A 72,089-nucleotide genomic window follows, 5' to 3' on the forward strand; every position below is an offset into this window, starting at 1 on the left:
GCCTTCAGAACGGAACAAAGCATGGCCAGTAGACAAAAACACGAACCAACATCCCCTCACGAAACTTACAATTTTTCTTCGAACGCAGGCACATCCAATGTAGCGATAGCATCCGCACATATATACACATAAAAAGATCACTATTAATCAGGCCATCACACACCGAAAATATCCCCAGCTAAGACATATGCTACTCTCATTTTTTTGCTCGCTCTTTGCGTGAGGCTAATCCCTGCCTCCATATTTGCATGAGGCTAATCCCTGTCTCCCTACTTGCATGAGGCTAATCCCTGCCTCCATATTTGCATGAGGCTAATCACTGCCTCCATATTTGCATGAGGCTAATCCTTGCCTTCATATCTGCATGAGGCTAATTCTTCCCTCCCTACTCGCATGAGACTAATCCCTCCTCCATACATGCATGAGGCTAATCTTCGCCTTCCTACTTGCATGAGGCTAATCCCTTCCTCCATATTTGCATGAGGCTAATCTTTGACTTCATATTTGCATGAGGCTAATCTTTGACTCCATATCTGCATGAGGCTAATCCCTGCCTCCATATTTGCATGAGGCTAACCCCTGCCTCCATATTTGCATGAGGCTAATCTTTGCCTCCAAATATGCATGAGGCTAATCCTTGCCTCCTTACTCGCATAGGGCAAATTCCTGCCTCTATACTTGCATGAGGATAATCCTTACCTCCCTACTCGCATGAGGCTAATCCCTGCATGCATACTTGCATAAGGATAATCCTTGCCTCCCTACTTGCAGGAGGCTAATCCCTGCCTCCATATTTGCATGAGGTTAATCCCTACCTCCACACTTGCATGAGGCCAATCCCTGCCTTCACACTTGCATGAGGCTAATCCCTGCCTCCATACCTGCATGAGGCTAATCATTTCCTCCCTATTTGCATGAGGCTAATCCCTGCCTCCATACTTGCATGAGGCTAATCCTTGCCTCCCTATTTGCATGAGGCTAATCCTTGCCTCCATATTGCATGAGGCTAATCCCTGCCTCCATATTTGCATGAGGATAATCCCTGCCTCCACATTTGCATGTGGCTAATCCTTGCCTTCACATTTGCATGGGACTAAGCACTACCCCTCCTTACATAAATATTGCCTTATTCTGGTACTATCTGTTTATTTTTCGATCGGGCTAAGTCCTGCCCTACATTTCACAAGACTAAGCCTTGTCTTGGTAGCATCGTATTATTGCATCTCATGGTCTATCCAAAGGCGTAATAGTCTAAAAGACATCATCCTCATAGCCGGATGACACCATGTCATGGTTTGGGGATCCCTCAAATTTGCATATCATTATTCAAAGGCATCATGGTTCGGAGTCACTATTTGATGGCCCGAGAACACCATTTCATGGCCTGCGAATCCCTCACTAAACAATTCATGGACCAGGATATCATGGTCTGAGGACGTCATCATTAACCGTCCAAAGACAACTTTCATGGTCCAAAGGGAATCTGCATCATGTTTAAATTTCCGCACAAATATATGTTTGTAACATCTCTTTATTTGCAGGTGACCAGCAAGCAACCACTATCCTAGTAGGAGCGACGACCTCGCTCCAGTTCCTTCAAATTTCATCAAACCTAACTGTTATTGCATCTCGTGTCCGTTCTTGCAATGACTTTATCGGTATATTCCGCCAATGAATCCAGAACTACACATGGCCTGATTCTTGTAAAATCAGGGATATGTTGGCAACTCAAGACTGGAGACCGGCCTCTATCTTTCAAAAACACCCTATTCAGACAAAATTAGCCATCATTTCTTTACCCGAAAACTCTTTCATTCTTCCCGAGTAAAGAGGGGCAGCTGTTGATACCCAATTTTTTCTCACATATTTTAAACACGTATATATACTTTCAAAATAGTGCATATGCATTTATTAGCATGCATAAGCATTTTTTATAATTTTAAAAGTTCCAATCAATTTATTTCTTCTCTTTTTATTATATAAATGTCCAATAATTATCCTTCAAATTACTTTTGTGATGATTTAGCCATTTAAATTCATTATTTATGCCAACATAGTGCGTAAATATTTTTAGTGTATTTTTTGTAATTATATTTATATTTTTAAGCTAAATTGCACATCTTTGCGATAATAGCCCTTACTAATGTATAATTATATTATTTATGCATAAAATGGTCTTTTAATTTTTAAATATTAAATAACTATTTTAAATCATTTTAGTACACAAAGATATTTTTCGTACTCAATTATTATTTTTATAAAATATTTAGTTATTAAAAGTGGCTATTTAAAATCTGGCCTTATTTTATTTCAATTTTGGCCTTAATTTTGACCCAATACCCAGCCCAATCTCAACCTAAACCTACCCAGCCCAAAACTAAATGCCCTACCCATCCCCAATCTCATTTAATCTCGGTCGTTGATTATAGAGATCAACGACCACAATTGGTCCCTTCTTTTTTTAGTCCCAAACGACCCCCAAACCCTCTCATTTCTCACCAACCGCCACCCTGAAATCCCTTTCCTCTCAAAAGCTCTCAAACCCTAACCCTAATTTACCCACATCGTCGGTCATCTGTTGTCATTCATGGTATTTCCCCACCACCACCAGGCCTCTAATGGCCTCCCTCACACTGGTATTGCCATCTCTAAGGTCCTTGAGGGACCAAGGTCAGTCTGCTTGCATCTCTGGCCCTTTCTCGCCTGTTTCAGGCTGTTCCAGTTTGGTTTTGAGTAAGATCTTCCTATATCGTCATGAATCTAGGGGTTTCTAAGCTTGCTTCTTCGCCTATGTGATTGTTCTTCCTAAAACCCTAATTTCTTCATTCTGAACTTCTTAGATCTGTACAGATCTAAGATGGTTGGACCTATTTAATATGAGTTTTACAATAACCTTTTGATTCTTTATAAGAATTGTTTGATTTTCGAATGATTTTTCATCTTTCTCTAAACTAAGGTTTTCGAAAATTTCTTTTTCCAAAACATTTGATGATTTGGGTGTTTAATCTTCTGGATTCTATATGTTTTAACCGATTTCGTTAGGTTTGATCTAACTTCAACTCGTTTACACTAAAAGCCCTAATTGTTTTGGCTCTTTTATTTGGTTTCTGAGTTACTTGTGTATTGCCTTTGTTCTTGCCTTGGTTCTTGTGATTTCTCTTTAGACATTTAGATGTCTCATGATTTTCTTATCCTAATATGCCTCTACTACTTTCTTGGTTCAACTTTTCTACTAATTCTATATGTCTATGTTCATTCTGACTATTCCTTTCTTACTTTATTTAAGTTGTCTGCGATATTTGCTGACTATTTATGAGATTTTCTCCTTAGTTAAACCCTTGATTATTCTGAAGTCTTATTTTCGGTTTGAATTGGGTCCTTTTCCATAACAAAGTCCTTGATTCCTACTACTCTACTCGGTTTGATTGAACTGTTTTCCTTAATTAGTTTCTTCTTACCTTATTTGTTATTCACTTATTCCTGCTAACCATTTCTTTAATTGGACCCCTATTCATTCATCCCTAATTACCTTACTTGTTTTCCTTCCTTAAAATATCTATCCTGCTTTTACCGTTGAATTATTATCCCTTGATTAAAGGGAAAACTTACTGATTTTACATGTGATTGATTCCATGAATTTCCCTAATTGCTACTTAATTGATCCCTTACCTTATTTTGTTTAACTCTTGATTACTATATAAACTTTCTCTTATTTTAACTGCTGGGCACGAACAATAGTTCAGAAACTATCACCTTACACTCTAAAAGGCTCTCTCTCTGCTCTCTCTGCTCTTTTTGATACTTGTGACCCCTGTTATTCTAGCCGGTTGCAAGCCAAGGCTGGGAATTGCACAATACCTTACTCAAGTCTTGTGTTTTCTTTCTTTAACTAGGTATGCTTCTAATTAATTTTTAAGAATCAAAACCTATGTGTTTACTTACTAATTTAGTTCATGTGGCAGGATGTCCATTATTGCTTCTGTTTACTACTCACCCAGCTCAAATCTATGATCAACATGTTTCCACTATGCTTGCTTGCTTGATGTTTTGTTTGATAGATCTACATATGTAACTAGGCCTGTTTGACTAACTACTGTTTTTCCTAAACTCTGCTTCTATGTAGTTAGCATGCCTTCATTTGTTAATACTTGTCTAGCATGCCCATCTAAGTCTTTGCATGTTCTGCCTCACTCCTATTAAGTTAATTGCTCTCCCTAGAATGGCTTCAACATGCTTCTGTTGTAATCTTTTTTGCTGCATTCTACCTAGCCTACTAGTTCTATAGAACCGTTTAAACTCTATTTATCCTGTTGTTTGTGTGTTTCATTGAGGTGTATTCTCTATGTTTCCAACCTCTCTTCCCTTGTGTGAAAGTTGTTCCTAAAGCTTGTTTTGTTCTATGACTTGTTCTCTAATTGCAAACTATTTCTTTGCACTTTCCTTAAATTGTTTTATCACTAAAATCACCACTTTTTTCAGAAATTATTTCCAATCCTAAGACTTTTCTTTATACTGTCTAGTAAAATCTTTCAAACCATTATGCACTTCCACTTACTCTTAAAATACTAGGTCCTGCCCCTCTGATATGTGTACTGCCTTGAGACCCTTGAGATCTCTCTAAACTCTGGCATGTCAGGGCTGGCATTTCCACAATGCACCTAAATCAGTTATTATTTGAGAAAGCTCTAGGTGTGAGCATTGCCCAGGATCCTTGAGGTCCTTAGGGAATTCTCACACACCTAGGCATGAATTTAGTTATAGAACTTTGGGCATTTGAGACTAATGAAGGCTTGGAAATCATTTGGGCCTACTTCAGGCTCCTTATAGATTAGCTTCTATTTTATTTATGTAATTTTTATTCAATTCATCAGTCTGTAATAATTAATTGTAACCAAACAGTAGGGTGATTAGTGAAAAAAGGGGGTAGTTATATATATTGTTGGGTAAAATTGGGTAGATACCATGCCTATAGGGTCTTTATTGATTCAAATGTGTTTGCTATATAACATGCCTATAGGATTTTCTTCGGTTTAAAATAAGTTCTGTTTGCTTTACTTCCACACAATTAGAAGCCATGCCTATAGGATCTAAATTGGCTTTAATAATAGAGATCATGCCTATAAGATTAAAATCAGCTCTGATAGAAATCATGCCTATAGAGGTTTCACTTTGGTTAAATGAATGTTGTTTGTTTCACCTTATGTTTAACTAGAAACCATGCCTATAGGACTTAAAACCAGTTTAGTTAGAAAAACAGCTTAATTCATGTTTGTTTATTCTGAATCGGTTTAATTTACTAATTTGTCCGCTTCCTTAATAAGTTTTCAAACGCTGCCTTAATTAATATTGCTAGAAAGCATGCCTATAGGATCTCATGTTGTCCGTTTAAAAATTGTTTACTATTTTACTGCATTCCTGGTCAATAATAGATACCATGTTCATAAGACATCACTGTTATACGTCTAGGAAAGCCTATAGGGCGATTAAAATTCTACAAATGATAAAACTGCGTCTTGTTATTTAAGACTGCTCACATTTAACAGGTTTAAAAGAATCAGTAGGCATGTAGGATTCAGTTCTTTGACACTTTGGTCCCAATTCAATATTGTATGCTCTTTGCTCACCTAGATATCATGTTCTAAGGTTTTCTCTTAAATACCTGAAACTGTTGTTTGAGACGTGCACTTAGTTTTTATGTTTGTGGAGGTAAATGTGACCCTTTAATTGTTCCCTCTTTAAGTGCAGTCCTAATTGTTTTGATTGACCCTTAGACTTTTCTCCTTTAAATACCTTAGGATGGTCTAGAACCACCTAAATTAGATGTCCTAAATACCTCTAGGGCCACAAGGAAGGGACGAGTAGTGCACGCATAGGATATCTTTCAAGGTTGCTAGAACGCTTTAGGATATGACCAGGGGAGGGGATAGGGTAGTAAGGAATATGATGACCACGCGCTAATATCACGTGTAGCCCTTCGTTGAGGAGTGTTTACCAGGCATTGTGTAGGTATGATCCTATAGGCTAACCAACCTAGGACCCCTATTTTCCGACTCCCATTGTTTAAATAAATTTACTTTTCTTTATGTATGTGCAACTTGTTCGAACCTTTTCCCTTGTTCCCTTACTTGAATCATACATGTGCTTAGAATGTTACTTGCAAGTACGTGTTAAAACTATTTATTTGTTAAAATGACTAATTCACATAGTTTAAGTTCGGCCGGGACCTACCGTTGTGGACCGCGATGGGTGCCTAACAGCTTCCCCTCAAGGTTATTTCGAGCCCTTACCCTAGATCTCTGGTAATGCAAACTAGTTCATGAGTTAATTGCTCAAGGTGCCCTAACGCACCATAATCCGTTAGGTGGCGACTCTTCAAATACCCATTTCCCAAAAGAAAACGAGTTATTTCCCCCATGAATGTCGAAACCCGGACTTTCCCCGTCAAGAAGGGAAAAAAGGGGGAGCGACACTCACTAGTCTCGGAGGGTTCAAGAACTTCGTTGGCGGTTGCTTTCTTGATTATAGTTCTTTGGATTGCTAGTGGTATGTTACTTTTGCCTCGACCTCGGCCTCGGAAGGGTTTCACCCTCCCTTTTGATGTGTCTACTCTACCACGTGATCTAACCATTGTCTGCAATTAATAATAATAAGAATCAGTTAGAGTTCAGGTTCATAGAACTCAAATACATGCATGACAGTTGTAGGCCAGTTGTGGAAAATAGCCTCAGGAGAGGCAGTGTGGACCGCACAAAAGTGAGTGCAACCGGAGACTTCCATGTGCGAACCACAAAAAAGTGAGTGCGGTCGCACAACCAAAAGTGCAGACCGCACAACTTTGAGTGCGGCCGCACAGCCCCAGGTTCAGAATATTAAGTTCTCTGATCATTCATCAGTGTGGACCGCACAATTTCACTACGGACCGCATATTTTTGAGTGTGGTCCGCACAATTTAAGTACACAAATGCCCTAAGTTAACGGACTGTGGACCGCACAAAAATGTGTGCGGCCGCACAATTTGAATTTATGTGGCAGTAGCTTTACAATTCATACATGTTCTGCAAGAATTAGACATGTCCCTAACAATTAAACATGATTAGCTACTTACCCATGCCCCAATTAACATTTAAGATACTACTCACATCATTCTAAGCAAAAATGACTAACTATTGACATTCTTAAGCATGAAAATAACCCTAGACACAAGAACAAAACTAAGAAAAGATGAAAAATCTAAAGATGCAATTAACATACCAGTAATGAAGGATGCAGGTGAGAATCTACACAGATGAAATGCTTGAAGTTTGAGAAATAATGGTGTATGCATTGTGTTTGCTTAGGGCTTGAGAGTTCAGAGAGTGTAATGTGTGAATAATAGTAAAAAGCCCTATTTATAGGTTGACCCATCGGGCCCAGAACTTACCTGAGTGCGACAACACAATTTTGAGTGTGGTCCCTACTCTTTACCTTTACTTTTGAAAGAGTGATGCGGTCCGCACAAAAGTGAGTGTGGTCGCAAAGTTTGTGCGAACCACATAATTTTGTGTGTGGCCGCAAATTGTTAAGGAAATTTGACAGTCCAAACTTCAGAGAGCATGCATTTTTATCTTCGTTATGCGATTAGAGTGATTGTGCGGTCCGCATTTTGGTCCACACTTTTGTTACACTTTGCCAATATTTCTTGCACAGTCCCTGCAATGCACACCCATTCCTGCATACACTTCAAAACTAGTTAGCACAAAACAAAGCCTATCTAATCTAAAGAAGAAAACCAAGAAAAAAGAAAAAGACACATGGGTTGCCTCCCAAGAAGCGCCTGATTTAACGTCGGCACAACGCAGATTACCAATCATTTGAAAGGAAGAATCGCCACAACGTGGCCATCATCAACCTTTCCAAGATAGTGTTTAATCCGGTGCCCATTGACTCTAAATGCCTCATCATTCTTATTTTTCAAATATAGAGCACCAAAGGGGGGTTACGTTCACCACTTCAAATGGGCCACTCCATTTTAACTTCAACTTGCCCGGAAACATCCGTAACCGGGAATTGAACAATAGCACAAGATTACATTTTTTAAACTCCTTGTTGTGGATGTACTTGTCATGCAGGTACTTCATCTTCTCCTTTTAAAGGGACAAATTTGTGTAGGCATGATACCGGAGTTCATCAAGCTCACTTTAATGTTCCACTCTTAGGTTTGCAGCGACATCCCACTCAAGGTTCAACTTCTTCAAAGCCCACATGGCCTTATGCTCAAGTTCTACCATGAGATGACACGCTTCCCAAACACCAATCGATATAGAGAATCTCAATTGGCATCTTGTAGGCCGCCCTATAAGCCCAAAGAGCATCATCAAGTTTTCTTGACCAATCAGTCCGGTTGGGATTCACAGTCTTTGACAAAATACTCTTGATCTCGCAGTTGGAGACTTCAACTTGTTTGCTTGCTTGAGGATGGTAAGGGTCGAGACTTTGTGAGTTACACCATACTTTGAGAATAAGGTATCAAAAGTCGTGTCGCAAAAATGCGAACCCCCATCATTAATAATAGCACTTGGGGTTCCAAACCATATGAAGATGTTCTTTTTGAAGAATGCCACCACACTTCGAGCATCGTTGTTGGGTAAAGCACAACTTCAACCCATTTTAAAACATAGTCCACAGCTACCAAAATGTAAATTTTCCCACAAGAGCTCACGAACGGTCTCATAAAATCAATACCTAAAACATCAAAGATATCAATTTCCAAGATGGTGGTGAGGGGCATCTCATTCTTCTTAGAAATCCCACCGGACCTTTGACATTCATCACAACGCTTGACTAGATCACTACCATTCTTGTAGAGAGTATGCCAGTAGAATCCACAACTCAACATTTTTATAGCCGTTCTCACTCCACCATGGTGACCACCGTACGGTGAAGAGTGGCAAGCCTCAAGAATTCGTATTTGTTCTTCCTCCGACACACATCATCGGATCACACCATTGGTACATATCCAAAAAAGATACGGCTCATCCCAATAATAGTCAAGGCAATCCCGTTTGAGCTTCTTTCTTTGGTTTGAAGAGAACTCAATTGGTACAATGTCGCTTACAAGATAATTGGCTAAATAAGCAAACCACAGCATCATGGTCATTGAAACGGCTAGGAATTTCTCATTGAGAAATGAAACATTGATCTAAAGGCAGTCATGTGGCCTTCGCTCCTTCTCCAATCGGGACAAGTGGTCCGCCACTTGATTTTCACTACCCTTGCAGTCTTGAATCTCTCAAACTCTTGCGTAGAAGCACCCACCGCATCAAACTTTCCTTAGAATATTTCTTGCTCATCAAATATTGAAGCACCGCATGGTCGGTGTGAACAATCACCTTTATACCCATCAAATACGGCCAAAACTTCTCCATAGCAAAAATAATAGCAAGTAGCATCTTTTCGGTCACTATGTAGTTGACTTGGGCATCATTCATGGTCTTGCTATCATAGTAGACTGGATGGAAGATTGTGTTGATACATTGCCCCAAAACTGCTCCAACCGCCACATCACTAGCGTAACACATGAGCTCAAAAGGTAAGCTCCAATCCGGTGCGGTGATAATAGGAGGAGTAGTCAACTTGAACTTGAGCAATTTGAATGCCTTCATGCAATCTTCATTGAAATGGAACTTGGCATCCTTGACCAAAAGTTTACACAAAGGGTTTACAAATCTCGCCCAAACTCACACCACAATTATAGGTAGTGAGGCGGTCGAAGCAATAATAAAACCCAACACGAGTCGGGGTCGATTCCTCAGGGAGTTATAAAGGGATTAGGTATACACCTAGTGTAATTGTATAATGTGCCTCAATTTGCACTTCCACATTCTTGTTGGTTGTTTCTATTTCTACTTTAAACTATTGAGTGCAATTAATAAATTAGAAGACAATGTTTTTGATTTTGGTTGTTTTTCAAATAATAAAAGATCTAGGGTCGTGACTTCCACCTAGGTGGTTACCTAACGGGTTGTAAACTCTAGGGCTAGTTTGATTACTCGAAATCGTAATATAGCAATCACACGCAATTACCCACTCTATACATCTCGGTAGTTTGAGTGATTTTGCTCAATTTGGCTTTCTCAAGTCCAAATGGGTATTGCACAAATCAAGTGATATATGCTCAAGTCGGGTCTTACTAACTCTAGATTTGACCCTTTAATTGGGGCTATCTATCTCTTGAGACCATCCCAATTTCTTATTAGCCAAGATTTCCTAGACTTAATCTCTCTTTCTCAAGTAGAGTCTAAGTCAAATAGGCATGAATCAAGTTTGCAACCATTAATTCTAGAATTCAAGCATAAACAAGGCTAAATATCACTAACCCAATCACAAACAAGCCCTAAATTAAATACCCATTCAGTACCCACACTAGGTTTGGGCCACAACCCTAGCTAAAGATTTAGCTACTCATGAAAAATAAAGAAATACAAGAAGAAATTAAGATAGAATTCATAATAATTGATTAGACAAAGAAAATCTAATATTTAGAAGTTAATCTAGTACAAAATTGCTCAAAACTGTAAAGAAAACGGCTCAGGTGCACTTCTGAAAACTCAACTTAACCTAAAAATGACAAAAAGTTCTATTTATACTAAGCTGAAAATATCTGACAAAAATGCCCATGCGAAGGTTGTGTGAACGCATAATTCTGGTGCGGTCCGCACAATAAGCTTTTGCGGCAGAGCAATTATCGTGCGGTCCGCATTCTTTAGAACTTGGACTTGGAACTTCGGGGCCTTTGTGATCCGCATAAAAATGGGTGCAACCACACTTCTGATTATACGGTCGCATAAAAAGGATGCGGTCCGCACTTCCTGCTTTTGGACTTGAAGAGCTCTTTGATTCTTCAATCCTGCGGACCGCATAATAATGTATGCGGCCACACTTAACCTCCTATGGCCGCACAATTTCGGTGAGGTCCGCATGCCTTTAGCTGGCCCAAACACTACTCTTTGAATCTCCCCTCTGCAGCCGCACTAGAATTGTGCGGTCCGCATTGCTGGCCTTTTTGCCATGTTTTGGTTCTTGCTCACTTTTGACTCCTTTATGAGTTGATTTTGACTTCTTTGGCTCGTTTCCCAATATTCCTTCAAGTAAGCACATTTCGTTAGTTTCCGGGAATACTTTTAAGCATTTTTTTAGCTAAAATGCAAGTAAAAGAGAGCAAATAAGCTGTCAAAATCCCTACATATCTACTCCCCCAAACTTAAGCTTTTGCTTGTCCTCAAGAAAATAAGGCAATTCCCACCTCCACTAGAAAAAGTGATATTTCAGCTGGCCTAAGGTGAATCAATCAAGCATTAATTGGGACCAACAATTACCCATAACACATATGAATTATCAACAACACAATTACATGACTTTTTGAGTACCATAGTTGTAGTGTGACAGTAGAGCATCAAGAGTTGACTCTATTCATCAAGGAAGATCGCTCTTTCACGTAGGTCATTGTGGATCCCAAACTCCTCCTCCTCTACTCTCCATTAGCAAATCTCACTTTAGAATGTAACACTCGAAACAAGGATTGTGAAAAGTTCGCTCATCTCTCTCAAAAGAATGTCACAAGTCCGGCTTTAAGTACCATAAGCATGCCCCTTATGTAAATTACCACTAATGTAAGCTCACTCCACTTGAAATCATGTAGGGCTTTTACGGGATATGATGAAGGTTTTTGGACCAAGGTAGGACTTGTTAGAATAGAATGGTTTCATCTTTACTTAAGCACTCCATTTTCTCTTTTAGGCTCATATTTTCTTGATTCTTTGAGACATTTTCTTCTTCCTTGGGGGAACTAGAGAGACTTAACGTCACTCTTTCTTGATCATGACATTCATTTTTCTCCTTTTCTATTTACTTCAGCCTTTCCTCCTTATTTTCTTTTGAATTCCCTTCAACTCTTCACTTTATTCACTTTTTTTTTGTTCTTTCTTTCTTTTCTTTGCCTTCCCTTTTCTTCATGTTTTCTCTTTTTTGTACCTTTTATCACTTTCAAACTCCTCGTCTCTCCCCCAAACTTACGTTTTTGCCAATTGTTTCTCAAGAATGCTAAGGAAAGATCGGGTGCCAAGAGAGGATTATTACCAAAGGGATAAAGGCTTGTAACGTGGTTATTGAATGAAAAAGGGCTTCGGCTCAAGGGGGTTGACTAGGGATATCAAATTGGAAAGCTATGAAAGATTTAAAATTGGATTAAGGAGAGCCTACAATCATTTCTCAAGCCAAACTACACTTAGAATTTCGCCTAGAAACACATTTGGGGCAAGTTCTACACCATTAGCATAAGTACTTGGACTTGTAACTAGACATATCACCTCTCACACTCTGGATTGCTAAAGAGAACGGATTTGAGTGCCCACAACAACCCTAGCTAAGGTTGAGAATCACAAATGGCTCGATTTGAACCACTGGATGACTGCTTAAGTCAACACAAGAGTCAAAAGGGTCAGAACTAAAGCTATTTTCTGCGAGCAACTTATTTTTAACCATAAGATCATAGGTAAATGTGTTGGTACCAATTGAAGCAAGCTTGATACCCTTTTTATTAATTACTACTACATTTGCCAAAACATAAAAGAAACAGACTCAATCCATTAAGAAGGTTATCACGCCATCCATCGTTGGGAAGAACCACCCTGTTCACACATAATCCACCTTTGGAAAGAAACGTGGCATATAGAAAACCAAAGGCTTATTGCTCACTCAAAACATAAAAAGAAGCTATTTTACTAAATAAGAAGTTATACTACTAATGAAAGGCAAACTAAAGAAGCTATGAAATAAACTACGGAAAGCGAGAAAATTAATATACAAACCGAAGTCAAATGAATATATACATAAGGGAAATGAATATATACATAAGGAAAATGAATATCTACATCAAATAGGGAGAACATATACATACCAAAAGGAAAGTAAAGTTGAAAGAAAAATAGTATCAGAGTTATTACAACCCAAATGTCAAATGTCAAAGTCAAATAATTAAAATAGACCAACCCGCCAAATTAAAATAAGCATTGTCCTCAATGCTTAACAAAAATAAGAACAGGGAAAGGGTAGAGAGTTAAGAGAACTCCTTATGTGGTCTCAGTCTGCACAGGATCATCAGCACCCTAGGTCTTAAGCTATATCTCATCATCACCTGGCTGAGGGACAACAGGGTTGCTGAGCATCTGGATCATCTCCTCTGTGGTCTGGGCAGTCGCATCTAGCTCCTCAGACTGGCCGGCTACTACCTCTAGTACCTCAAGTACCGCTGGTGGTGCCTGTGCTGCTAGGGGTGTTGTCTCCATGAGCAGGTCCAACGGTAAATCACCGGCAGATGTAATCTTCTCAATCTCTTTTCTCAGCTTATCCACCGACTTCTTTGATGCTTGAGACTTCCGCATCTTCTTGACATGTTTGCCCAAATCCTCAACAACTTTCCCTTGTGCCACCACTTTAGCCATAATAGTCTTCTAGTCGGCCATAATCTTCTTCAATGTGTCCTCCACTGACGGAGGTACCTGTGACTCTACTGGGGCTGTTGGGGTTGAGGATTGTGCTGCAACAATACTTGATATATATCAGTTAGCTTTGTAGTAGCTGCCTGTATCTAGTTGTTGAGACTCACCAATATCTGAGAGACTCACAACGCAGACTGAGGATAAGTAGATAAAGCCGGCACTTGTAATGGCACTGATAGTCTAGCAAAAGTAGGTGGTCTGGAAGATGAAGGTGGCATGGCTACTGACCCGGTAGAAGTATCGGCTGCTGTAGAAGGCTCGGCAGCTGAATCAGTAACCACTACTACTAGCTCCTCAGACTGGCCAGGGGAATTAGTATCTTTACCCTTGAATTTTGGGTTGTTAGCTCCCTTAAGGTGGTACCATGAGAAAGGCTTGTTGGCCTTCACTTCTGTATCATAATGCTTCGACTACACCCCTTGATCCTTGAAGTATTCTGTGAGGAAGTTCGAGCACGGATATGGTCTTTCACCCTTCTAGACAGCTAAAGTGATGTTGGTGGACATTATGGCACCAACATCTATCGGATACCCAGCCATAATTAAAGCTACCAAGACTGCACGAGGAAGTGGGAGAATGTTTTAATTGAGGCATGGATCAATGCGGCTACACACAAATGCTTGCCACCCTTTTGCTTCAATATTTCAGGTGGCCCGTACAATTGGGATCCCTGCTGTGAGCCATGGAGGTGTTGACCCTTGGATTACGAGAATCTCAGCTAACAACGAACGAGCTGCATCACCCATAGCTAGCTTTTCCAAGTATTGACTGCTTCTACTTCTTCAAACCCCACATATTTGTTCAGTGCACAGGAGTCAAAGCATATTTTCAAATTCTGCACTTTTGTCACCTTAGTTCCCTTTTTGATGTGAGCAACATTTGTATAGAATTCCTTGACCAGGTACTCATTTGCATCTATGACGTTGTGGGTGAACCATTTCCATCCTTTCCTCTCCTAGAATTGCCTAAGGATATTGGGGTTGTGCTTGTTCAAATATTTCATCAAAAGTTGTCGCTTAAGAGTGAGCGACACTTCTGTCCACCATTCCCTAAACTTTGCAAATGCAGTAGCACTAACAAATATGTCCTCCCATATCTATGGTCTCCTTGACCTCTCTAAACCTCCCACTATAGTATCGCCCTTCTACCATCATCTGGAGCATTATCATCATCGTCTAAATTTATTGGAGCAGGTGGAGCATATGAGGAAGAGGGCTCAGAATCTGGACTACCCTTTTCCGAACCTTTAGACGAACTGGCAGCTAAAAAAGACTCATCTACTAAAAATCTCCCCGGGAGTTGCTGTGATTGGGCTTCCGGCTATGCTTTCACGGAGTTAACCTCAGAAGCCTCCCCTTATGGGACATACTCACTGGTCTCGGAAATATCAGGGGCTCTATTGGCTGTGGTTTTTTTACTTATTGCCCTTTGGATTGCTAGAGGGAGGTTTCTTCTGCCTTGACCCCGACCTCGGGAGGGTTCTGCCCTCCCTTTTGATATATCTCCTTTGCCACGTGATCAAACCATTGTCTTCAATACATAAGTAATAGACATCAATTAGAATTGAAGCTCATAATGTATATAGAATCATTGTTCAAAGTTGCAGGAAAATAGTCACAAAAGGGCAGTGCGGACCGCATAAAAGTGAGTGCGGTCGTAGATTGCCTAGTAAGGACTACACAAAAGTGAGTGCGGCTGCACAACCAAGAGTGCGGACCACATAATTTTGGCTGTGGCCGCACAGCCCCAGGTTCAGAATACTAGTGTCACTATTGTTTTTTTAAGCAATCCACTAGGCATAACCTAGGGTTGGTTTTTATTAATATATAAAAGGAAAAACAAAGTGTCATGAAAAATTAACAAGTGCACGAAATAAATTTTGTAACTACATAATACCTATTATCAAAGTTGAGTACAGTACTCAAAGTTGATATCACACTTTGTAAACTAAAAACCATGCATTAGTATACGCCTTTCTCCTTCGCATTTGCTTCTATCCAGTTGAAATCACTCAACATGTCGACCTAGTGGTGCCTCCTAGGAAACTGGACGCGTGCGTTTACTCTTCTGTTCCCACTCGTATACTTGTTGTTGCTGCGCCGAAGACACTGGTCCTTGTTTAATGGCTGGCCATTATTTAATTACTGGCTTTGTCGAAAACAGAGCTGGACATGCTCTACCATTTCTCGTTTTGAGCCAATTTAGTGCATGCTCAATTATCAAAAGCATTCATGTCTAGTAAAAGCATGGTTGCATCAAACTTTTGAGCCAGCGTGCATTGAGAGCATGCGTGGCTCCCTTTTGGTATTTTAATCCCAACAAATCACGTCCCAACTGCTTTTGGTTGTGGAAGCTGCCACCCTCCATGCGTGTATCAAGTTACATGCTCTACCATATCTCTTTTTGCGCCAATGTAGTTCATGTCCAGCATGCATTAGCTTCCAGCACACATTTCCAAGTGAAAGCATGCGTCCCTCCCTGTTGTTATTTTACTCCCAAAAAAACACGTCCCAGATGCTTTGGTTGTGGCAGCTGCCACCCTCCATGCATGTATCAATGTTTTCTGAGATAGGCAACTGCACGCGTGTGCTTTGTTGTTCCGTTCCTGCATTCCTTTTGACTCGATTGCGCTGCCCAAACCAGGAGACAAGCTGCACGCTTTCCATATTAAGCCATGTGCGCACATGAAAGGGATTCTCGAAATCACTACAGCCCTCAATGCTTAGTTTAAAACAATTAAAACCTGTATTTCGTGCACAATCCCTAGCGTGTTTGTGCAAACTCCCAATAGTTTGTTATTTGTTACTGTGCATACCTTCACGTTCCCATGTTGTTCACTGAAATGATTTAGTTCTTTAGCATCAGTTATTTCGTAAAGTTTCATCATTGAGTGCCATAAGCATTGAATGGCACCTGCGCGAGATAAATATCCTCCTCCCTTAGGATTTGAAAATATTGGTCGATTAAGTTGACATGCCTCTTGCTCTTCCTTTTCTCTTTGCTTCTTATCTCCTGTCCACCTTCACCCTTAGCCTTGGACATTGCATCCTATCTTCATTAACTAACCTCCTTCCCTGTACATCCAGATGCCAGAAATATTGGCATTCTATTTCTCCATGATCTAAAGCATAATTGGCCAAGTGATCACTTTAGTTGACTCTAGTTGCTTCCCTTCCAACATAATGGCCATCATCAACCTTTCCAAGATAGTGTTTAACCCGGTGCCCATTGACTCTAAATACCTCATCATTCTTATTTTTCAAATCTAGAGCACCAAAGGGGGGTTACGTTCACCACTTCAAATGGGCCACTCCATTTTGACGTTAACTTGCCCGGAAACATCTGTAACCGGGAATTGAACAATAGCACAAGATTACATTTTTTAAACTCCTTGTTGTGGATGTACTTGTCATGGAGGTACTTCATCTTCTCCTTGTAAAGGGACAAATTTGTGTAGGTATGATACCGGAGTTCATCAAGCTCATTTAAATGTTCCACTCTTAGGTTTGCAGCGACATCCCACTCAAGGTTCAACTTCTTCAAAGCCCACATGGCCTTATGCTCAAGTTCTACCAGGAGATGACACGCCTTCCCAAACACCAATCGATATAGAGAATCTCAATTGGCATCTTGTAGGCCACCCTATAAACCCAAAGAGCATCATCAAGTTTTCTTGACCAATCAGTCCGGTTGGCATTCACAGTCTTTGACAAAATACTCTTGATCTCGCAGTTGGAGACATCAACTTGTCTGCTTGCTTGAGGATGGTAAGGTTCGAGACTTTGTGAGTTACACCATACTTTGAGAGTAAGGTATCAAAAGTCGTGTCGCAAAAATGCGAACCCCCATCATTAATAATAGCCCTTGGGGTTCCAAACCACATGAAGATGTTCTTTTTCAAGAATGCCACCACACTTCGAGCTTCGTTGTTGGGTAAAGCACAGCTTCAACCCATTTTGAAACATAGTCCACAGCTACCAAAATGTAAATTTTCCCACAAGAGCTAACGAACGGTCTCATAAAATCAATACCCGAAACATCAAAGATATCAATTTCCAAGATGGTGGTGAGGGGCATCTCATTCTTCTTAGAAATCCCACCGGACCTTTGACATTCATCACAACGCTTGACTAGATCACTACAATTCTTGTAGAGAGTATGCCAATATACACAACTCAACATTTTTATAGCCGTTCTCACTCTACCATGGTGACCACCGTACGGTGAAGAGTAGCAAGCCTCAAGAATTCCCATTTGTTCTTCCTCCGACACAAATCATCGGATCACACCATTGGTACATATCCAAAAAAGATACGGATCATCCCAATAATAGTCAAGGCAATCCCGTTTGAGCTTCTTTCTTTGGTTTGAAGAGAACTCAATTGGTACAATGTCGCTTACTAGATAATTGGCTAAATAAGCAAACCACGGCATCATGGTCATTGAAACGGCTAGGAATTTCTCATTTAGAAATGAAACATTGATCTAAAGGCAGTCATGTGGCCTTCCCTCCTTCTCCAATTGGGACAAGTGGTCCGCCACTTGATTTTCACTACCCTTGTAGTCTTGAATCTCTCAAACTCTTGCGTAGAAGCACCCACCGCATCAAACTTGCCTTAGAATCTTTCTTGCTCATCAAATATTGAAGCACCGCATGGTCGGTGTGAACAATCACCTTTGTACCCATCAAATACGACCAAAACTTCTCCATAGCAAAAACAATAGCAAGTAGCATCTTTTCGGTCACTATGTAGTTGACTTGGGCATCATTCATGGTCTTGCTATCATAGTAGACCGGATGGAAGATTGTGTTGATACATTGCCACAAAACTGCTCCAACTGCCACATCAATAGCGTAACTACATGAGCTCAAAAGGTAAGCTCCAATCCGGTGCGGTGATAATGCGAGTAGTAGTCAACTTGAACTTGAGCAATTTGAATGCCTTCATACAATCTTCATTGAAATGGAACTTGGCATCCTTGACCAAAAGTTTACACAAAGGGTTTACAAATCTCGCCCAAATTCACACCACATTTATAGGTAGTAAGGCAGTCGAAGCAATAATAAAACCCAACGCGAGTCGAGGTCTATTCTTCAGGGAGTTAGAAATGGGATTAGGTATACACCTAGTGTAATTGTATAATGTGCCTCAATTTGCACTTCCACATTCTTGTTGGTTGTTTCTATTTCTACTTTAAACTATTGATTGTAATTAATAAACTAGAAGACAATGTTTTTTATTTTGGTATTTTTTCAAATAATAAAGGATCTTGGGTCGTGACTTCCACATAGGTGGTTACCTAATGGGTTGTAAACTCTAGGACAAGTTTTATTAGTCGGGGTCGTAATATAGCAATCACACGCAATTACCCACTCTATACCTCTCGGTAGTTTGAGTTATTTTATCCAATTTGGCTTTCTCAAGTCCAAATGGGTATTCAACAAATCAAGTGATATATGCTCAAGTCGGGTCTTATTATCTCTAGCTTTAACCCTTTAATTGAGGCTATCAGTCTCTTGAGTTCACCCCAATTCCTTATTAGCCAACTTTTTCTAGACTTAGTCTCTCTTTCTCAAGTAGAGACTAAGTCAAATAGGCATGAATCAGTGTTTGCAACCATCAATTCTAGAATTCAAGCATAAACAAGGCTAAATATAACTAACCCAATCATAAACAAGCCCTAAATTAAATACCCATTAATTGCTCACACTAGGTTTGGGCCATAACCCTAGATAAGGATTTAGCTGCTCATGGAAAATAAATAAATACAAGATGAAATTAAGATAGAATGCATAATAATTGATTAGACAAAGAAAATCTAATGTATAGAAGTTAATCTAGTACAAAATTGCTCAAAATAATAAAGAAAACAGCTCAGGTGCAGTTCTGAAAACTCAACTTAATCTAAAAATGACAAAAAGTTTTATCTATACTAAGCTGAAAATATCTGACAAAAATGCCCCTGCGAAGGTTGTGCGGTCGCATAATTCCGGTGTGTTCCGCACATTGAGCTTATGCGGCCGCACAATTATCGTGTGATCCGCATTATTTGGAACTTGGGCTTGGAACTTCAGGGCTTCTACTGTCCGCATAAAAATGGGTGCGGTCGCACTTCTGATTATATGGCCGCACAAAAACGATGTGGTCCGCACTCCCCGCTTTTGGACTTAAAACAGCTCTCTGATTCTTCAATCCCGCGGACCGCATAATAATGTATGCGGCCGCACTTGACCTCCTACGGCCACACAATTTTGGTGCGGTCTACATGCCTTTAGCTGGACCAAACACTACTCTCTGAATCTCCACTCTATGGCCGCACTAGAATTGTGTGGTCCGCACTGCTGGCCTTTTTGCCTTGATTTGGGTCTTGCTCACTTTTGACTTCTTTTGAGTTGATTTTGATTTCTTTGGATCATTTCCCAATATTCCTGTAAGTAAGCATATTTTGTTAGTTTCTGGGAATACCTTTAATCATTTTTAAGCTAAAATGCAAGTAAAAGAGAGAAAATAAGCGGTCAAAATCCTTACTTATCATTTACCACCTTGGAAAAGTCCTTGATGAATCTGCGATAGAAACCCGCATGACCTAAGAAGTTCCTCACTCCCTTCACGGATGTAGGGGGAGGGAGTTTGGAGATCACCTCAATTTTGGCCTTGTCGACCTCAATACCATGTTTTGAAATTTTGTGGTTGAGGACAACGCCTTCCTCGACCATAAAGTGACATTTTTCCCAATCCAACACCAAATTTGTATCCTCACATCCAGTCAAAGCCCTATCCAAATTGTTTAAGCAATCTTCAGAAGAATTCCCAACCATGGAAAAATCATACATTAAGACCTCAAGAATATCCTCCACCATGTTGGTGAAAATATCCATCATACACCGTTGAAAGGTCGTCGGTGCATTACACAAAACAAATGGCATCTGCGAGAATGTGAAAGTACCATAGGGACAAGTGAAAGTGGTCTTATCTTAGTCCTCAGGAGCAATAAGAATTTGGTTATAGCCGGAGTATCCATCAAGAAAGCAATAAAAAGCACGTTCGGCCAACCTATCGAGCATTTGGTCAAGGAATGGAAGCGGGAAATGATCTTTCCGAGTGACTTTGTTGAGCTTCCTATAGTCCATACACACTCTCCACTCGGTGACAATTCTTGTTGGGATAAATTCATTCTTGTCATTTGTTACCACAATCATGCCCCCTTCCTTTGGGACACATTGCACCGGAGAGGTCCACGAGCTATCGTAAATGGGGTAAACAACCCCGGTATCCAAACCACTTGATTATCTCCTTCTTGAACACCTCTTGCATTGCTTCATTTAGCCTCTTTTGATGTTCAACAGAGGGTTTGGCACCCTCTTCCAAAATAATTTTGTGCATGCATAAGGCGGGCTTATGCCATGGATATCTGTCAATGTCCAACCGATTGCTCTCTTACTTCTTTGTAGCACCTCCAATGTGGACTCTACCTGTATGTTATTATACAAGAAGAAAGAATAACCGGTAAAGTACAAGAAGGGCCAAGGAATTCATACCTGAGATGCGGGGGCAATGGCTTTAACTCCAAGGTAGGTGGCTCCTCGATTGAGGGTTTTATTGGAGGAGTCTTCCGATTTTCAAGATCCAAAGATAGCTTTCGGGGCTCATAAGTGTATGACCCCATTACTTGCAATGCATTAACACACTCTATATAGCCTTATTTCTCCATATCATCGTCAAGGTTGAGCAAAACAGCTTCCAAATTATCTTCAACATTCATTGTGGCACTAGCATCATCAATAATCATATCCGCACCAAATACACAAATGAACAAACTTCATTACTATTCGGTTTCCTCATAGATTTGCACACATGGAAGAGCACTTTTTCATCACCCACCCCAAAAGTGAGCTCACCGGCTTCTACATTAACAAGAGCCTTCCCCGTAGCAAGGAAAGGTCTACCCAAAATTATAGGCAGGTACCTCATAGTCCACTTCACAATCAAGAATCACAAAATTCGGTGGGAAGATGAACTTGTCAACTCGAACCAGCACATCATCAATAATGCCAAAAGGTCTCTTTATTGTACGATCTTCCATTTGTAACCTCATTGATGTGGGTCTTGGTTGCCAAATTCCCAAAGTTTTGAACATCGAGTAGGGCATCAAGTTGATACTCGCCCCAAGATCACATAAAGCTTTGGCAAAGTCGACACTCCCAATAGTGCAAGGGATTGTTAAAGCGCCGGGATCTTCCAACTTAGGAGCCATTGAGTGCACAATTGCACTCGCTTGATGTGTCATCTTAACTGTTTCACAATTCATCGATCTCTTCTTGGTTACCAAGTCCTTCATGAATTGTGTATATCTCGGCATTTGTTCCAAGGCCTCAACAAATAGTACATTGATGGAAAAATTCTTTATCATGTCAATAAGCTTTTAGAATTGGTTCTCACTATTTTTCTTTGTAGGCCTTTGAGGGTATAGAGGAGGAGGCCTTGGCATTGGTGCCTTAGCCTTTAGCACTATCGGTACTGGCATGTCAATCACGTGTTCCCTAGATGGTTCACTTGTTCTTGCATCTCCTCCACATTTTCATCAATATCCATTCTCACTTCTCCATTAGCTTGAACCACATTGCGTGGAATTTCATCTTCTTAAACCATAATGTCTTTATCCACAATTCTTCTTTGATTTGAGGTGATTGCATCTCCACATTTTCCACTTCTAGTAGTCACGGCCATCGCATGTCACGTATTATTCCCACCCTTCAGGTTTACCACCGTATCACTAGGTAGTTCCCCATTAGGACAAGTGTTCAAAACTTGCGAGATTTGGCCTAATTGAACCTCCAAATTGCAAATAGAATTGTTGTGAGAGGCTAGTTGAGCATCAGAGTTAGCATTCTTCTCCATCATCTGTTTAAACATACTTTCAATTCTACCCATATCATTGTTAGAAGAGCTAGGACCTTGAGGAGGATAGAGAGGTGGATTGCTCGGTTATTGAAACATCAGGGGCCTTTGAAAACCCGACCCTTGGTTGTTGTTGTTATTGTTCCACCCTCCTTGGTTATTGCCTCTCCAATTGCTTTGATTGTTGCCACCCCAATTTTCTTGATGATTACCTCCCCAATTGCCTTGGTTACCTTCATTATTCCAATTGCCTTTATTATTGTTACCGCCACTCCAATTGCCTTGGTGGCCTTGGTTGTTCCAATTTCCTTGTGACCGCCATTGTTGTTGATTTTGTCCTTGAGCATTGTTTCTTTGGCCTTAATAATTGTTTACATATTGAACTTCTTATTCTTGCTCATTGAACGAATCACCTTGATCATAACCACTATCATCTTGCATGAATTGTTCCAGACGGCTTTGTATTTTTTAACCTTGTTTCCATCTCTTGTTCATCATCATATTTACCCCTTCCATTGCATTCACTTGATTTGGCCCTTGAACTTGTTGAAGCTGAGCTTTGGCCAATTGGTTCATCGTAGTTGTCAACTAGGCAATAGCTTGCCCATGATCATGTCTTTCCTTGTGTAGGTGAATGACATTTAGGTTACCTTGAGGAACATTAGCTCTACTTTTCCATGTCGATGAGGTATCCGCCATCTCATCAAGAATTTCACAAGCTTCGGCATAAGGCGTGTTCGTGAAGTTCCCACCGGCGAGTTGATTTATCACACATTAATTTGTTATGTTGATCCCCATGTAGAAGGTTTGTTGGATCATGTCCTTGGTCATATCATTATTCGGGCACTCTTTAACCATGGTACGATATCTTTCCCAAATCTCGTGCAATGGCTCATTGGGTTCTTGCTTGAACGCGAGAATCTCATCCCAAAGTGTAGCCATATATCCTAGAAAGAAGAATTTGGCAATAAATTTTTCCGCCAACTCATCCCAAGTATGGATGAAATGATTGGGCAATCTCTCTAACCAGTCCAATGCCTTTCCCCATAGAGAAAAGGGAAATAGCCTCAACCGCAGTGCGTCCTCGAAGACATTTGTTTGCTTGCTCGCCCAACAAGTATCGACGAACCCTTTGAGATGCTTGTAGGCATTTTGGCTCGGAGCCTCGGTGAAGAATCCTCGTTGCTCAAGTAGTGTAAGTATCACATTGGTGATTTTTTAGTTGTTCGCCTTAATGCGGGGCAGGACTATAGCACTTGCATAACCCTCATTCGGTAAATGTCAGTGTGCTTCTGCTCTTGGTGGAGGTGGGGGAGGGATGAGATCAGGTGGGTGGCCTCATCTATTTGCTTGAGGTTCAAGAGGAACCTCATCAACTTGGTCATCATCCACATCCTCCCTCATTGGCAAATTCTCGATGGGCTCGTTATTGAGAGCCATTTTCGTACCTAAAATCAATTCAAAAGCAAAGTTAGTGACTCGGAAGGAAAAGAAGACAAATCACACAAGAACCTAGATATATAGCTAAATTTGTTTAACTCCCCAGCAATGACACCAAAAAATTGATGTCGCCCAAACTCGCACCACAAATATAGGTAGTGAGGCGGTCGAAGTAATAATAAAAACCCAACTCAAGTCGGGATCGAATCCACAAGGATAGAATTGGGATTAGGTATATATTTAGTATAATTGTATGATGTGCCTCAAATTACACTTCCACATTTTTGTTTGTTATTTCTACTTCTATTTTAAGATATTGATTGCAATTATAAAACTAGAAGACAATATTTTTGGTTTTGGTTGTTTTTCAAGTGATAAAATATCTAGGGTCTTGACTTCCACCTAGGTGGTTACCTAACGTGTTGTAAACTCTAGGGCAAGATTAATTGGTCGGGATTGTAATATAGTAATCACACACAATTACCTACTCTATATACCTCGGTAGTTTTAGTGATTCTGTCCAATTTGGAGTCCAAATGGGTATTGCACAAAACAAGTAATATATGCTCAAGTCAGGTCTTACTATCTCTATATTTGACCCTTTAATTGGGGCTATCAATTTCTTGCGTTCACCCCAATTTCTTGTTAGCCAAGTTTTCCTAGACTTAGTCTCTACTAGGCATGAATCAATGTTTGCAACCATTAATTCTGTAATTCAAACAAGAACTAGGCTAAATATCACTAACTCAATCACAAACAAGCCCTAAATCAAATACTCATTAAGTACCCACACTAGAGTTGGGTGACAACCCAAGATAGAAATTTAGCTACTCATGAAAAATGAAGAAATTAAAAAAGAAATTAAGATAGAATGCATAATAATTGATTAGGGAAAGAAAATCTAATGTTTAGAAGCTAATCTAGTACAATATTACTCAAAGCAGTAAATAAAAACGGCTCAGGTGCTCTACGCTGATACAAATTCACCTAAAATGACAAAAAGTTCTATATATATTAAGCTAAAAATATCTAACAAAAGTGCTCATGCAGAAGTTGTGCGGCCGCACAATTCTGTGTGCGGTCCACGCTCTGAGCTTGACTGGTCAACTGGGCCTTCTGTGGTTGCATAAAAGTGGGATGTGACCGCACTTCATTTGATTGTGCAGACCATACATTTCTAAGTGCGGCCGCACACTCGAACTTGGACTGGAACATGGCTTTCTGATTCTTCTCTTCTGTGGACCGCACAATTATGAGTGCGGTCATACAATAATGGTGCGGTCCGCGCTTCTTCATGGCCCAAAAATACAATTCTCTAAACTTCCTCTTTTGTGGCCGCACTATAATTGTGTGGTCCGCATTTTGCCTTGAATTTTTGTCAGAGGTCGCCCTTAGGTTCTGCGTCCGCACTCACTTTTGTGCGGTCCGCACTGTGCCCCTTTTAGCCTTGTTTTGGTCCTTGTCCAAATTTACTCCTTCTTGAGTTGATTTTCATTTCGTTGGCTCATATTGCAACACACCTGCAAGCAAGCACATTTCATTAGTTTTTGGGAATACCTTTGAGCAATTTTTGTCTAAAATGAAAGTAAAAGAGCGCAAATAAGTAGTCAAAATCCCTACTTATCAGTTGGCACCTCCCAGCTAGGCTTGAGATGAATCTTCTAAAGTATGCTAGCTTTCCTTGCAGACTTTTTAATTCATGAATATCCCGAGGCTCATGCATTTTCAAAATTGCATCTACTTTAGCTTGATCAATTTCGATCCCTCGATACCGGATAATGAAACCAAGGAACTTTACGGAAGTAACTCCAAAGGCGCATGGATTCATCCTAAGTTGGTACCTCCGGAGCAACTCAAATACCATTCTCAAATCTTTCAATTTGTAGCTCTTAATTCCTGATTTTACCACCAAGTCGTCAACATAGCATTCAAGGTTCTTGTGGAGAAGGTTATAAAAAATATTCTGCATAGCCCTTTGGTAGGTAGTACCAGCGTTCTTCAAGCCAAAAAGTATTACCTTATAGCAATAAATACCTTGGGGTACGAAATTCAGTAAACTCTTCATCTTTTGGTGCCATGTGTATTTGGTTATATCCTGACGAACCATCCATGAATGGCATTGCCTCATAACCAGTAGTAGCATCGATCATCAGCTCTGGGATAGGAGGCGGAAATTCATCTTTGGGACATGCATTGTTGAGATCCCTTAAGTCAACACACACTCAAATCCAGCCATTCTTCTTCCTTAGATGGACAATACTTGAGACCCATGTTGGATTTTTAACTTTACGAATAAAGCCAGCTTCGATAAATTTGTTAACTTCAGTTTCAATCAGAGGAACCAAGTCCGGCCTAAAACGCCTTTGAGCTCGCTTAACAAGACGAGCACCATTCCTGACTGCAAGGTGATGGGCTGCTACTTTGGGATCCAAGCCAGGCATCTCTTTATAACTCTAAGCAAAGACATCCCTATACTCCTTGAGTAACTCAATATAAGTGATTTCTTCATCGACTCCTAGTGAATCACTTAGATAAGTGGGCCTTGGTTCTTTGTCGGTGCCAAGGTTTACTTCTTTCAAAGCGTCAATTATTGCCTTTACCCATTCTTCAAATTCAGGCAGAGCATCCTTTGCATCTTTATCTTCTTGAGGATCCCCATCGTTCAAGGATCTGTGATAACATTGTAAAACATCCTTCATTAGAGATGAAACACAATGCTCGCTTTGTGCAGTAACATGATATGAAGAACCCACACTTTCTTCATTTTTATCACGTTCTTTAGTGTAGACCACAGTGTATGGATTTACCTTCAGCACCTCATTACAAGAGACTATGACTTCTATCTGTCGCCTCATTCTAGAAGGAACCAGACTTTGGAACTCCTTAGAGATCTTCTGGATTCTAGGCGATATGGGTGTTCTTGTATTTTAATAATTTCTTCGGAACTTGTTCCCCTTCTTTAATGGAACCAATCTCTCAAATATGGAAGTCCTCATAGTTGATTTTCCAGGTCGATCAAAGAAAAAAGGCCTATTAGAAGCTGCAGATATAATTATTGCTTGCTTTTCTTATAGAGATGCAAACTGGTAGAGTTTGCTTGTATCCTAAACCTTCACGTGGTTGCCTTGTAGAATCTTCTAATGGGGAGATTCCCTAATTTTGACATCTTATTGGGATTATACCCATCTTTTGCAAGTAGCCTGTAAGCATTAGGATCAAGGCATTCATTTATACGCTTTGTAGGGAGTGCTACATTCTGAGAATGATTTTGGGCCACAAGCCCTCCAAGTATTGTTGAGGATAGATTTACTGCCTCAATTTGTTTCATAGGAAGAGTTAATTCCCTTAAAATATTTGTTTGAAGATTAGATTATTCGCCCTCCTCTTTCTTCTTTTTAAAGATATAGCGGAGCGCATGAGTTACTTTCTTGTCGTGAGATACAATGTTCTCTTTATGAGATTTATTTGATTTAGGTTGTACCTCCTCACCAACAACTTTGGTTTTGTCGGAAACCACCTTAGCTCTCTTATTCGTGGACTCATCATTCTTTCCATTCATGACATCATCAGCTTTTATCTCCTTCATAATGCAATTCTTCAAGTAGAACTTTGCATCGGCGAAGTGTAACTCATCCTCGGTGAATGGCTCGTCATCAATAACTAACTTCTTCTCGACTTCACCCTCGTATTACATCAAACATTGATGGTAGGTAGATGGAACTACTTTACTCTCGTGTATCTAAAGCCTTTCAAGCAAGACATTATATGAAGTCTTCGAATCGATCACATGCAGTCGTGCACTTGATTGCATATCTTCAATGGTGATCCCCAACCTGATTGTGCCTATGGCTCTTTGCCCCCTTGGTTGAATCCTTGAATCATCACACGACTTTTCGAGAGTTCGTTCATGGGAATACTAAGTTCTTTCACAGTGCGTATTGGCAAGATGTTCCCTGAGGATTCTCCATCAACCAAAATTCAATTTACCTTTTCATCACGCATATAGTCAACCAGGTATAATGGGTGGTTATGAGGAGTGTCACCTAGTAAAAGATCGTCATTTGTGAACGTAACTTTTTCCTCACAAGCATTAACTTCTTGAGGAATGGACTTGATGAGCTTTTCTAAAGATTTTGCCAATGGTATGTCATCACTCTTTCCTTCCCATTTATCAGCATTACAATAAGAGGCCTCAATACCATCACGGGAAATCTTCATGCGGAACCAACATGGCAATAACTCCTCCAAGGTCACTGGATGTCGTGGCTTTTAAGGGTGGTGCACCTCCATTTTTGCTTTCTTCAAACACCTAACTGGATTCTGTTTCCTTGGTCCTTTTACCATTATTTTCCTTGTTGGTTGTTCTTTTGATTTTTTTGTGACGCCTTCGATGAGTCACCAACATCCAACCTTCATCATCATTAGGCTGATCAACTTCAACCTTGTTGTTTTTCAGTAATTCTTCATCTTTACTTTCTTTGAAACTACATAATTCATCTAGATTGAATGAGCCAAAGGTGATAAAGACTTGGTTTGCGATTGCGTTCTCATCTTCAAGTACAATATTCTTTTCACAAGCCTAGTTCATAACTTTGTCCTTGAACCCAAAGCACTTATCTAGAGGGTGGCTCACAAGTTGATGGTATTTTTACAGTAATTTGGGTCATTCATTTTCCCATCTTTATTTGGCCGCTTCAACTCCGGAAGCTCAATGAGATTTAACTCGAGGAGTTCTTCAAAAATTGCTAGCACATCGGAATCCAGAAATGGGTACTCCTTTTCTTGCATTTCTTTTAGCGCCAACTTTTCACTTGACTTTTCTTGAAAAGAAGTGAATTTCATTCTTTGCTTCTTGCTCACCTTCATCATGAACTTTACAGGTAATGTGTTGATATTCATAACTTCTTTGTTTTCAGACTTGGGTACGCACTTACTCCATTTCCTGACTTCTTGCTTGTCGTTGCCTTTGTGAGGTTCATAGAAGGGCAGTCTTTCATTTCCAGTGGAGGTCATGCTCAATTCCATGTCATGGGCACGAGTTGCAAGTTCTTCAAATGCGCTAGGCTTGATACCTTGCAAGATGTAGCGCAATCCCCAATGCATGCCTTGGATGCACATCTCTATGCTCGAGGCTTCACTAAGCCTGTCTTTGCAGTTGAGGCTTGCATTCCTCCAATGATTGATAAAGTCGATAATGGGTTCACCCTTTCATTGACGAGTATTTGTAAGTTCTATCACTCGAGATCTGTACTTTCTTTTAGCTAGTGGACAAACTGCTTGATGAGGTACTCTCCATAAGTCCCAACGTTGTTGCATGTCTCAACAAAGTGCGCCACATGTTGCTTTGGATTGCCTTTACCATCAAACTATTGGAACTTTGGAGGTTGATAGCCAGCAGGCATCTTTATCATGTCGATCCTTACAGTCTACGACTTTGCGTATGTAAGGGAGGACTTGGAAGTAACTTCATACTTATTTTTGCGAGTCCCATCAATGAACTCCTTTAATTGATCGATTTGAATCATCCCTTCAGATAAGACAGGGATAGCTTGGCGGATGCTACTTGTCTTGGGGAGAATTACTCTCTAGAACTTCTGGGACCTTGCCATGTGCATGGGTGGATTCTTCTTCCATCAAGATTCCTACCCTATCTGTTAGCTTGTCAATTCTAGCATCTTGATTTTTCTTGCACTTGGTCAAGCTAGCAATTAATTCTGTCAAGTTTGCTAGTTGCTCCTCCACGGATGAAGCATTCTTCACCATCGCTTGCATGATTGTTGTGGATGATGGAGAGTACCATGGATTGTCACATAGATTGATCTTCAATTGTCTCATGCTATGTGGTGTAAGTGGGGATGATCCATCACTTGAAGCATCATCATCTTCCTTCACAGCAGAGTTCTTGAATTCGGAGAGGTCAAGCAGAGCAAGAGTTTTCTTAATCTTTTCAGCAACATCGCTTCCTCCTTCGGGTGCATTTGTGGAAGATCTTGCTCCCTTTGAGCATGAAGATCTGAAAACAGGGGTTAATGTGGATGGCACTTAGAGTGCCTGTTGTCATAAAGAGCTTGCCTTTCTCCTTGTAGTTAGTCAAAAGCTTTCAAAGGTAATATCGAGGATACTTTACACATCAGCATAAAACCTGAAATTATCAGTCTTGGTGGAAGTTGATCTGGAGTTAACCTTCTTTGAAGCCATTTCAATGTTCTTAAACTTTGGTGATTGAAAAGTTGAGATGAGAGGTAGAGATAGTCTCACTGAGCGTGCCAGAATTTGTAGACAATAAATTGCGTTAAGAAAATAATTGAGAACGAAAAATATATTGCAACAATCGTAGTATTTGATTTCAAATAATATGAGTGTACAATCTCTATGAATCCTCTCATTCTTCTTTCCACTAGTAAATAAATTCAAGGGCCTTTGAGCTTGATCTTGAATATGTACTTGTTTCCACGAACGATGATCTTGAATTCAACTAGCACGAACTTTGATTTGAACTTGAACTCCTTGAATCTTGATTTGTTCTTCGTTCTTGAGCTCGAACTTGAACTTGATTGCTTGAAACTTGAAACTTGTCGAGAAATTTGCGGCGTTTGATCCACGAGTTCTCTCTTGCTTCTTGTTATAACTTCTGGTATCTTTTTCTGGGTTATGAAGACCCCTATTTATAGTTGTGGGAGGGAAGAGTTAAGAACAAACTCTTCCCGACCAATCAGATTGAAGTGTGACAAGACCGCATTTGATTGGCCAGAACATGTCACTTGCACACGTGGCGCAATTTTATTGGCCTTTTGAATGTGACTTGGCATGTCTTATCATTTTGATACATGACATGATCCTATTGTCTTTTCCGTTTGACTTAGCGTGTCACGTCATTTCACGTGTGGCACCAAACTGGCCTCTAGGAAGATGACATATCGGGCTTAATAAAGTGGCTCATCATTCGTAGCCCAATTAAATGGGTTAGCACAACGCATTTGGACCTATTCATTAAATCCATATTTATTGGATTTGAATAATTAATCCAATTATATTAGCCCATAATATTTGTTTAAACTAAAATATATTTAATTGAGATTAATTCCAAATTTCTTATGGATTTAAATTCAATAAAATTTTGATAACCTACACTGATATATCATATTATTTTAATAAATATTAGTTATTATTTTATTATTTAATATAGTGTACAAAAATATATTTAAATTTATACAAAATCAAAGGTTACACATCATATAGTAATTAAATAGATTATTTATTCCTTATTTATTCTTTATTAAATTAGGAATTTCTTAGTACTATATATTTACTAATGTGACTTTTTATTAACTTGGCAATTGGCTTAATATTTTGATACTAATTCTCTTTTAATAGAACATATGACTTTTTAATAAATTATATAACTACTCCCAAATTAATTGAAGTTTTTCATTTCTTTATTTTCATTTTAATCTTTAAATAATTTTAAATCTCCAACTTAAAACTACTCCCCAATTTGAATTGGAAATTATTTTTTTTTATAAAAATTTTATTTTTATTTTAAAATAATTTTAAAACTCCAACTTTGTGGGAGCTTTGTTCTAAAAATCTACACTAGTCGTCATATGGTAATTTGAATTGGTAATTTGTTATTTTTTATTTTAATATAATTTTATAACTCCAACTTGAAACTAATTCTCAATTTGAATGAGTAATTTATTTTTTTATATTTTTGTTTTTTATAGATAATTATAAGATATCTTTATTTGTTAATTCAAGTAGAGTAATCAAGTAATTCGAAATTTAAAATTTAAAAAGTTTTTCTTGACAATGTCACTTGGCTTTTTTGTAATTATGACACTTGTCTTAATATTGTACTTTTGCTTCTCCTATTCTATACAGATACAATAGATATATAGATAGACTTTCTGAAGCAATTACAGTTATTGATGTACTAACAAAGTAAAACTGCATTTGATCGTTATTAATCATGCGTTGCACAATATATACAATGGATGGGAGTAGGGAGAAGCAATTGTGTTACACATTAGAAGGGAAAAAGGGGGGAAATAAAAACTAAAGAAAACAAACAAATGGGTGGACTACTTTAGATCTTTGTTTCCATCTCCAAAAGGAACACTGAGTAAATTGGTTAGAACAATACGGAAACTCTATATGTTTCCTTCTCCTTTTTTTTTTTACCTGCTAATTCTTTAAAACTAATGACTTTTGAAGAAAATGACAATTCAAGCAGGATGCTTACCAAACAAGAACACAGGCACACAGTGTTACAAAGTTACAAAGAAGCCATGAATTCATAGTTAAGTAACATGTTAAAGCATCATATATAGATATCATCAAACATACAAAAGCTTCAAGTACTAATAATGTACTGTCACCACCAATACTACCATCAATTTCCATCACTTTCTATGTATCTTGTTCACAATTCTTACCACTAACATGCCTCAAAAACAAACCAAACCCCATTTCGGAATGTTTGTACATGGTGATATGCATTAATACACATCCAAAAGATTAGCACAAATATACTAAAAAGAAAAGTGAAATGCAACCATCTAATCCAAATCTGATGAAGAGGGTGATTCTGAGTAGATTGATTCTTCATCACATTCATCTTCTCTACTATCAATATCAGAAGATTCAGCATGCCCATCCTCATATTCATGGATCCAAGGGCTCCGAAAATCTACAAGCTTTTCACATCTTTCCTCAAGATTACCCTTCAGCTCCACGTTCCAACACCCTTGGATTTCAAGGTGCGTTAGTGCTTTACACTGTGTGAGAATAGCGTCAAGGCCATTGTCACTTAATCGGTTGAATGCGAGGTCAAGGCGCTGGAGACCACTCATGATTTCTGCTATAATCAACGCCTCGTGATCATTGACATCGGAAGCTTCAAATTTAGTGGGCAGCTCCCACGGAGGCATGTTTCTTCTGAGATGAGTCAAGGACTTGCATTGTAATCCAAAAGCTTTGAGACCCTTCACTGTGATATTTACACAGTAGCTAATGTCTAAGAAGGTTAGATTGACCAAGGACCCCGAATGCTTTTCCACCACTTGGTCAGTGACTTCACTCATAGGGATTTGCAGTATCTTGAGACATCTTCCACTGCAAAAACATATTGGTATATTCTCTATAAATTAAGATCAATAAAATGATACCTTTGCTTCAGTCTGACGATAAAAAAACAAAAGTCTCACATATATAAACTAGGGATATAGGGACTTGTAGGCCATCCAATTACATGACTGAGTGAAGTCAGAAGTGCAGATGTTAATGTAGGGTAGACCTTCTTTTTTTTTTGTAAAGGTGATAGTACATTATTAATATAAGCAAACTTGATCAGCATTAAGATGGTGCAGATCAGTACAAATAGTTCCCTGTGCAAAAGTACTCAATTAGCCAAAAACCTTATCAAGTCTAGCGTATCCTCTTCACAACTAACAGGGATTCTATATTTCATCATATGTACATTGGCAGCTTTCCCCTCAAAACATCTCTGATTCCTTTCTGTCCAAATGACCCAGCATATGCAAAAGCAGCGATTGTTTTCCTAGATTCCTCAGTTATTACAGAAAGAATAGCTTTAACAGTGCCAGGCATTACCCATCAGATCCCAGAGCATCCTTGTAATCGAGCAATGTAAGAATAAATGCATGGAGTCTTCAGCTTCCTGTTCGAAGAAAAAACAGCTGCTGCAAATTTGAAAACCTCTTCTTTGCAGATTCAAATGCATTAAACAAGCATTATGAGCTTTAACTCAGCAAAAACAGGACGCCTTTGCATGGAGCTTTTGAGCCCCATATAATCTTCCAAGGACACTGTTGAAAGCCGGAAACCCCTTCAGATACTTTATGAAAGCATGACCTGACAAGAGAAACACCTTTCCCAGCATACTACCAAGCAATAGAGTCCTCCCCATCAGGTGTGAGATTTTTAACCCTGTTCCATCAGAATAGTGGCTTCTTTATTTATAGCCATGTTGCTCGGACTCTCCAAAAATATCGCCGGGAACGTGTCGGATCCTCCAAAAGCAGTGTATTTTTGGAGGATCCGACAAAGGTGCGGCAATATTTTGGAGAGCCTGCACATAGATATATCTACTCTTTAGAGTGTGTCCAATATTCATGCCAAAATTTAATTTTTTCCCCATTTCCTACCATTTTAGAAAGGTCTGTCTGATGCCTTACGCACTTCCAGACTCCAACACCAAAAGTGGAACTTACTGACTTTGAGCACCAACTCTCCATACTTTGCTTGAACCAACTCTCTTGCAAGCCCAAATTGACAAAGCAACACTTACAATATGATTGGACGGCTTACAGTTACCCTAACCTATGAAAAATTTCACAAGAGAGTTTTATAGTAGTTCTGCCGGTGTTGAGCTATTTTGTGTCATTTCCATGTTTGTTTTCTCTATCCTTTAAAATGGAATTGGAAATAAAAGCACAATATTTCATCTAGAACACATATATAGTTTGAATAATATAACGGCACAGCTGGACTAAAAGCTTCGAGCTAAACCACAAAAAAGGGGAATCTTTATTTGGTCTGTGTTATATTTAGGGCTATTTCTAAAGCTCGTTAAATTTAAGGGAAAAATTGCTAATGGCAATTGTATGAATATCCCAAAGTATAACGGAGCTTAAAATTAAGATATTTTATATAATTAAGGGGTAAATTTGGACCTTTTCCCCGAACCCATGAACCCTACCTTAAAGAATCTCTAGGCAAAACAGCAAGAAGAACAATACCAGTTAGCAGCGTAGGAGAATCCAACATTGCCGAGACGGTAAGTGGAGAGTCGCCGGAAAGTGAATCTGCTCCGGCGAACAATTTTCCGTACGAGAGGGTCAATGAGATGGAATTTGTTAGCAATGCAGCATTTCCGGCACCAGTTTTCCAAGTTAATCTCCGCCCAGCAGTACGGCCCTGCCACCGCCTCCATCCATCTCCGGCAAACTAATGCCACCGTCCTAACCATCACCTCCGCCGGAACAATCCTTACGAATATTGAAGCTAATATCTCCGGGTTTAACTCATCCCACCTCCCTCCAACGCCATCGTTTCCGACTTTAACGCATGCCCTTTTGCTGCTCTCACCATCCATGCGATAAGTGAAGTGAAGAAACGAAGCTCTTTGAGTTTTCTGTTCTTGGGGGTTTTGTGTTTTGCTGGAAGACAGAGAGAGGGGTTTAGATGAGTGACACGTGTCACGACAACCTTCCATAGTAACTGATCTTACGGCTGATAGAAGTCTAGCATTACATGGGTAATTTTGTAGGAGTAATAAATTGCTTATAGCGCCAAACTTCTTCCTAATCCCACCCCGAAAGCACTTTTATTCTCAAAAAAATATTTTTTTTGTTAACTTAACTGTTTGGCCAAGCTTTTTTGAAAGAAAAAAAAATTTGGGAAGAACCAGAAACAAGCAGAAACAGTTTTGACTTTTCTTCTTACCAAAAGTACCTTAGCAAAATATGGTATATTACAAAATAACCTTACTTATTTTAAACCTAATACTTAGAAATAGAGATTATGTTATTGAATTCTCCTAATGTATAAATATTTCTTTTTATTTTTAGGATAACTTTCTAATATATGGTGACTTTTGAGATAAATGTTTTTATATTTGTTAAATAATTTTTTGATATATCTAAATCATCTTGAAAGAATTAAAGTACTTTTAAATTTTATTTTTATGTTTTACTTAAATAAAATGAAAAAACTTAATTATTATCTTTAATAACAAATATTGGAAATAATTTATTTATTCATATAATATTAATTCTTAAGTAAATCTCTTTATGTCCTTATTCGTAATTTGATACTTAAAAGCACTTTTTGAAAAGTTTGGCCAAACACACAAACTATTGCTCAATAATGCTTTTCAAATTGATTAGCCAAACACAATCTACTTCTCTCCAAAAGTATTTTTTCGAAAAGCACTTCTCGAATCCTAGAGTCCTTTCGGCATTTTCAGAAAGGAGAGGAAGTGCTTTTCAAAAAGTACTCAACTCATACAAATTCAAATGTATGTTTTTTTTTTTTTTTGTGAACTGAGAGGACCAAGAGAAATAGGAAAGAGAAATCCTTTATAAACCAAACAAGAGCGAGCAAACTTAATTTCCATTTTTTTTCTTTTTCTGTAAAAATGTTAAGGGCCTTTCTTTAGAACATCTAGGCATGAATGAATAGTTTCACCTTAATGTCCCCGAGTAGGCTTGTAAATATTAGCAGTCTTGAATATACAGACTTAAGAAACCCTAGTCTTAGAGGCAGAATTCCACTGGGCATCAACGAGATTCCGAGGTTAAGATACTTGAACCTTGCGCTAAGCAAGAACAGCCAATTACCATGAACTATTTAGAGGAAGCTGGAAACATATAGAAGCTCTCGATTTAGGTTTGGAAAAACTACATGGAAAAGTGCCTAAATCTATTGGGAATATGGCTCATTTCACTCACTTCAATCTTTTATTGAACAACGTTGAAGGTGGAATATCGAGTATTATTGGAGGACTATGCAAATTAATCAACTTTGATTTATCAGGAAATAATTTTATAGGAAGTCTACCTGAAATACTCTAAGGAACCGAGAAATATGATTCCAAGAGTCATTTGCCTAGTTTGATGTAGTTAACGCTGAGCAACAATGGACTTGTTGGTAAATACCAGAATGGTCGGGTCAGCTAAAAAATCTTCAACAACTTGGATTACTTCCAACTTTTTTGATGGTCCTATACCAGCTTCTTTAGGAACACTTCAAAATTTGACCAACTTGGGAATTTTCACAAGTACTATATTAGTAGTTCATTTTAAGAACCTGAGCAAAGTGAAGATTCTTGATCTTTCGTCCAACTCTATCACCTTGAATGTTAATTCCAATTGGATTCCACCATTTTAGATTCGAAATCTTGACATGAGGTCTCGCCACTTAGGTCCTTCTTTTCCTACTTGGATCAAGTCTCAAAAGGAGCTTAATTTCCTAGATATTTCAAATGCAAGTATTTTAGATTTCTATTCCAGGCTGTTTTGGAATATTTTTTCTAATCTATCCCTGCTGAATTGTTCTTTTTATCAGTTAATTGGTAAGCTACTAAATCCATTACCAATATTTCCCTTTGCAGATATTGACCTGAGCTCGAACCTATTTAAGGGAACCATTCCTTTACCTATTGTACCAATTGAATTGCTTGATCTCTCAAACAATAAGTTTTAAGGTCTCATCCCTCAGTATATTTCTGAAGTTATGTCAGACTTGATATCCTGACTCTTTCGGGTAATGAAATTTTAGGTGAAATACCAACTACTATAGGAAATATGACCTTTCTTCAATTCATTGATCTATCAAACAATAAGCTAACATGAAGCATTCCTTCAAGCGTAAGGGAGAGTGTCCTTACCTGAAAGCCTTAGACCTTGGGGACAATAACCTATCAGCTGGCTTATTACTATAGCTGACTCTATCACTTCTGATCTCAATAGATTTGTCAAGAAACATCTTATATGGAGCATTATCTGTGGAAATGACTAAGTTGCACGGCCTCGTGGTTTTGAACTTGTCTGAAAACCAAATCATTGGACAAATCCCATAAAACATTCAAGCTTATGTCAGTTGGCATCGCTTGATCTCTGGAGTAATAAGCTTTCTGGTATCATATCCCATCAAGCATGTGATCAATGTCATTCTTGTGCTACCTTAACTTCTCGATTCTCGAAAAATAATTTATCTGGTATGGTTCCTTATAAGGGGCAGATGACAACTTTTACAGAGTCTGCTTTTGAGGGGAATCTCCATCATTGTAGAGCTCCACTTCTAGTACTAGCCAAAATGGAAACTCAGACAGTACAACTGTACTGGAGAATAACAACGGTGATGAATTTCCTGATAAATACTTTTATGTGAGTGTTGGATTGGGATTTCTTGCAGGTATTCTTGTTCCTTACTGTATCTTACTCGTTCGAAAGCCATGGAAACGAGTTTATTTCAGTTTCCTAGGCAGAATCATCGAAAGATTTGTCTCAATTGGAAGCAACAGAATAACTGGTAACAGAGTAAACATCATCAGACGATCAGGTCTAAGCGTTAGATTTTCATTTTAATCGTTATATTAAGTTCCATTAGAGGTAAAGAAGGTGAATTCCGTTGTACATAAGATATCTTTCTACTGTTTTTAAAATTTAAATTTAGTAAAGTTTGCCCTTCTTGCAGATATTTGTTGAACCTTGGTAATTATGCAAAACGTTGTCTATATTTTGATCATAGAAAGTTTATCATCACGCCTTAACTGGTTTTGTTCCATCGACTACATTAAATCTCACTAGATTGCGATATCTAAATGTTTTGCTTCAGTTTTGGAGTGTCCGCAGATGTAAATGGAGAATTATAATAAATGAGATTGAAGTAACCCTGCTATCTCACAATGAATAGATTTTGACATCTTTTAACAAGAAAAAATAAAAATACTGAGGTTCTGAATCTATCTTTGGTCGAAGTACTTTGAAAATAGTACATCTTAGTACCTTTGATCTTTCTTTGAACAGTATCTTGAGTAAGGTTCCAAGTTACATTAGTAAACATTTATCAACTTTAAATAATAAATAGTGCAACTTTCTGTCTGTTCATGTTGCATGCCTACACCAGTGTAAGGGAAAACATCACCAAACTAAGAGTTCAGCTAAGGTGATAAAAATTATAATAAACCAAATTCTGACTATTCAACTAAGACTCAGATTAAAATATAAAGAAAAAGGTAAATTTAAGAAAGAATAAAGAGTAACAAAATTATCACGACCCGGAATTTTCATCGTCGGGACCGTAATGGCGCCTAACATATCACTTGCTAGGCAAGTCAACGTTAGAAGATTATTAAGTTAAATCTTATTCAATTCAACAAATAACAGTAAATAAGCTAAAGTGAAATACACTGAGTGCAAAATAATATAATAACTTCATCATTTACTACTACCCGGATCTGGTGTCACAAATTCACGAACATTTCTAGGATTTACTACAAGTAAAAGCCTAAAAAAAATACAATTGTTTGAATGAAAGAAACATTAAAACGGAAGAGATAGACAGGGACTTCAAGGTCTGTAAACACCGACAGAATCTTGAGTCTCCGGTGGTCCGGTCCGAGCTGCTATGCCTCTCGATCAATTGGGACTAATACCAAAATCTGCACAGGAAGTGTCGAGTGCAATATCAGTACAACCGACCTCATGTACTGGTAAGTGTGGAGTCTAACCTCGGCGAAGTAATGACGAGGCTAAGATAAGACACCCACAAATAAACCTGTGCAATTTAATAGTATATGTACAGACATAACGGCAAATAAAAGCTAGACAAGTAATATCGGGATGAGGACATGCTGAGGGGATCACAAGGTAAAGAATCACAACAGTAATAAGAACTTGATCAACCAATATGCTTTAAACATGTAGGAACAAGTAAACACAGTAAAGAAAATGCACGACATCACCCTTCATGATTTTACTCTCAACCTCACCATATGAAACAATTGAAATTATACGACATCACCCTTCGTGCATTAACTATCTCATAACATGGCATGACATCACCCTTCGTGCATTAACATTCACAATATGATACGACATCACCCTTCGTGCATTAACATTCACAATATGGCACGGCATCACCCTTCGTACATTAATACTCTCCCTCATCATAAAGCAATGAACAATGACAATAGAGAGATAGGAATGACAAGAACAAATGTTACTTCAACATTTGGTTCCACAATATCAACCTCAACTTTGAATCAATACTCAGTTATTACCAAAGTCTGTAAACACGATAAGAACGATCAATATAACAATTAACTAGTCTAAGCATGGATAATATGATTACAGAAAGAAAAAAATACATGATTAAGACCCACTCGCATGCTATGACCCGACAACAACGTATAGGTACTCGTCACCTCATCTATACATTGTATCCAATATTCACACACATAGCACATAGACAAATAAGACCTAATCCCTCGAGCCAAGGTTAACCACGACACTTACCTAGCTCCAACAGCCAAACTCAAGGATCAACCACAACTTTTTTCTCTCAAACGAACCTCCAAAACAGTAGAATCTAGCATATTACCAACCAAACGATTCAAATTAAGCCTTATGAACTACCCACGATTGCAAATGAATTCAATTTAAGCCGTTGTTAAAAAGTCAACAAAAGTCAACACATGGACCCGCTTGGTTCAAACCAGAAATTCGGACCATAACCCGATTACCCATTCACCCCAAGCCCAGTTATGTAATTTATTTTGGAATCCAACCTCAATTTGAGGTCTAAATCCCTAATTTATCAAATCTCTAGTTTCTACCCAAAACCCTCAATTCTACCATGAAAACCTTAGATTTTAGGTTGAAATCTTGTAAAATGCAGTGAAAGATTGAAAGAAACTAGTTTAGAATCACTTATCAATGATTTGGGGAAGAAAAGTTCTTTGGAAAATCACCTATAAGGTTTTAGGTTTTGAAAATTTGAAGAATGGGAAAAAAATCCCGTCTAGGTCATATTTACTCAGCTATAAATGTCGCAAATGTGACCCGGGCTTCGCAAATGCGAGAAAAGCTTCGTAAATATAAAACTCCCACATTCTGCTGCCTCCGCAAATGCGAAGAAAATGTTCGCAAATGCAGAACTGGGGATCGCAAATGCGATCGGCCATGTCTTTGCAAATGCGAAGAATCCCTCCCCAGTCTTACTTCGCAAATGCGAAGGATATTTCGCAAATGCGAAACCTATGTGGCCCAGTTTCTCTTCGCATTTGTAATGAGAAGCTCGTAAATGCGAACACCTCAGAGGTTGCAATTCCGATTCCTGATCTCGCAAATGCGAGATCAGAGACCTATAACAAGATCAGATACAACAACAATTTTTCCAAGTCAAATTTTACTCCGTAGCCTATCTGAAACTCACTCGAGCCCTCGGGGCTCTAAACCAAAAGCGCACACTAGTCTTAAAATATCATACGAACTTGCTCGCGCGATCAAAACACTAATATAACATCTAGAACTACGAATTGAGCACCAAATCATATGAAATTTTCAAGAAAACTTTGAAACTTCTTATTTCACAACCAGAAGTCTGAATCACATCAAACCAACTCCATTTCTCACCAAATTTTACATACAAGTCACAAATATGGTATCGGACCTATACCAGGTTTCAGAACCAAAATATGGACCCGATATGCAAAAAGTCAAACATTGGTGAAACATTTCCATTTCATTAAGCCTTTAACTTTTAAATTCTGACAAAGTCCGATATCTCGGGCTAGGGACTTCCGAATTCAATCACGGGTATTGCCCAAGTCCCAATCACGATACGGGACTCATCAGGACTGTCAAAATATGAATCCGGGTCTGTTTATCAAAAATGTTGACCGAAGTCAACTCAAATGAAGTTTTAGGCAAAATTTCTTATTTTTAACAGTTTTTAACATAAAAGTTTTCCGAAAAGACGCCCGGACTGCGCTCGCAAATTGGAGAAGGCCTAAACATGATTTTTAAGGTTTTGGATCATAGAGTTAGGCTTAAAAACATGAGATAACTTGTCGGGTCATCACTAAAATCCTAACTTTAACAAGTAAATGCATAAACTGAGCAGGTAATGAATCACAGATCCTAAGCATGAGATACAACAACATTTGTGAAATTGTAACTCTATCATTATTTCAATGTTTAAATTAGTTCACGTATATAAATTAAAGGGCATATACCCAAGAGTTGACTAACTAAAAAAAATAGTCAAGTGAATCACAATACAAAGATTCTCCTAGGGAAATTGAATCACAATATCTCAAAATCTTCTCCTTTCCCAGCAGCGCTTGGGAGCACATGGATCTATCGCAGGCTTAGGCATCTCGTGAAAGTCCACCATTATGGTCATTCTCTTTGCTTTGTTTTGCTCTGCCAACCTATCCTCTTATTTCCTTTTACTTGATTTAAAATCCAGTCTCGATCTCTTCTTCTTCATTAATATTTCTTCAGTGCAATGCTTAGTTTCTGTTAATGTCGTAGCAGTGTTTTTGCTTTGGGCGTCAGAGTCACTATCTGTATTCTTGAAATCTTTGCCGCTCTTTCTCACAACTACACTGCAGTCAACTTTTGTTTTTGATTTCAGATTAACAAAAGTAGTCTGCTGGTTCTTGCTTTGGGTGTCAGCGTCAATATCTATCTTCTTGAAACCTTTGCTGCTCTTCCTCATAACTGTATTGGGAAAAAACTGAATTTATATTAAAAATAATGTGGCATAACATGTGGATTAGTTGAATGGTCAAAGAACAGCAATTGACTAAGAGGCACGGTAAAAACATGGTGAAAACAGCCACGGGAAGAAGAATTTAAATAGGCACGAGACGATGTATAGATACGAGTCTCGTACCAATTTAAATTATTTACAGTCAACGGATTAGAAGACATTAAAAGCAAGGATCAGATGACAGAAAGGAGTCCAAATTCATTATTAAATGTCTGATACGTTATAAAGTTGGTATTTAATAGGAATGATTGTATAACGGCTTATTTAATGTCATTTATTGCTCATGATTATGTCATTAAAACTGATGCTTTATTCCTTTACCTAGAATGATCTATAAAAGGAAGAAGTATCATCATTTGTAAGGACACGATATACTATTGATAATACACTGAAATACTTATCTATTTACCCTCTACCATTGTTCTCAAAAGTATTTTATTTTTTGTCTCCTGATTATCAGTAACTCGAATTTTTCTTTTAGCTTTGACCAAGGACTCAGATTTTTGGTTAAACAAATTGGTTCCGTTACCGGGAATCTGATAATCTTTCCTTTTAAGCTATATCTTATCTATTATCGTCACCATGTCAAACAATAACGCCGACAACAACAGTAACAACACATTGGGAAGCCATGAAAATCAAATACATCAAAATCAAGATACCGTGGTTCCCTCTCCTTTAAATTCACCACGTCAATCTCGTGAAGGCACTCCTGTTACTGAATCCCGTGCTGATCAACAAGAGCAATTTGAACATTTTGAAGGAGGTACAACTGAAGCTTTGCAAAAGCTAATCGATGCACAAGTCGGCAAAGCTCTTCAGGCACTTGGTAGTCGATTGCCTGCTGCGCCACCTACGCCGACTCCTAATAATAATACATTGGAGAACCCCCGTTCTGGTCTTGATAATTCTGGAAACGGAGCAACCCCCAATGAACCACAAGAAGGGGGACCAGGTAATTTAAATAATTCATATTTGCAAAATTTAGTACTAACCTTGCAGAAACAGCTGAAGGAACAAAATGAGCGAATAGAGCAAATCCCTGGAGTTCCACCTATAATAAAAGGAGTAGACATGGACAAATACTCACAACAACCATGGAAGCCTAGTGCTGCTCCCCTTCCAATTCCGAAAAAATTCAAAATGTCTGACATCCCGAAATATGATGGTACTACAGACCCACGTGACCACGTGACTGCATTTACAACTGGCGTGAAAGGCAACGACTTGACCAAACAAGAAATTGAATCAGTATTGGTCAAGAAATTTGGAGAAACACTCACAAAGGGTGCATTAACCTGGTATTCTCTTTTATCTGAAAATTCTATTAATTCTTTTGCTGAGCTTGCAGATTCTTTTATTAAAGCACATTTGGGAGCACAAAAAGTTGAGAAAAGGATGGAAGATATTTTCAAAATCAAACAACGGGATTCAGAGTTGCTTAGAAACTTCGTTGATAGGTTCCAACGTGAAAGAATGACTCTACCTCGTGTGCCTGACAATTGGGCTGCTATAACTTTTGCAAGTAATTTAAATGACAAAAGTTCTGAAGCCACGAGACGACTCAAAGAAAGTCTTCGAGAATTTCCTGCAACCACATGGAATGATGTTTACAACAGGTATAGCACGAAGCTGCGAATCGAAGAAGATACCGTACCTAAGCTCCATCATGAAGAAAGGGGCGGTACCCGAAGGTCAGATTCCGAAAAAAGATCAGGTAAAAACAGGTACGATCTATATATGGGACCCGCAGGAAAGGACCCACAGTCAAGCAAGATAACCAACAATACGATCAAAAGTCAAGGAACCGGGATTCTAGCTCTTCTTCAAAGTTCAGGAATGATCGGAATAGACAAGAATCACGTGATGATGACAGGAGTTTAAAGGCACGATTTGGTGGATATAATTTCAACGTCTCTACCTCCGAGCTCGTAGCTGTTTTAAGAAGCATGGGAGATAAGGTACGGTGGCCGAAAGAAATGCGGTCAAACCCAAGTAGACGCAATCCGGACCATTGGTGCGAATTTCACAACGATCACGGGCACAAAACTTCAGAATGCAGATTCCTGCAAAGTGAAGTAGATCATCTATTAAAGCAAGGATATCTCACTGAGTTATTTAGTGAGAAAGGAAAACAAGCTTATATGAAGAACAGACAAGAACCACCACAACCTCCTTCACCCAAAAGGACAGTGAATGTCATAAGCGGGGGAGAAGATATTCATGGCATAACTTACACAGCTTCAAACAAGGTTTCTAAGGTAACAATTACACACGGGAAACGGGTGCGGCAGGTCCTTGACAATGAAAGCATTTCGTTCGATGACGCAGATAACGAAGGAGTGACAACTCCACATAATGATGCACTGGTAATATCTTTACTTGTATATGATACTAATGTAAAGCGAGTTTTGATTGATCCAGGAAGTTCTGTAAATATTATATTACTAAGGGTACTGCGGGAAATGCAAGCTGAAGACAAAATGTTACCCAAGGCGCACACCTTGTCAGGTTTCGACAACTCAAGTGTAGTAACAAAAGGTGAGGTAATACTAACAACTTTTGCTATGGGTGTTGTGAAGGAAACTAAATTTCAGGTAGTTGATATGGAAATGGCCTACAATATGATCATGGGAAGGCCATGGATACACGATATGGATGCTGTCCCATCAACCCTGCATCAAGTTATCAAATTCCCATCACCATGGGGAATTTGTCAAATTCGTGGGGATCAGCAGATGGCCAGAAATGTCAACGCTGTAACAAGTACGAGCGCCGTAAATAAAGCAAAATAGCAATTACAGGAAACAGTTGAAAGTAAAAGAGATCAAACTTCAACTGAACAAGAGAAAACAGATTTGGACTCAAGGCCTAACACAATTCAAGAACCTGAAGAGAACAAAAGCATCAAAACGACGATTGAAGAGCTTGATGCAGTGACGTTATTTGATCAACAGCCTGAACGGAAGGTTTATATCGGGGCTAATTTAGACACGAATATGCGAGGTATGATAATCGAATTTTTAAAAGCTAACTTAGATTGCTTTGCTTGGTCCCACGCTGATATGACAGGGATACCTCCAAATGTGATGACTCACAAACTCAACGAGGACCCTTCTTTCACACCAGTAAAGCAAAAGAAACGAAAACAAGGTGCTTTCAAGAACCAGGTGATTCAGGATGAAGTCCAAAAATTATTAAAAATCGGATCAATCCGTGAGGTAAAATATCCAACTTGGTTAGCTAATACGGTGGTTGTACCCAAGAAAAATGGTAAGTGGCGTGTTTGTGTAGATTATACTGATTTAAATAAAGCATGTCCAAAAGATTCCTTTCCCTTACCACATATAGATCAACTAATTGATGCGACCGCAGGTCATGAACTTTTAAGTTTTTTAGATGCATACTCAGGATATAATCAAATCAAAATGGATCCTAGTGATGAAGAAAAAACTTCTTTCATCACAGACAGGGGGACTTATTGTTATAAAGTAATGCCCTTTGGTCTCAAAAATGCTGGGGCAACCTATCAAAGGTTGGTCACCAAAATGTTCCAAGAACATTTAAGGAAAACAATGGAGGTATATATAGACGATATGCTCGTCAAAACCCAGCAATCTCATGATTATATTTCTCATTTATCTATTACTTTTGAAATTTTGCGAAAATTTAATATGAAACTCAACCCAGAAAAATGTGCATTTGGAGTTGCATCAGGTAAGTTTTTGGGTTTTCTTGTTTCTAACCGTGGTATTGAGGTGAATCCTTCTCAGATCAAAGCAATAGAAGAAATCCCGGATATCCTTACTAATAAAAAGGAAGTACAACGATTAACGGGAAGAATTGCAGCTTTGGGGAGATTCATTTCCAAATCCTCAGAAAGGTGTTTTAAGTTTTTCTCTGCACTTAAAAAGCAAGATCATTTTGAATGGAATGAAGATTGTCAGCAAGCCCTTAGAAATTTGAAAACTTATTTGTCAAAACCACCGTTGTTGGCAAAACCGAAGGTAGGGGAAAAACTTCTTATTTATCTGGCCGTATCTGAAGTCGCGGTAAGTGTTGTTTTAGTCCGCGAGGACCAAGGTAAACAATCTCCTATTTATTACGTAAGTAAGTCCTTATTGGAAGCTGAGACACGATACCCACAGCTAGAAAAATTAGCATTAGCTTTGGTCATGGCATCTAGAAAGTTAAGACCTTATTTTCAATGTCATCCCATTGTTGTAGTTACTGCTTTTCCGCTTCGAAATATTTTGCATAAACATGAACTTTCAGGAAGATTAGCAAAATGGGCTATAGAACTAAGTGAATATGAAGTTATTTATCAACCCAGGACCGCTATAAAGTCTCAAGTACTAGCTGATTTCGTGGCTGATTTTAGCCAGGGGATGCATTTTGAAGCAGAAAAAGAATTATTAGTTTTTAATGGTGCGAACCCGGGGACTTGGGTTTTATACACTGACGGTTCATCTAATGTAAAAGGGGCAGGCTTAGGAATAGTCCTCGTACCACCTGCGGGTGAGACCATTAGACAGGCTATAAAATGTCATTCTATAACTAACAATGAAGCAGAATATGAAGCTGTAATTGCAGGTTTAGAATTGGCACGAGAACTCGGCATAACACAGAGTATAATCAAGAGTGATTCTCAACTCGTGGTTAATCGGATGCTGGGGACTTACACAGCCAGAGAGTCACGAATGCAAGAATACCTCGCAAAGGTATGGGAGTTAGTAAAGCAATTTCAAACTTGGAAAGTAGTGCAAGTCCCAAGAGATGAGAATGCAGAGGCAGATGCTTTAGCAAACCTTGCATCCGCAGCAGACGTGGCAAACAATACAGATGCTTCAGTCATACATCTATTTCATTCCGTTCTCGAACCTGACAAAAACGAGGTAAATTTTAATCATCTAACATGAGATTGGAGAAATGAAATTGTTGCCTTTTTACAGCACGGAACCGTGCCTAATGACAAAGGAAAGGCTTTCGCGCTTCGCAAAAGAGCTGCACGATATTGTTTATATCAAGGTAATCTTTATCGAAATATGTTCGGCGGACCACTAGCAAGGTGTCTCGGCCCTTCTCAAACCGAATATGTCATGAGAGAAGTACATGAAGGACATTGTGGGAATCACGCAGGAGGACGGTCACTGGTAAGAACGTTAATTCGCATAGGATATTATTGGCCTAAGATGGAAGAAGAGGCAACCATTTTCGTGTCCAAATGTGATAAATGTCAAAGGTACGGCAATAATATGCACAGACCAGCTGAGTTACTACATACTGTTTTAGTCCCTTGGCCCTTTATGAAATGGGGAATGGATATCGTAGGTCCACTTCCACAAGCGAAAGGTCAGGTAAAATTTCTACTCGTACTTACAGATTATTTCACTAAATGGGTAGAAGCAGGGGCATTTAAACAGGTACGAGAAAAAGAAGTTAAAGACTTCATATGGCGCAATATAATATGCCGCTTTGGAGTACCAAAGGAGATCGTATGTGACAATGGACCACAATTCATTGGAGCACAAGTTACAGAATTTTTTCAAAGTTGGCAGATCAAAAGAATAACATCTACGCCATACCATCCAGTGGGGAATGGACAAGCGGAATCAACTAACAAAGTTATTATCAATAACTTGAAAAAGAGGTTACAAGATTCAAAAGGTAATTGGCCTGAGGTGTTACCCGGAGTACTATGGGCTTATCGTACAACGACCAAAACAGGCACTGGAGAAACACCATTTTCGATGGTTTATGGTACGGAAGCCTTAATACCAGTTGAAATAGGTGAGCCAAGCACACGGTACGATCAGGCAACGGAGGAATCTAATAATGAAGAGATGCGGGTTAGCCTAGATTTACTTGAAGGAAGAAGAGAAGCTGCTTTGATAAGGATGGCAGCACAAAAGCAAGTAATAGAACGATATTACAACAGGAAAGCACGCCTCAGATTTTTCAAAATTGGGGACTTCGTGCTTAAAAAGGTTTTCCAATCTACAAAAGCTGTTAACTCAGGAAAGCTAAGTCCAACATGGGAAGGACCATACAAAGTTCGTGGCATTGCGGGAAAAGGAGCATACCAGTTGGAAACAATGGATGGTAAAGTTTTACCCTCACATTGGAATGCTGTCCACTTAAAAAGATATTACTTTTAAGAAAGTACCTACGGTCAGGTATCATCATGTAAAAATTCTTCTCTTGATTTTTTAATATTTTACTAACGATTTTAGATGCTAGGCTAAATATCCTAACTCGTGCCAAATGATGAGTCACAACCTGCAAGGCAAAATGGAGTATGCATAAATTCCTAGCCCAGGGTTACAATTAATCTGATGGAAATACACACGAGTTAGGCAGTCTTCATCTATAATCACATAGTCGAGTCCCGTATATCTTTCTGTTTCAGGAAAAGGGCCAAAGTAAAAAGAAATAAACAAGTGTTCGAGGCTTCATACTTCACCGCTCAAACACTTGGGGGACTACATATTATACACAGATAGGTGTAAAGAAACAGATACGAGTATCGAATAAAAGTCGGCCAAACTGAAGCAAGTGTTGAGAAGAAGTTATGAAGTCTTCAGCATTCATGAGAACAACAGAGTCATCTCTCAAACTCATAAACAAAGTCACCTCTCAAACCCTTCTTAACATGTAAAGATAGGGTCATGACTATGTACTGAAACAGGTTATAAAAAAAACCTTGTTTAGTTTATGTTATTTACAAATCTGTTACAAGAAAAACAGTTACGAGAAAAGTTGTAGATGTATTGTAATACATGTAACAGTCAAACACTTGTTAAAAGTTTATGAATGAAAACTTGCCAAAGTTGTTTCATACAAAACGTGTGTTTTCCTATTACTTTCATCGTATTTTAACACCATTATGAAGTTGAGACGTCTTCTTCATTAAGTGTCGATAAAATAAACGGGCCCTCTTTTATAAGCCTCATGTCAATAAGTCATGGGAGAATCATAAAGCATTTTCAAAGGATAAAAATGCTAAACTATTCTATAAGTCCTAAATACGTAAAGAAAAGGCAAGAGTAGAACACATTGAAATATTAACAAACTTCTTGATCTAATTAAAAAAACTAAGTAGAAACTTAGTCAATAAAAGTTTATACAATTGCCCCATTATGATAACTGGGGACTTTCACCAAAAAATCCCTTAAAAACTAAGGGATAAAATCATCATCCAATTGAAGGGGTTAGTACATCAGAAGTTGCAATATTAATTTCACTTTCAGCCACAGGCACGGTGGCAACTTCTGAAGAAGCAGCAACAGGAACGGTTTCAACTGAGCTTGAGGGGATTGTCACGGAAGCTTCAATTTCCATAGACTGGGTTGTAGAAGTTTCACCCTCTGAAGCTGGAATAGCAACATTTTCAGGAACTTCAAGGGCAGGAGAAGGAGTATCAGTAGACTGTTGGCTTTTCTCGATGGTATCTATGACTTTAGCCAGTTCAGACTGCAAGTCAAAACCCTCTTGAGCAGCTTCCGTCAAAGCATCACGACGAGAATTCAGAAAAGCCCAACTCACTTCTATGTTAAAATTTTCCTCTAGAAGTCCATATTCCTTTTCCCACATAGCAAGATCGTTTTTTAAAATTTGATTTTCAGCTAAATGGGAATCAAGGGAAGCTTCAAGAGAAGCATGAGAACTCTTCAAGGCTTGAATCTCGACAGAAGAAGTCTGTAAGTCAGCCTGAGCTTGAGTTAAGTTTTGCACTAACTCTCCTGCATATTCTTCCTTTTTAGCCAAAAGTGCCTTCAGCTCTCTAACTTCTTCACTAGCTCTGGATAATTGTTCTGATAAAGAGCATTCCAAAAGCTCTTTATCTCTTTTCAATTGGCTTGAAGAAGCTTTGACTGTTGCCAGCTCAGAAGTTAAACCACGGTTTTGCTGCTCTAGGAGGTTTTTATTTTCTTGCAACTCTTCTATAGTCCCTTGAGCATTTTCGAACTGCTCCTTCCAGTTGGTTGCTTCAAGTTGGGCTCCCCTAGCAATTTCCTCAGCCTCGTGGACAGACTTCTCAGACTCACGAGCTTTTCTTTCCAGTGAGGAAATTCTTCTCATTAATTCCCTGCTAATAAGGTTAGCCTACAGAGGTAAGTCATGGAAATGAGAAATTGAAGATAATTTAAAAAAAAAGAGAAGAGGAAAAAAACTTGTTGGTTGAAATACCTTCAAAGTAGAATGAACTACGTCGTTCATCAAAGTTAAGCAGCTATGGCTCTCCATCTTCTTCTTCTCGATATCTCCAATAAGAGGTTCGAGCCAAACATCGGCTCTGCCGGTTTTCCTCAGGAGGCTATGATTGGCAGGAACCTCCAAAGTAACACTTCTCATTGTTATATTTCCGCTGCTAGAACCTGTCTCTGTATGATGAACAGAGGGAAGAGGAGCAGCGGAAGGAATGGAGGGGAAAGATGTAGAAACCAACACCGGAGCAGAAGCAGGTGCGGTTGAAGCAGCCAAGGGAACAAATATAGGAGCAGTAGAAATTGGCAAACAAACGGAAGTTGTTAAAGCTGGTAAAGAAACACTTACGGCTGGTAGAGGAATGGAGGGAATAGGAACAAATGAGGAAAGAGGAGCTTCATCAAAAACAGGTCCGAGCTCGCCACTCCCGAAGCCACTGTCAAAAAGGTGCTGAATTGATTCATTATTATATCTTGGTTCGGCGTCCTCATCAGATTGAATCAAAACAGGCTCGGTGGCGGAGGTACGAGCAGGAGTGTTTTCAATTTCATCATCAATGATTATTCGTCTCCTGGCCCTTGGCCTGGTAATTAGGGAGGTACCCTCCTCTTCTTCTTCAGAACCTTCCTTTGTAGCTTTTCTTTTAGGCAGCAAGGCTCGAGCCTTATCTAAATCCAGAGCAGCATTCGCAGACATGCGAATGGCCATAGCTACTTCAGCTATCATTCCTCTAATGCCAAATCCTGATTAAAGAATGGATATACATGATTAAAGTTGAGGAAAAAGTGCTTAACATGTAAAACAAAAATTTTAGAAGGGTGGATACCATGTGTTTTGACTTTCCAGCCATGTAAAGAAGAAATTGATTTCCAAGTTCTCTGCTCCCTAGGAGCAATCTTCAAAAGTGAGTCTACCCAACCACGAAAGTTGGGAATAGGTTCCACATCTCCCATGGTTGCTACAAAAAACCAAGAAGGGACGAGGTTAAAAACAACATTCTTTTGAAATTCTCAAAAGTAGGTACGGTAAATAAGAGAAAACTTACGTTCAAAATTCCACTTCTCAGGAAAGGGAATATTTGTTTCGCCAATCAAATCCACTGTACGGACAACAACGTAACGAATATACCATCCACGATCTCTGTCATCCTCGGGGTTTACCAAAACTTTTTGCTCCTTGCAGTTAAGGTGAAAACCCCATGGCGTATTAAGTTGGGATGGTATAGATGAATGAGATGAGAAAAGGTGAAATTGACATTGGCCTTGGATGATAAATATCTCAAACAAGCCACTGTTCTCCACACCAATGGACCAATTTGGGCCAAACAAATGGTAAAGAAACGACAAAAATCGAGAATAACTGGGTCAATTGGAGGATTAAAACCTAAAGTGAAGGGGTAAGTGTAAACAGAAGAATACCCATTTCTAAAAGAGGAAATTCTTTGATTTGGGGAAGGAATTGACATTCGAAGACTATCCTTCCAATTACAATCTTTTCTTATGGTGGGGATTGTAAGCTCAGTTACTAATGTTGGGTAAGTATCGGCTCTTTCTAAATTTTTAATTTGTTTTTGAAGAGACGTTTTGTCACTTTCAAAAGACAAATCGCCGGGAACTATATCATCAACTGAGGGTTCTTGAGAAGTATCAAGAATTTCCCTACTTTTAGAAGAAGGGGCTTTTGGGATAAAACTCCTTGAAGAAGAACCAGATGAACCTCCTAGTGTAGATTCTAATCCTGTTCGAGGCCTACTTCCTCCGCCTCTTCTGTGTCTAACAGGGGCGTTGGGGAACTGATCTAGAATTGGAACTTTTTTACGGTTAGGGTTTGAAGAAGACATTGTTAAGAAGAAAGTATGTGCTGAAAATTTGTGAAGAAGACAAAGGAAGACAAAGTATGCGTAAAATGGGAACCGTCAAATTTTAATGTATAATGATGAGAAGCCTATAATAAAGGCAGCTGTCACTTTGTAAATAGTGAGATTGAAGAAGTCTCGAAGAAGGGCATGAATAGCAGAATCAATTATAAAATGACACATGGACAGAACATTAAATGGAAAAGACTGCTGAGACGTTAGTACTGTCATGAGCATTAATTGTGGCAAAAGTTCTTTTTACATGAAGATCCACTTCCCAATTATTTAATTGATAAAAAAAATGGAAAGTGGGGGGGACTATCTGTATTGGGAAAAAATTGAATTTATATTAAAAATGACGTGGCATGACACGTGGATTAGTTGAATGGTCAAAGAACAGCAATTGACTAAGAGGCACGGTGAAAACACGGTGAAAACAGCCACGGGAAGAAGAATTTAAATAGGCACGAGACGATGTATAGATACGAGTCTCGTACCAATTTAAATTATTTACAGTCAACGGATTAGAAGACATTAAAAGCAAGGATCAGATGACAGAAAGGAGTCCAAATTCATTATTAAATGTCTGATACATTATAAAGTTGGTATTTAATAGGAATGATTGTATAACGGCTTATTTAATGTCATTTATTGCTCATGATTATATCATTAAAACTGATGCTTTATTCCTTTACCTAGAATGATCTATAAAAGGAAGAAGTATCATCATTTATAAGGACACGATATACTATTGAGAATACACTGAAATACTTATCTATTTACCCTCTACCATTGTTCTCAAAAGTATTTTATTTTTTGTCTCCTGATTATCAGTAACCCGAATTTTTCTTTTAGCTTTGACCAAGGACTCAGATTTTTGGTTAAACAATAACTCCGTTGCAGTCAACTTTGTTGCTGATTACAGATTAACAGTATTAGTCTGCATATTCCTGCTTTGGGCGTCGGCGTCAATATCCGTCTTCTTGATAAAACCTTTTCAACTCTTCCTCATAACTCCGCTGCAGTTAACTTTTATTGCCGATTTCAGATTAATAGTAGTAGTACTAGCAGTAGTCTGTAGATTGTTGCTTTGGGTCTGATCTGTTCCTTCTTGATCACCATGATCATCCAATTTTTTGTGTTTTTTGATGGGTAGCTTGATCTTTGTTGAACCACCACTGCAACTCTTGGACATCGCTCTTACTCTTGTATTCATGTGAGTGTTGGCGTCGCTAGTATCTTTCTCGTTAAAACTTTGTTCTTCTGTTGTTGCGATAGAGTTGGACTTTTCAGTTTCTTTCTGATGTTTTCCAAAAATAGGGCTCTTTTCACGAACAATTGCTTCCATCTGCTCTACTTCAATGGAAGAATCATCTTCATCAGATTCATTTTTTTGAGCTGATATTTCTGGATTCATCAACCACTTCATTATATTATTCTTGTGCTTTTTAAATTTCGTCGAATACTTCCATTCAACCACTGTTATAGCTGCTTGAATCAACTAATAAACATCATCCGGAATATCACCCTAACAAAAATTCCATAGAGAGAATAAGGTAATTGCTTTCGGATGTTAGGCGAGAAACCTGTGTTTTAGTCGTAGTAGGCGAGAAACCTGTGTTTTAGTCGTAGTATTACATTCTAATGATTGCATTTTTACGTGTGTTTGAGTTCAAATGATAGTGAATTACACTTAGTACGTGTTTTATGCCTTGCAGGAAGTGATCCTGAGCTCAAACGTTAATTTGGATCTTTAAAGTCTGAGTAAAAGCCCAGTACATTAAGCCGAGATCTTGTTCAGAGGTCGTGTACGAAATCTGGATGTTAAAAGAGGACGAAATAAGTTCACTATGAGAAAATTACACTTCCGCGCCGCATGGGGCACCGCAAGGCGCGGTGCAGCAGTGTAAAATGATACCTGACACGAAAAGAAGAGGCTGCAGACAAAATCCACTAACGCGCCGCATGGTGCGGCACAACTGTTCATTTTTTACAGAGCCAACTCCTATTTCGCGCAGGAAAGGGTGTTTCTTCTGGGCCTGACCCTACTTGGTATAAATGCATGTAAAAATGCTATTTTGAAGACTTTTGACATATCTTAGACCCAGGGAGGCTATTTCGGAAGGGAGAAAGCGTTTGGAGCAATTTCCGGAGGAGATTGGTATAGAATTCTTCATTCCTTCATCTTTGCTTTGTAATTTAATTATGCATATTATTTGGAAAATTATGAACACGATTATGAGTAGCTAAATATTTAGTCTAAGGTTTTAATGGAACCTATTGAAGGATGAACTTCGTGTTATGTTAATATAGTTTGCCCGGTTTAATCTCTATTTGTTCAACTACGTTCTTGTTGTAGTTAATTGATAGGATCCTCAATTAGTTGTGCCTATTTAGTATGTATTACTCGGGAGGGAGTGCATATTTAGGTAATTGTTGTACAACACCACTCCCAGAGTATAAGAGGGATCAATAACCGAGGGTTTAAAGGTGAGATTAGGGATAACGAAGCCTTGGGTGCGATCTAAAGTGAGCTGTATTAAAATCCATCTAGCGTAACTCGGGAGAGTACGTCTAGTAAATTTTCGTGATTACTCGGGAGATATTTACGGTAATAAGAGTGCTCATGATTGATAGAGATGATTAGGCAAATTTATATGAAACATAACCGGAAGGGATTCCATCAATAGGGAAAATCACAACCTTAGATCCTTTTCTTAATTGTTTACAACTTAATCATAGTTAGTCTTTATTTACTTAATTGCAGTCCGTCATAGTTAGTAAAAATATCCTCAATTGTTATTCAAAACATTTGGGAAGTTGATTACGTAGAATTTAGTGAGTCTGACAAGAGTAATTGATAGGTTAATTCCTTGTGGGTTCGACTCTGGGCGAAATGCTCAGATTATATTTGCATCGTTGTCCTTTTTATAAGGCATAGTTGGGCGTGATCAAATTTTGGACCTCATGGATTTCGGCACATTGAATGTTATCTCCTCATCGTTGAACCTCATCTTGAGCTCCCCAGTCTCAAAATCAATGAGAGCTCTCCTAGTGGCCAAGAACGGCCTTCCCAAAATTATGAGAATTTCTTCATCCACCTTGCAATCTAGAATCACAAAATCTGCAGGGAACACAAATTTCCCTACCTGAATCAACACATCATCCAAGATACCAGAGGGTCTTTACATGATCCTGTTAGCCAGCTGCAACAACATAGAAGTGGGTCTAGCTCTTCCAATCCCCAGCCTCTTATAAATCGCCAGGGGCATAAGATTTATGCTGGCCCCTAGATCACAAAGTGCCTATGGCAAAAGCAAAGTTACCAATGGTGCAGGGAATTGTGAAACTCCCCGGGTCAGACAGCTTCTCAACAACTGGTCTAGTCACCACAGCACTGCAGGTCTGAGTAAGAGTCACTATGGCCAAGTCTTGGAAATCGAATTTTCGGGACATCAACTCCTTCATCATTTTTGCATAACCAGGCATCTCCTTCAACGTATCAATCAATGGAATATTTACCTTGATTTGTTTCAGCATCTCCAAGAATTTCTTGTATTGTTCCTCTTTCTGGTACTTGGCCAGCCTTTGTGGGAATGGTGCTGGAGGTCTCTTCTTCCCAATGATTTGGGTATTTTCTTTGTCAGACACCATCTCAACTACCGGTTCTTGGGCTATCTCAGTTTCTTTCTCAGCCTAAATATGTGCATTATGTTCTTCCTGGTCTGGCTGCACTGTCACCTCTGTTAGTTTCGTTGAATCATCTAGCTCAATGGGCACTAGTACAAGTGTCTTAGCCTGTCTGCTTTCTCGGGCCCTCCCTTGCTCCAAGTCTAAGTCCTTGCCATTACGTAGACTCACTGCCATCAGCTGCTTCGGGCCTTGATATTTTGGATTTACCTGCGTGTTTGCAGGCAATGTCCCAAGAGGACGATTATTCAAATACATCGAAATCTGGCCCAAGTGTTGAAATGATGTATTGAGACTAACCTAGTGCTTAATTGGGAGAAGTGCCATTTCATGGTACAAGAGGGCATAGTCTTGGGACACCGGGTATCAAGTAAAGGAATCGAGGTGGATCGTGCTAAAGTTGACGTGATAGCAAAGCTGCCACTCCCCACTTTAATCAAGGCAATCAGGAGCTTCCTCGGGCATGCCGGTTTTTACCGAAGATTCATAAGAGACTTCTCAAAAATCGCCAACCCTCTCTATAAGTTGTTAGAAAAAGATCACCCTTCTTGTTTTCTGATGATTGCAGGGTAGCATTTAAGGAGTTGAAAAAGAGGCTAGTCATAGCACCCATCATTGTCGCCCCCGACTGGGAGCAACCATTCGAACTCATGTGTGACGCTAATGAATACGCAGTAGGGGTAGTGCTGAGACAGCGGAAAGACAAGCTAATGCACCTAATCTACGATGCCAGTAAATCGCTGAGTAGAGCCCAGCTAAACTATACTATGACTGAAAAGGAGATGCTGGTTGTGGTGTTTGCATTCGACAAGTTCAGATCATACCTGATTGGCTCTAAGGTAATTGTATATACCGATCATGCAGCTCTCAGGTACTTGATTGAGAAGAAGGAGTCCAAATCGCGCCTGATTCGTTGGGTGCTATTACTGCAAGAGTTCGACCTTGAAATTCGTGATCGTAAGGGCATAGAAAACCAAGTCGCCGATCATTTATCACGACTTGAAGGAGCTGAAAACTCAGTTGAGGTTGAAGATATTATGGAAACCTTTCCAGACGAGCAGCTACTCGCTACAAGTCTTGAGGAAGTGCCATGGTATGCAGACTTTGCAAATTACCTGGCAAGTGGTATAGTTCCCTATAACCTTTCCTCTGTGCAAAAGAAAAAGTTTTATCGTGACTGCCACATGTATTATTGGGATGAACCTTATCTGTTTCGAATATGTGTTCACAACATGATCCGGAGGTGTGTCCCTGAGATAGAACAATCTTCTATTTTGTAGGCATGTTACGCATCGGCGTATGGAGGTCATTTAGGAGGAGTTAGGACTACAGCGCAAGTGTTAGAAGCCAGGTTCTACTGACCAACAGTGTTTAAGGATGCGCATCAATGGGTGAAAGGCTGTAATGACTGTCAGCGAACCAAGAGCATTTCCCATCTCCATGAGATGCCCATGAACCCAATTCAAGAGGTTGAAGTGTTTGATGTCTGGGGGATAGACTTCATGGGCCCCTTCGTCAGCTCCTTTGGCAATAAGTACATACTTGTTGCTGTAGATTACATGTCCAAATGGGTGGAAGCTGCAGCACTTCCCACCAATGATGCAAGAGTGGTGGTGGGGTTTTTGAAGAAGAATATATTCACCCGTTTCGGGACCTCGAGAGCTATTATCAGTGACGGAGGCACTCACTTCTGCAATCGAGCCTTCAAGAAATTGTTAGCAAAATACGATGTACACCACAAGGTGGCAACCCCGTATCATCCTCAGACCAATGGATAGGTCGAAATATCTAATAGAGAGATAAAGAGCGTACTGACCAAGACTGTGAATGCCATAAGAATTGATTGGGTGAAAAAGCTAGATGATGCACTCTGGGCCTACAGAGTTGCGTTCAAAATATCAATTAGTATGTCACCATACAAGTTGGTATTCGGGAAGGCCTGTCACTTGCCAATGGAACTAGAACATAGATCTTAGTGGGCAATGAAACAGTTGAATCTGGATATTGAGGCTGCGAGCACAAGTAGAGTCACAAAACTGCATGAGCTCGACGAGTTCCGATATCTTGCTTTTGAGAGCACGAGACTGTACAAGGAGAGAATGAAGAGGTTGCACGACAAGAACATTGTTGAGCAAAATTTCAATCCCGGAGACATGGTATTGCTTTATAACTCAAGATTAAGGCTATTTCCGGGAAAACTCAAGTCACGATGGTCTGGACTTTTTCGAGTGGTCGAAGTATTCCCCTCAGGTGCCATAGAGATTGCTGCAGAGAAAGACTCTCATACATTTAGAGTCAATTGACAGAGATTAAAACTATATGTCGGCATGAATGAACCAAAGGAAGTGTCTGAGATCCACCTGACTGAACCTCAGAGGTTGAGTGAGCCTTAAATGCACTTATCTGAGTCATGACGCGATGTTAAATAAGGCGCTTATCGGGAGGCAACCCAATTGTTAACTGCACTAACCCATAATTGTAGTTTAGGATTATTAGAATTTAGGAGTTATGAGGCTTGATTGGGCAGGTACAAGCATGGATTGGACATAAAATAAGTACATAATAGAGCCGGGGAGCAACCCAGAAGCTAAATGTCGAAAATAAAGTTAACTCTGTGAAAAATGGCCTACCGCGCTACATGGGGAGCCGCTCCAGGCCAAACGGGTCAGAGAGACAAAAGTTGAGGGCCTCTGATAATTAACACTACCGCACCGCATGGGGCGCCACACCCTGCGACGCGGCAGTACAACTTTTTTTAAAAAAAAACAATAAAATAAATAAAATATTTTTTAGCTTCTTTTCAAAGTTCTGTTCAGCGTCCCCCCCCTTAATCCTTTTTTTCTCTTTTCTCTTTCAACCAAAATGCCCCAACCCTTCCCCCAAATCCCCCATTCTCTTTTCTTCTCAAATTCCTCTCCCACATACACCTTCCATCCCTTCCATTCATCCTCAAGGTAAGTTCTCTATACTCTTCTCTTTTCTTTAAGTAATTTAGTATAATCAGTAGTATCGTTTAATTTGAACTAAACCCTAGGTAGTGTAGTGGTGCTAATTTGTTTTTCAATTTAATTGCTTATTTTGGCCATGATTGGTGCTTAACTTGTTGGGTTTCCCTTATGCTTATACTTGTGGAAGATTTTTAGTATGTCTTGATGATTATAAATTTTTTTAATGGTGAAGTTGTGTGGAGGTGCCTTAAAGACCGAAAATTAGTGGTATATTTGTGCAAATTTGGAGCACTTTGTGCCCTTGTTACATTGTGGTGGTGGTAGGATGGTTGATTGACATAGTTGTGTAATAATCTTGGAAGAATTAAAGTTGAAATTTTGAGGTAACTTTGGTGAATGCCATGTGTTTGATTAAATGTTTCAATGACATAGAAAGTGACATTGTAGCTTAGTGGAGAATAATTGTTATGAGAAAATGTGGTGCTAGGTGCTAATTTGAATATTCGATTCATGCTTTGTGCTTGTGTAGTGTTGTGTTGTATTTTGTGAAGTTTGTTAGTAGTGCATTATTATAACTTCTTTTATTTCTCTTCGTAGTTACTATATTAGCTTCTTAATTTTGTATGTTAAACTAGCATAATCCGTGGTTTTGAAGTTGTACTATTATGTTGGTGGTTGGGGGGATTTTTAATTGCTTGTGGCACACTTCCATCAGGGTAGTCTGAGTCCCTGATATATATTTTACTTGTGAACATACCAATAACATAAGTGTGGGGTGGTTACCCCGTTTGGTCTTGTTTTGGGTTTTCGTGTTGTGGCTAATACTGTTCGTTTTGTGCAGGTATAATGTCTCGCCGCCCAAGCAAATTCTCTAACACTGGTTCTTCTGAGGTTACTTCTAGTAGCCGTCGTGGTGGGAGACGAGCACCTCCCCCTGCTCCAGTAGAGGAGGAAGAGGAGCGCATTGACCCTGATGCGGATGTGGTGCCAGCATGCAAATATGGTATACGAGTTGTCCCTCCCCATGCTCGACACTGGTTTCAGACATTTATCCCGTCAGTGAACCCGGATCTTGAGGTTGCTATTGACGATGGGAAGTTGGCCTGTAAATATGGTGAAATTTACAACAACATTCGGGCTTTGGGTTTTGACAGTTTGTTCTGTCCAAGTGATGCGGTGAATGTGGACCTAGTCAAAGAATTTTGTTCTAACTGGCAACCTGAAGCCAACCTAGATGCGGTTTACGAAGTGCAGGTAAAGTGATTCCATTCTCCTCCCGGGTGATCAATCGGATTATGGGATTCACAGAGCATCCCCACAAGCTCTTTCAGAGGTTTCTCCATCGGCCAGACTATCCGGCTATTCGTCGCCTGTTATATGGTGCTGACTCTTCTGCAGCATGGACGCGAGATGCAAATGAATTCCACAAGGACATGAAGAAGGCAAATTCCAGCAGCCAGCCAAGGTTGTTTTGCGGTTGATTAATGCCAAGATCATGCCGACTCAAAGTGACATTGATGTCCCCCATCTGAAGGTGTGTTTGATCTATTCCCTGTTGACTCGGATACAGTTTGACCTGGGTAAAATCATGCTTGAGCATATGGCTAAAGTGCGACCACTTGGGGCTCGCCTACATTACCCAAGTATGATCACTTGATTGTTACGAGCACACCTTGTGGAGAAGGAGTACCACTATGACAAGACTATTCCAGTGTCTTATCTTATTAGGCCCTATAATGTGACGTCGGTGATAGACCCCCATACTGCGGCTGTTAATTCAGACCAGAGGATAGTCCGCGTTGAGGAGACACTACAACTACTGTTTGCTGACTTGCACCTTCGGGCTGCTTGGAGGGAGGCCAACTTGGAAGAGTTGCAGCAGGATCACCCTTTTTTTACTAACACTCAGCAGTGGTTAGGGTTTGCGAGAGGAGGAAGCTGCCACCCGATGAAGATATGAACTCCATTCCCTCAGATGATGAGGAGTATTTGCGTACCTTCGAGGGTGCTGATGATTAGGCCTTGGGCCTCGGGGAGTCACCTTTTCACTCTTGATTTTACTGTTTTGCATTGGGGACAATGCAATCTCTTAAGTGTGGGGTGGGGTGCTCCTATTTGATTGTATTTGTACCTTTTTTTTCATTTCCAGTTGGTTTTGTTTGATTTATTTCTTGCTTTCTTAGACAATGGTCTATAAACTATAATTCTAAATTCTATCGGGCCTGTAATAGTTAGTAATTAAGTATGTAGTTTGACTCTTCCCGACGATGGATTTCGTCGACTGGTTTCTTGAGGGAGATGAGTTGAAAGAAAAAAAAATTCATATATGTGAAAATCTAAAAATATGTCTTTTATTTTAGTTTTTTCTTTTAGGTAGTGTAACATTTCCCCCTTGGTTTTTCTTTATGCCGCGGTTCTTTTTCAAGGGTTTTGCTTGAACCGGGTGTAGTTAAATCTTTTTATTTTTTAGGAATTAAGAATCTTTAGTTAGGAAGCTAAGTTAAAGGATCAATTTCCCTTGATTGCATATGCCTTGACAGTGGTAAGGGTCTTAGTATGACACCTAGGCTCAATTCTTGACTCTTAAATATGTGCCCTAAATCGTATGATTAAAACTGTGCTTAACTGCTTTGACTATAGTGTCTTGATTAGTCCAATCCTGAGTGAGTTATGTGCCATGTGTGTGTAAGGTTTTATGTTATTCTGTGCATTGCATTTGATGTCTAAAACTTGCCCCGGGTTTTTGCAATGTGAAATAGTAGTTTTGTTCAGTCTTGGAAGTGATATAGGCATTTCTTTGTTGAGCCATATATACATATTTTACCCGCCTAATTGTGATGTATCATAGTTAACCCCTTTGAGCCTATAATCATATTTCTTTGGCAACCACATTACAAGCCTTATCCAATTGTTTGAATTAAGCATATATTTGAAACTTTTCACCACTCATGAGCTGTTGAATTGTTATGAACTTTGTAAATAAAGTGTGGGTGGTTGGTTTGGCTTTTGAGTGGAACTAATGGTATAAGGAGAAAGGTGCATTGTGTTGAAAAAAAAGTAAGAGCCACTTGAATTGAAAAAGAAAGAAAATAAAAAGAAGAATATACATATATATTCTTTGATAGTGGTGGCTCTTGACGTAACTGTGCTTAACGATGTATGGAGTTAATATAGATTGATGTGAAGGTGGAGTTTTGGTTTGACATAAGTGGGGTTTGAATGTTAAAGTATATGTATTAAAGTGCTTAGGGAGGTGTAGTCACTCTTATATCTATATGTATCATACTCGTCCCGCAGCCTACATTACAACCAAATAAAGTCCTACTTGATCCTAGACTGAATGAGCTCGATTAGTAGAGTAGTACACTATGGGCAAGCCTATGGTGCATATTTTATGGCATATGAATGTTATTTCTGAGAGTGAGTGAATTCTTTCTATCTCGAGTTCCTAAATATTCTTAAATTTTATTGTGTGAGACTACTCTCTTTTGTTGTGTGAGGGCACTTGATTCATGAAGGAAAGGTAATGTCATTGACCTCTATGTTAGAGTAAGTGGGCGAGTGACTAATGCATGGTACATTTGAGTCAAATCTTAAGGGTGGGATGTTATGATAAGGTGCTCAGTCTACTTTAATTATTCTTGGCATGATGTATCAGGGAGGTTGTTTGATGAAAAATTATCCCTAGGTGCAGTGTAGTTCAAATGCTCGAGGACGAGCAATTGTCTAAGTGTGGGGTGTTGATATTAGGCGAGAAACCCGTGTTTTAACCATAGTATTACATTCCAATGACTGCATTTTTACGTGCGTTTGAGTTCAAATGACAGTGAATTACACTTAGTAAGTTTTTTATGCCTTGCAGGAAGTGATCCTAAGCTCAAAAGTTAATTTGGAGCTTTGAAGTCTCAGTAAAAGCCCAATACATTAAGCCGGGATCGTGTTTGGAGGTCGTGTACGAAATCTGGATGTTAAAAGAGGACAAAATAAGTTCACTCTGAGAAACTTACACTGCTGCGCCGCATGGGGCGCCGCAAGGCGCGGCGTAGCAGTGTAAAATGATGCCTGACATGAAAAGAAGAGGCTGCAGACAAAATCCACTAACGCACCGCATGGTGCGGTGCAGCTGTTCATTGTTTACAGAGCCAAGTCCTATTTCGCGCAAGAAAGGGTGTTTCATCTGGGCCCGACCCTACTTGGTATATATATATATATATATATGTAAAATGCTATTTTGAAGACTTTTGACATATCTTAGACCTAGGGAGGCTATTTCGGAAGGGAGAAAGCGTTTGGAGCAATTTCCGGAGGAGATTGGCATCGAATTCTTCATTCCTTCATCTTTCTTTGTAATTTAATTATGCACATTATTTGGGAAATTATGAACACGATTATGAGTAGCTAAATATTTAGTCTAAGGTTTTGATGGAACCTATTGAAGGATGAACTTCTTGTTATGTTAATATAGTTTGCCCGGTTTAATCTCTATTTGTTCAACTACGTTCTTGTTGTAGTTAATTGATAGGATCCTCAATTAGCTGTGCCTATTTAGTATGTATTACTCGGGAGAGAGTGCATATTTAGGTAATTGTTGAACAACACCACTCCCAGAGTATAGGAGGGATCAATAACCGAGGATTTAAAGGCGAGCTTAGGGATAACGAAGCCTTGGGTGCGATCTAAAGTGAGCTGTATTAAACGCCAGCTAGCGTAACTCGGGAGAGTGCGTCTAGTAAATTGTCGTAATTACTCGGGAGAGATTCATGGTAATAAGAGTGCTCATCATCGATAGAGACGATTAGGCAAATCTATATAAAACATAACCGGAAGGAATTCCATCAATTGGGGAAATCACATCCTTAGATCCTTCTCTTAATTGTTTACAACTTAATCATAGTTAGTCTTTATTTACTTAATTGCATTCCGTCATAGTTAGCAAAAATATCCTCAATTGTTATTCAAAACGTTTGAAAAGTTGATTACGTAGAATTTAGTGAGTCTGACAAGAGTAATTGATAGGTTAATTCCTTGTGGGTTCGACTCTGGGCAAAATACTCAAATTATATTTACAAAGTCCGCTTGTCCTTTTTATAAGGTATAGTTGGGCGTGATCACTTTCCTAAGTTGTGCCTCTCTAATTGGTTTAAGTATTTATAATACTATTTATTTACTATGGAGTATCCTAATCCCTTTCTAACTGCATTACCACAAATTTTCACTTCCAAACAGAATACCTTTTTCTATCCCAAATAGGATTGCCAAAAAGTATTGAAAACTTCCGCCAAAAGCAACACATATGGAAAGTTTTGACTTTGGAAATAATTTTTTTTTATTTTGGAAACTGTTATAAAACAGTAAAAGAAGAAAAAGAGCATTACAGAGAAAATAAAGAGAAAGAATTTTTATTAATTTTGGGATGAATTACAATGGAATAGAACCCCTCTATTTATAGGAAAAAAATGACTTAGCCACCAAGTAACAAACCCTAATATCTCTCTAAAATATAAACATTCACCATAAATAAAATATTATTTATAATACCCCCCCTGAATGTCTATTCAATAGGTAATGTGTCTCGTTAAAACCTTAACTAAAACAAACCTAGTGGAAACAAAAATTTTCGATAAGGAAAAAGAGTACACATATCTACAATATGCCTTTTGGTTGCCTCGTTAAAAACCTTGCAAGAAAAATTCAGTGGGACAAAACCTTGTAAGGAAAAAAGAGTACAATGCGTATTCACTCTCCTTGATGAGGGCATCAATTCACATCTTTGAGCCTTCGCATTCCAATCTTGTGCACTAGCTTCTTGAAGGTTGATGTCGGCAGAGATTTGGTGAATAAATCATCCATACTAACTTCAATGAATATGTTGCACCTTGAAATAATCATTCTTGATAGATATATAATGTCTTCATATAATATCGTGGAATGATCTTTTCAATATCTCTATAGAGGTAAAAATTCTCGCTATCATATTATCATGCTTATAGTTATAGCAAGATACAAATGTGCACGAATTGCACTTATGATGTAGTACTTCATTACCAAAAATTCTATATGCTTTAAGCAATTTAAATCCTCTAGGGATTGTCATATAAGTTAGGTCATATAAGCCATATGAATGTACTTTAGATGCATATCAAGTTTTTATGTCATGCTAGACATATAAGATAGATAAAAGTGATTGCATATACCATTGACTTTATACTTTCACGTGTTTGAACTACATTGTCCAAAACTACATGTCTTTCATATGAAACCAATTCTATTCGAATTTGGTCTCTTCCATTTGGCCAATATTTTTGTGTCTGTATTCGAGACTTAAGATCCTCATCTATACTTAGCTCTATCATAGATATCGTCAACAAATATTTTATATTGGTTCCAACAATTTTTTTCATAAATACATAACATAGAGATCTATTCATTCATATTTTCAAGTACCTGAACCTCTCCTGAGATTTTATGAAGTGTTATGTCATGTGATCTTCTAGATCACTTGCCTCCTTATTATGATCATTTTCTCATCTTCTTTATCAATAATTTTATTTGAAACCGATTTGTCTATACGCTTTAAGCGTATTATAGACTTTGTCATTCTAGGACTTATTTTATAGGAGCATTTTCAGTGAGAATACAGTTAATTTCTTTGGGTCAACGAATGCATTTGGCATGCTTTGCAATATATTTGATATGAATTATCTTTCTATGGAGAGCTTCAAGTTCATATTATCTTATTCGAGGATCTAGATGTACAAATGATAATTCATTCCATGTAACTTTTTCTCAACTGTTTATCATGTCTCCTCCTCATGTTAGAAAAACTAACTTGTTTTCCTCAACTTTGAGAATCAATTTTTGTGCGTTATAGTATTAGTGTCAGGCAAGCCAACACTAAGTAGTTAATTAAATTTTTATTTTAATATTTTTGAAATCATAAATTTCCTTCAATTTAACTAGTAAAACGATAAACTTTACAGAATAATTATTAATATTTTCAAATTTTAATATTAAATATCCCATAATCATCCCAGAACTCGGTGTCACAAGTGTATGAGTATTTATTAGGAATTTAAAATAGAATATAATAACCATCCGGAATACAAATTTGGATAGAAAAGAATATACAAGTACTCTAAAGGAGACTCTGCTGGCTGCGGATTGTCTCATAAGATGCAGCTCACCTAAGTCCCCGTATCAACCGTGCCGCTAAGCCCATACGACCACTGAACACACATGTGCCTGTAAAACAAAATGTACAACAAGCGTAGTATGAGTACGAAAATAATGCGTGCGCAGTAAGTATTCAGTCTAACCTCGAAGAAGTAGTGACCAGAGGTCAACTCCGACACTTACTAGTGGTCCAATAATATGATAATATGAAATTCTAATTAAGCATGATATACAACAATAAGACTCAGAACAAGAAATAACTAAACAGGTCTTCCCCATATTTAAGATTTAAATCACTTCCTCCCTTTAACACACATGATCACACAAACACTGAATTTATACCAATTATAAAAGGAACTTCCAGTTCTATTATCACACCCGAATTCCACCGAGGACATTCGGCCCAATCCAACATAAATGTAAATTATACACCGCCGAGAGTCGAACAGCGCGAACCATAGATGTATCTATTACCCGCTCGCGAATCATACATGCGATGCGGTCAAATATAAATTTAAGGAATTACCCCGCTCGCGGATCATATTTGCGACACGGTCACACATAGATTTCTTAAGTTATTATAGTATTCTTCCATTATTTTCAAAATACGAAGCTCAAATGAAAACTTTTAAGATCCCAACTTTTCCTCAATTTCAAATCCTTTCAAACATTTAATAAACAAACTCAATCCCGCTCCCTCTCAAGGCAAACAATAAATATAAATCAATAACCATATCAACAAGACATGATGTAAGCCTAAAACTACCTGAACATAGGCATAACTTGTAGCTACGTACGACCTATCGTCACCTTGTGTGTACGTAGTACCCACAAATAGAAGCATATATTAATTTAGTTCACCTATGGGGTTAATTCCCTCTTACAAGGTTAGAAAGGAGACTTACCTCGCTTCGCAACCAAATTCAAGATTCCAATAAACCTTTGCTTCATCAATTCGTGTCCAAAAGTCTCAAATCTAGTCATAAATAATTTGAAATACTCAATACAAACCGTAGGATTTAATTTCATATGAATTTACTAATTTTCAAATTAAAATCCAAAATTTATAAAAAACATTGACAGTGGGACCCACATCTCGAATCCCGAAAAAACTTACGAAATCTGAACACCCATTCTGATACGAGTTCAACCATGTAAAAATTATTGAATTCTGATGTCTGATTGGTTTTCAAATCTTAAATTTTCATTTTTGGAAGATTTTACAAAAATCTCAATTTCTTACACCTAAATCCGAAATAATTGATGAATATGGACAAGGACTTATGAAATATAATTACTTTCGGATATAGAACACTTACCCAAGTCGAAGTCGTAAAATATACCTTTGGAATCGCCCAAATCCGAGACTCAAAACCCAAAAATGAGAAAAAAAATGGCTAACTCCCATTTTTATGCATTCTGCCCAGGCAAGTCGCATGTGCGAAATGCGACTTTACCTGATTTTTGGGCAAATATAAACTACTACCAGCCTTCAGTCAGCCAATAATAACTTCCATTACAAATGTCCAAACGATGTATGGTTTAACTTTCTGGAAACTAGAATCAAAGGACTACAACTTTGATGTTTTGATAATTTTCAGATTCCTTATAGATTTTGAGATATAAGCTTCCAAAGTCGGCTCCACGCATCAGAAATTTCTGGCGAAACCGCTTTACCAACCTTCACTCAATTAATCATAACTTCCTGTACAAATGTCCAAATGATGAACGTTTTAACTTTCTGGAAACTAGAAACAAAGTACTATAACTTTTATGTTTTGATAATATTTATATTCCTTATAGATTTGTAGATATAAGCTCCCAATATTAGCTCTGCGATTGCACCAGTTGCTGTCCAAAAGCAGCTTCTGCAGCAGAAAAATTCAGCAGCTCCTTTTGTCCGAAATCCATTCCGTTAGCCTTCCGAAATCCACCTGAGGCCCTCAGGACCTTAACCAATTATACGCATGTCCAAAAATTCAATACGAACTTAATAGAGGTTTCAAACCACGTCAAACAGTGCCGAAATTACGAATCGTGCATCGAATCGAATTATGAGTTTTCAAATCTTTCAACTTCTATATTTTGCACCGAAATGTATAAAATCAATCTAGAATGACTTTAAATTTTGCACACGAGTCATAAATGACATAATGGAGCTGTTCCAATTTTTAGAATTGGATTCCGACTCCGATATCAAAAAGTCAATTCTCGGTCAAACTTTCCATAAATCTTCTATTTTCCAAATTTCGCCAAAATGCGTTGAATTGTCCTACGGACTTCCAAGTCCAAATCCGAACATGCTCCGAAGACCAAAATCACCGTACGAAGCTATTGAAATCATCAAAATTCCATTCCGGGGTCGTTTGCTCGAAATCAACCCATAGTCAGATTCATCCAACTTAAAGCTTCCGAAATGAGAATTCTCTTTTTAAATCCACTCCAAACTTCCCGAATTTCAAGTCCGATCACACGTACAAGTCATAATACCTGAAGTGAAGCTGCTCATAGCCTTAAACCACAGAACGACGCATTAGAGCTCAAAATGACTAATCGGGTCGTTATATTCTCTCCCACTTAAACATACATTCGTCCTCGAACGTACTGAGAACTGCTCTAGCGTTGTCTGAAATCACTGTTTAACACCACGTGCACCAACCCATGCTACCACAACCCAATTATGATGACCCAAAAGGTCATCACTTATTTTAGAAATGAATTCTATGTTTCGAGGCCTTAAAAACCTCTTTTTATCTCACCTCGATTTGCATGTGCAGTCCGAACACGTATCCGAAAAGCCAATATGTGAAAATCTGTAAAAAATAATAAATTTTGCTTTTAAAATGAATTTAAGTTGACTTCGGTCAATATTTTGGGTAAACGAACCCGGACCCGTGATTTGATGGTCCCGGAGGGTCCGCAGGAAAATATGGGACTTGGGCGTATGACCGGAATCGAGTTCCGAGGTTCCAAGCCCGAGAAATGTACTTTTAAAAAAACTTATTTTCTGGAATATATATGAATTTTTTGAAATGAAATAAGTTTGGAATTTGATGGTATCGGGCCCGTATTTTGGTTCCGGAGCCCGGTACATGTCTTATATGTGATTTAAGTTGAGCTTGTAAAATTTGGTAAGAAACGAAGGCCATATGTCGTGATTCGGAACCTTAGTTGTAAAATTTTAAACTTTAAAAGTTCTTGAGATTTTCCTTGATTTTGATGCTAAATTCATAGTTGATGTTATTTTGGTGATTTGATTGCACGCGCAAGTCCGTATGATGTTTTTGAGTTAGTGTGCATGTTTGGTTTGTAGCCCCAAGGGCTCGGGTGAGTTTTGGATAGGCCACAGAGTAAAATTTGGACTTAGGAAATTTCTGGTGTATTGCAAGCCTGTAGTGCGAAGCCTGGCTCGCAAATGCGAACAATGTGTCGCAAATGCAAATTTTGGCCTGGGTAGCCTTGGTCGCAAATCGATGTGTTTATCACAAATGCGATATAGCAAATGCGACAGCAGCATCGCAAATGCGAACCCCTGTTAGCAAATGCGAGGTTAGCAGGTTCTGAAGGGTTCGCAATTGCGAACCCTGGTTGCAATTGCGAACCCTGGTCGCAATTGCGACATCTGCGACCTGCAAATTCATGACTTAGCCGAAAATCTTTCATTTTTCAAACTCTTTCAAAACATAAACTCTCTTGGGCGATTTTTCAAAGAAAAGTTCTTCTCCAAATCGATTGTAAGTCATTTCTAACTCATTTTCTTCAATCTTTAACATCTTTTCACATGATTTCAACTCAAAATCAAGGGTGTTCGTGAGGGAAATTGGGTGTTTTGGATTGAACCTAGGTTTTTCAAATTTTGGGGATTTGGACCTCGATTTGAGGTCCGATTTAAAAACAATTTATATATTTGGGTTCGTGGGGGATTGGGTAATCGGGTTTTGGTTCGAACCTCGAGTTTTGACCATGTGGGCGCAAGGTCGATTTTTGACTTCTTGGGAAAAACTTTAGAAAACCTATTTTCATGCATTAGAACTTATTCATTTAGCATTTATTGATATATTTAAGTAACTTGTGGCTAGATACGAGCAAATTGGTGGTGGAATCAAGAGGTAAAGTGGTAGTTGAGGCTTGAATTGTATTCGTGACATCGAGGTAAGTGTTTGGTCTAACCTTAGCTTGAGGCATTAAGAGTTGTGTCCTATTTTCTATCTGTTAATTGTTGAGTACGACGTATAGGCATGGTGACGAGTATCTATACAATGGTGTCAAGCATGCCTGTGAGTCTTATACTATGATAAATGTGACTCCGTTTGTATTGTTCATGCCTTATGTGATGATTTCTATTATTGAGCAAGGCTTGTGGAAGTAATATTGGTATTTGAATATTGAAGAGCGTTGGCTCAAGTTGTAAAGTGATTCATGGGAGTATAATTGGCAATTGAATCTTATAGAGCATTGGCTCAAGTTGTGAATTGAGTTGTGAAGTAAATGTGAAAAAGAGAAGAGGATTATTATTTTGTCTCCCTTGCCGGGATGTTGTTGCCTTTAATGCTATCTCCCTTGCCGAGATGTTGATGCTTTTGATATTGATCCCTTTCCGGGATTTTATTGTTGTACTATTGTTCCCTTGCCGGGATTTTATTGTAATTTTATTTATTTCCTTACCCTTATTGTTTGTGATTGCTGTTTGGGTGAGGAAGAGTGTTAAAGCACGAAGGGTGATGCCGTGCATTGAATTGGTGAGAGAGTGTTAAAGCACGAAGGGTGATGCTGTGTATGATTTTTGTGAGGAAGAGTGTAATGCACGAAGGGTGATGCCGTGCCGCACGATGTACAAATGCATGCTGATTATATTGATTTTTATGGTGAGGACAAGAGTAAAAGCACGAAGGGTGATGCCGTGCAGATTATATTGATTCATATGGTGAGGACTAGAGAAAAAGCACGAAGGGTGATGCCGTGCAGATTATATTGATTCTTATGTTGAGGATGAGAGTAAAAGCACAAAGGGTGATGTCGTGCGCTTGTTTGATTTCTGGTTCTCGTTGATAATTGAGTTTTGGTGTTCCTTATAATTACCTGTTGTTCTTTTGTTATTATTTAATGTTTCCCCACAACATGTTTTTCCCTCCCATCCTTAACTGTACATTCCTGCTTTTATTTTCCGTTGTACATGATTTAATTGCACATGTTTATTTGGTAGTCTGGTCCTAGCCTTGTCACTACTTCGCCGAGGTTAGGCTAGGCACTTACGAGCACATGGGGTCGATTGTGCTGATACTACACTCTGCACTATATGCAAGTTCTGGTGCTGGAGCATACAGACCGTAGCTTTGGGGTGCTGCCTTCAGTCCATTTGGAGATCCGAGGTAGTCCTGAAGGCATCCATAGGCCTTGGCGTTTCCTTCTATCCTTTCCTTCTGTTTCTTTTATGTATTTTAGAGACAATGTTGTAATAATTCTTTCGGACCTTTATTTGTAGTGTTCCTAGACAGTCTGTGAAATTATGACACCAGTCTTGGGGTAGTTTATCTATGGATTGCTATTGGCATCTTTATTAATATATTACATTTCAGTCTTTCGCTTTTAACTTTCCGCTGTTTATATAATGTTGGCTCTTATTTGTTAAAGGATTAAAATGGAAATAAGCTAAATAATTCAAATGGTTGGCTTGCCTAGCTTTCACTAGTAGGCGCTATCACGACTCCCGAGGGTGGGAAATTCGGGTTATGACTAGTTAGCATCAGAGCTCTAGGTTATTTAGGTCTCACAATTCACAGACAAGCTTAGTAGAGTCTGAGGGATTGGTATGGAGACGTCTGTATTTATCCCCCAGAGGCTACAAAGTTGGGAAAAACTTCCTATCCATTCTTTCCTGTCGTGCGGTTTGGTTTCTCAATGCTAATTGAATTTCTACTCTGTTCTTTCGTAGATGGAGAGAACACGCACTTCCTTATCCACTGATCAGCAGCCCGAGCCCCTAGCAGTAGCTCCCATAAGGGGCAAAGGGCGAGGCCGAGGTCGTGCAAGAGGA

At 38.8% G+C, this 72,089-nt stretch overlaps 1 protein-coding gene and 1 pseudogene across 1 annotated transcript; one reads left to right on the plus strand and one right to left on the minus strand.

The window, feature by feature from the left end:
* Window positions 1–32,179: 32,179 nt before the first annotated feature.
* LOC107799070 (F-box protein FBW2-like) lies at window positions 32,180–35,126 on the minus strand. Its single transcript, XM_016622139.2, has 2 exons — window positions 34,636–35,126; window positions 32,180–32,989 (listed from the first exon to the last, which is right to left on the minus strand). The coding sequence occupies exons 1-2, from the start codon at window positions 35,109–35,111 to the stop codon at window positions 32,434–32,436; spliced, it is 1,032 nt and encodes a 343-aa protein (XP_016477625.1). The 5' UTR covers window positions 35,112–35,126; the 3' UTR covers window positions 32,180–32,433.
* A 945-nt stretch (window positions 35,127–36,071) lies between these two features.
* On the plus strand, window positions 36,072–37,340 carry LOC142176061 (uncharacterized; annotated as a pseudogene).
* The last annotated feature ends 34,749 nt before the right edge of the window (window positions 37,341–72,089 follow it).

The sequence above is a fragment of the Nicotiana tabacum genome, chromosome 22 (genome assembly GCF_000715075.1).
Source record: "Nicotiana tabacum cultivar K326 chromosome 22, ASM71507v2, whole genome shotgun sequence".
Taxonomy (NCBI): domain Eukaryota; kingdom Viridiplantae; phylum Streptophyta; class Magnoliopsida; order Solanales; family Solanaceae; genus Nicotiana; species Nicotiana tabacum.

Bases quoted from the DNA above. Each gene is read 5' to 3' on its own strand.
- LOC107799070 (XM_016622139.2), bottom strand. From the start codon at position 35,111: ATGGAAGGTTGTCGTGACACGTGTCACTCATCTAAACCCCTCTCTCTG. The intron at 32,990-34,635 runs GTATTGTTCTTC...ATGTTTTTGCAG, and splicing joins TTCTCCTACGCTGCTAACTG to TGGAAGATGTCTCAAGATAC.